Below are 72,089 nucleotides of genomic sequence, written 5' to 3'. Positions count from 1 at the left end.
CTTGAAGCCATTATCTTCTAGCACATCCTCCATCCTGTCCCTTAAGGCTATAAAATTTGAGTTGCCTTCCAAGGCATACTCAAGTCTCAACCCATGGAATGCCATCTTCTGACCCTGAAGTATGTATGCAAATTCGAATTTCAACTGTAACCCAGAAACTCAAAACTTCAAAATCTCCTCTAGAGATCTGATTTTAAATCAATGTTATCTCCCTCATCTGAACTCCGATTCGACTGGTTATTTTTTTGAATTTGGGTATCTTTTCCCAAGGAATCTAGACCTGCAATGTGTTTCTGAATTTTTTTCACAGAAATTTTCAGATCTTCTCTACAAACTCTTTGCCAAAAAAGAATCTTGCTCCAATACCATGTAGAAAATTCTATAGATTCACAAGCTAATGCAATTTGCTAAAGCAAGAGACAAGAATCTACTTCTAGTATTTACAGCGGAAGGCCATAAACATCGAGAAAACAATAATTAATAGAGGAAGAGAATCAAAGGCATGTAATACAATAAATATACAGGGAAATCCACGTCTCAAAAACCCACTATTTGTTTTGTATTAATGCAGAAAATAAAGATGAAATTACAATGCTTGTTCTCTCTAGAACAATCCCATCACTCGGCAAATTCAATCTCAAACTCATAAGCGAGCTCAAGGCCAAAGCTTAGCCTCTTCACAAGCTCTCCAAGTCTCTATTCCAATGTGTAATTCCTATGGAGAATAACTTGTATTCAAAGGGAAATAAAGCCTCTAAAAATAGTGAAATCCTTCAAGGACCAGTTCCTGATTGCATGCACTATCAGTCAGAAAAATATAAAACAAATAGTACAATCTCCTTGTACTCTAGTCTCAACTGGGTATTTTTCAGAATCAACATGCATGAGCTTCTGATGATGAAATATTCAGTTAACTAGAGTAGCACTGGTGGAGTTCATAAACCATTGATTGTTAACTCACTATTAGTTCTCTCAATCAATTTGAGAACTAATTTAACTGAACTCATTCATGAAACTGAAACTTCTATTTTACAACTCACAATTAACTCACACTAGACTCCTACAAAGTAGGGAGAACATATACATGACTTCCAAAAGACTTCCAACTCGAATTTCCTAAGTTAAGTAAGTTTAATAAACTTAATTTAACTATTTTAAGTTGCTATGAGAATAGAATTCGAATTTAATTCAACAACAAATTAAACTACAATTTCTTGTTGCCATTTCTCATCACTCTCTATATATTTTAGGAAAAATTTAGTTAGATGTTGATGAGCGCCAGTATTGCAGAAAGAATGCTGCAACTCCTGGGGCTACCAACTTTACTTCATCAACATGGGGTTCATACAAACTTGGAGGTGACAGTGTTGTATACATAGTAGATGCAATGGTTTACTCTTGTCACTTTTCAACTCGGGCGATAGACTGATAGGGTTTCTCAAACCAGTCTTCTATTGACTAGAAGAAGTCTCACTATCAAATGGAGAACGGAAAACTGTCCTAGATGAAAGAAAAGGAATGTTGCCTACTTTAAGGAATGAAATACTGAATCGGAAGATGTTTTAAAGTGACATGAAATCATCTATCTACACACTTACACATTTTTCTTCCAAGCGAAACCTAGCATAACCTGGTTTATAACACGTGATGATCAAAACTAAATAAGCATGGAATCTAATATAGGAAGTATTATGGATGCTGCAGGAATGTGCTAATTTAGGAATTGTAGAAAAAACCATGTTTTGATGTTTGAATTTCATGAATGGGAATGCTAATTTTCACTTGTTCTTTGGTAGGGGAGACAGGTATGAAGGGAAAGGTATGGACTAGTCTCAAGGGTTTGAAAGCCAAGTAGAGGCCTAATCTAAGATCAAATGACAATTTTTGCTAGTTTCAGGCTTAAAATAGGTTGCTACAAGGTTTCATGTAGTACTACTATAGGATGTCCTAGTTCTACCACAGGATGCCCTGTTTTCATACAGGAAACAAGCCGAAAGCTTAGGAGATGGTAGGAAAGGGAGAATGAAGTGTGGTAAAGGTATCCAACAGAGAAATAAGGCATGGAGGAGATGAGCACTATCTAAGGCTTAGTCAGATGCTTCAAGATGGCTAAATTTGCTCAATGGAAATGATAATTTTGCTTACAAAACAAGAATTTAGATTTAGGGTTTAGTGGACTTTGGAAGCATGGGTGGATAGGACTTGGATGAGGTGACTGAGATGAGGTCTCCCTAAAAATTAGAAGCTTCCACAACAACATACACTCTTATCTTCCTTTATGCACAAATTCATCTATACATGGAAAATATTTATTAAATGGAAGAAAAATAGAGTTATTATTAGTTGATGGCTAAGGTCATGAATGGAAGTGCTTTGAAACCATAGAAAAACTTAAGACATCAAAATGGAAATTCCACATAATCCTAAGAAACTCAAAGACAATGACCTATTCATCAAGAAATTTTAGACCATGTAGTAAAACAAGAAATATGTTTTTGGGTTATGTGAATGAAACCCTGAAGTCATGATCCCCATGAGGGAGATGAGGTGAAAGCCACTCCCACAAGATTTTCTCAAGTGTTTAATGTCACTATGATACCACTGATATAACTATCCACAAATGGAAGAAAACTAATTAATCACCCAAATACTTGCAGATTAACAAAACGAAAATCACTTCAATAGCTAATTGTGAATGTAAGTTAAGCATACATGTACAAAAAGAGGGACCTCTGCTACTAGGGTTTGGCGCTAACCCACAAGCTTCAACCCTCTATGTCATCTCAGTGTTGGATCAAGGGAATGCTTCTCATTTTCATTAAAATATCAAAAATACATAAGAGTCATCAATCACAATGACTTAGCTCGAAAATGCCTCTTGACTACAACAAAAAATGTCCAATCCTAATGAGGCTCTAGGCCTTCTTATTTATACAACTGAAGCTACCAATAGCTTCCCTAAATTTAGGGAGGCTTGCCTCCCAACTCGAGATCAACTGGTCTTCAACTATCACTAGCTTGACTACCAATGACCTTAATGGCTCCACTGCTTGTAACTCTGAGCCGATGAGATCTGGTGGATGAATCTTTGAACGAATGAGGAGATAAGGAGGGAGATCCAATCTCCTAAAATCCCTCTTTCTTGTCTACTTCGAGTTCCTGCACCTTAATTAACCTAAATTTCCTCCAAAACCTACAATCGATGCACATTAGACCACAATACATGACATCTCATCTTTACCCTTCTCATTAAGATACAATATAACAAAACATGTAAAGAAATGTGAGAAAAGTGGATTTTAATAAGCTCGAGAGTGGAATTAAGGTACATATAATTTACCCATTTATGAAACTCATCATCACCCCCCTACTGAAGGTGTTTCTCATCCTTTGAGAAACTCAATCTATGTTTATGTCTTTCATTTCTTTGGTGACCTCCCTGACATTCTAGGTCTTTGTTGCAATATCCTCCTCTTGTACTTAAGATCCTGCATGCTTCTTTATTTCCTCCCACTGTTTTCTTTCTTCTTCTTCCTTTCTCCCTTTTAACATACCCAAGAGCAATGGTGGACTGAGTTTCAGGCCAATCCAGTTGACTTTGAGTCTCTATAGTGCCTTCTTATATAATGGGGTCCTTTCTAGTGCATCCCTCATTCTTTTAGGGGAGTGATACTCCCTGATTTAGGTTGTAGGGTAAGATGCTCCATCTCCTTTGGCATGCTTGTTGGCTTTCATCCCCTAGCAATCTCAAAGTGTCCCCAAAATGAGTGACTGCTTTCTCTTGTGTAGCTAGGTATCTTGGTGCAAGCTAGGGATCATTGGCGATGAGGTTGTGGGTGCTAATGATAGCCATGGATTTGATATGTTCTGCTCTGATTTAAAGGGCCTCTATTTCTTCTCTTTTTGATACCCTTTTTACTTCCTTATCCCTGGCCTCCTCATGACTTATCAATGATGTCAAGGCCATCAGTTTTAGGTACCCTAGCTTTGTACTGGGGTCCCACACATTCAAATATTTTAAGACCAAGTTATGTAGGTAGAATTCAAATATCTTGGCCTTGTCCTCTAGGTTTCTTTGGTCACAAAGCTCAATGAACTACCTATAGTCCTAGAAAGGCATAGTCCCTCATTGTGCTAGGCTTTTTATCTAAAACTACAACAATTGTTCTTTAAGGTACAAGGCTTATGATTTTTTTGGCATCCTGCACTAGAGTGCCTACATGGAGAGACTTTCCATAATTATAAATTGGCTCTCTTTTTCCTGTAGTTGCCTCCTCAACCATGTGTTCTTAGCCTCTAGTTGAGATTTCATCACTCTTTCCCTATCCCTTATCTAACTCAACTCTGTGCCCATATCTAGAAGATTTTCTTCCATATGGCCCACATCCTCGACACTTTTTGATTTAGCAATTTTCATCCAGCAATGTGTCCTTGTTCTCTCCTTTTAAATCTCAAGGAATAAAGGGATGGAAATTTTTTTTGGTATTGCTCTGCCTCCCTCAATGAATCTGTAATAGGAGCTAATATTTGGCTATAGTCTAGGTTCCTATAGTTCTTGGGACTATCCCTTTACTGTCTATGGAGTATTTGTCTCCCCATATACTTGTGTTTCTACTTCTTTTCCTTCCATTTTCCCATGTTTTCCTTCCTACTCCTATTTCTGTGTTTACTGTAGTTTTGACAGCATTTCTTGTAGGACTGTCTGTGTTTCTTGTAGGACTATCTGTGTTTCTTGTAGGAGGCATTTCCATTTTTGAAAAGGGGTCAAATTTTTTTTAATTTATTTTGCTAAGGTTGACCTAGTGATAGGCCTCCTCACACAGGTGATTGGTGACCTTAGGGAAGCTTGTTTTGATGTGCACTCTTCACCTCTCATTCCTAGAGGGACTAGCTTTTCTTGTTCTCTTGGTGAGTCCTCAATGATTATAGTAGCCTTGGTAGGTGTTTGAGGTCTCCCATGTTTTATCCTGGTTCTCTTCCTTGTTCTGAAGTAAAGGGGAGTTTGCCTCTACCTATTTCCTTTTGATTTTATAGGTGTACTTAGAGAAATCAAGGCAGCAATTGCCTCCTTTGTGGGCTCAGGAGAGACTCTTGGGATTCCTCTCCTTCCTTTCTATGTATTTTAGGACTTGATCCATCCTTTTGTGCTTCTTTCCTACTATCCTTTTCTTCCTCTATTTCATTTATCTATATCTCCTCTTCTTCCTCTGGTTTTTCTTCTTCTTCTCCATGCTCCTCTTCTTCAGACTCTTATTTCTCTTCTTTAGGCTCTTCTTCCTCTTCTTCAGGCTCTTCTTTCTCTTCTTCTTCTGTGTCTTCTTCCTCTTCCTCACCACTAGAAGTAGGTTCTCTCATACTGAATGGACTGAATTACATATTCTTTGTTCATGTATGCAAATGTTGACCACATAATAGGGATTCTTAATTGGCTAAGGGCATCTTTTAGTATGAGTTTGATTAGTCCATGATGTGCCAGTTGCTGATGCTTCCCTTCTTGTAGCTTGATTCTCATGTCGATCACTGATTACAATAAAAATTAGGGCACACTAAGTCTTCTATGAGGAGGTAGCTCTTCTCCAAATCTTAGCTCATGTAGGAGTCTAAACTGGTAACCATAGACTATATTGAGCCTTCCCTCATAAGAAATATACTTGAGAATGTGATAGCTTACTTCATCTGAAGGATATGGAATGCTCTCCCTTCTAATACCATTTTTGTCCTCCATTGGTTCCTCATCTTCCAAGAAAAGGTTCTTCTTGGAAAGAGTGATGTTAGGTTTATCCTCTTTTCTCCATTGTAACCCTAGAGGAAGTGTAGTAATTCTACTAATGCTTTCAGTGGTAATTGTTACTAATAATCCTCTCATTACAGCTGTGGCACTGCCTCTAGCTTGAAGTATGAGTGGAATTGCAAATTCCCTAGCTATATCATCATCATATCCCCTAAGCATCTCGAAGAATCCCAGACATTGATGCCTTGTAAAGATTTCTACCATAGGAGGATGTTGATGTATTCTAGTTGTTCTAGTGGGCTCCCTTCTGATGAAACCCCCTCTCATTTTCTCTCTCTATTAATCTAGTTGTATGAAGTTTTGGTGGCTATAGCTTATATCTTTCCTAAGTGATGAGGGTTTAGAGTTTAGGAGGGTGATGACTACAATTTTCCCTTTAATCTACACAATCCTCCACACAATTATGCATATCTCTATGCACACTGTAATCACTAAAAGAAATGAAAATTTCTTTTATTTTTCTCTTAACAAATGAAATCACAGAGGATATGGCACCTACCTTTCACTGAAATGTCTTGGTTGAGGAGAATTCTTCAATTGTTGGGCCCTAGGCACCCCATCACAACATTTTCTACAAATCTCATTGTTTCATGTAGTATTCTTGTAGGTGCCGATTGTAGGATGGCTGAGACTAGCCTTCCTCACTATTTCTTGTACTTTTCATGTGTTTCCTGTAGATGCTCACTGTAGGATGGACGAGACTAGCTTATCCTTCAATGGCTCCTCCAGGTGGTCCCAGCTCTCAAAATCTCGAAATGAATAATGTCTTGCATGAAAGCTAGAGAATCTTTCTATTTATGGTCAATTTCATTGAGCAATGTGTTGGCTATCTGAGTACGTATTTCTCCTTTTGGACCCTCGGTCCCACTATTATTTATCATGGAACCCTTCCTCATAATCATCACCCACTCTTGTACAATGTAACTCGACCACCTTTCTAATTCATTCCCTTTGATGTGACCTTGCCATGTGTTCAATTGACTAGCACTCTAACTTTTTGTTATCGGGCTAAGGGTGGCCAAGTTAACTAGCCACCTTCCTGATTCATTCCCTTTGATTTGACCTTGCCATGTGTTCAGTTGACTAACACCCTAACGTTTTTTTGTCGGGTAGAGGGTGGCCAAGTTAACTAGTCACCTTCCCAATTCATTCCCTTTGATGTGGCCTTGCCACGTGTTCATTTGTCTAGCACTCTAACTAATTGTTATTGGGCTGATGGTGGCCAAGTTAATTGGCCACCTTCACTTATAAATCCATTTTTTTTCATATTCCTACAATTTTAATCATATTTGTGCCTATGAGAGAGTGTGAATGAGGTGACATACCTGTGTTTCCTTTGCTTTGTTGATGCATGCTGGAGGGTGGCTCTATTGTGCTTCTTATGAGTCAGGTAGATCTTCTCTTCTCCTCTTTTTTTGTTGATTTTATTCTATTGATAGGTTGTATTCTTGTTGTGATGTGTAGGTGCTAGCTTATTCTATTGTTGCTGAGATTTTGGAGAGGCTCCATAGTGTGTGGAGTTGTGCTGCTCCTTTTCCAATGCATGATTGCTGAAGGTTGAGGTTGGAGCCTGTTGTTGTTTCAAAATAGGTTGCTACAAGGTTTCCTGTAGTACTATAGTAAATCTCGTAGCTACCTTTTTTTAATTTCTGTGGCCTTTCCTTTTCTTGGAGGGTGAATTGATGTTGGAGTGAGTGGAAGGTGTGGCCATGGAGTTGTAGGCGAGGTAGGCTACTGGTGGTATGCCCCTTTGATATTTCTTTGTTTCTTCTCTTTTTTTTTGTTTTCTTTTTCTCTTCTTCTAAGTATATTTTTTTGATGGACACAAAGGGTGACATAGTTATGAAGAGGTGTTGGTTCATATGTGGTGAAGTCAATGGATCATTTTTCTATCCAAAATAGGTTTGCATCATAAATTTTCCGTCGAACTCCCATTCGTGAAGATTTTTAGGACTTCTTGTAGTACTACAGGAAACTCAAATAATAACTACAAGAAATCTTGTAGAAGTCACATAATTGCCTGAAAATTCGAGTGTTCTATGGTTGGATATGAGTATGGATGAATGAACATGGGGCTCATGGAGGAGATGAAATGAATGAATAAAAACATGGGCTATTTCATGGCTTGTTTCCCTCTGATCTCTATGTCCATTATCTTCTTGAAAACATGCAAAGACCAGAATTGTTATGATTGGGTAGGTTTGAGATCCCTAACATTATTTTTGTGCTTTTTCCTTTTTTTTTTTTTGAAAGACAACCAGGTTGCCTCAAAGGAGGTTTTCATCCTAATTGCCTGCCCTAGGAACATCAAAGGAGTTTTTCACCCAAGAATCTTTTATTTTTCTCTTTTTCCCTTCTTTTTTTTTTAACTCTTGGGCTACCTCAAGGAGGTTTTCAACCCAAGAGTGGGCCTCAGGTGCCTCATGGAGGTTTTCACATGGGTCTCTTATTTCATTTTTTTCCCCAAAGATTTAATAGTCTTCAAGAGCTTGGTGAGGTGGAAGTCGAGACTCCTTCAATCACCATTACTACCTTACTGATACTACTGATGAACTCCTTATTTGACAAAGCCTTTTTGTAGACCTTCAATCTAAAAGAAAGGGGATACCTTCTTCATCAATGGTTCTTATCTAAATAGCCCCGTTTTCATGGAACTTTTCTATCACATATGGGCCCAGCCATCTGGTCCTCAACTTTCCTTTGAAATCCTTGAACTTGGAGTCATATAGCAGAGCCCGATCACCTTCTTGAAATAGTTTGTATCTGATATTATTGTCATGCCAGACCTTTGTTTGTACTTGAGTCACCTCTATGTGCAGGAGGGCCTGCATCCTGAATTCATCTAACCCATTGAGCTAGAGAAGACTCTCTTGATGTGTGCCCTTGTAACATCTAGATCCAACTGTGTTTCCATCCTTAAAGTGTTGTAATCAAACTCAATGGATAGAATAACCTTCCTCCCATGGACAAAATCATAAGGGGTGAAGCCATTGGTTGTCTTCCAAGTTGTATTATAGGCCGAAGTGGCCTCCACTAGTCTGTCATCCCAATCCTCCCTGTTGTTGCTCACTACTTTTGCCAGAATTATTTCCAATGCTCTGATGGTGACTTCTACTTGTACACTGGTTTGAGGGTCGTAAGGAGTGGACTTCCTATGCTTGATCCTATGCTGGCTTAAAAAATTCTCAATCTTGTGTGAGGTGATGATCCAGGAATCTTTTTCTTATATATGTAATAAAGAATCACATGTAGAAATTGCAGCTTAACCATAGAAATCTAATGTGCACATGAGAGAAGAAGAAGAAACACATAAAGCATGAGAAGAAGACAACAATACTTGATAATGGAGTTCATCCAACTTGGACTATGTCTTTGGGACCTGCTCAATCAATGGGGAGGCCTTCATTCATTAAATGGCATGAAAAAGAAGAATACCATCATCAGTTCCAACAAGGGAGTCTTACACCTCCATTCTGGAAAATGAATGAGAAATGGAGAACTCAAATGGAGAAATGGATAGCGCATTCCTCCCCTCTGCACTTTTCCATGTTCATCAGGTTTTATAACATTTCTTTGTTACAAGGCCACTTAAATCGAGAGTCTATTCATTTATAATAGCAGTCATCCGAATGGAAGGATCGGTGGGCACAACAAAACCTAAAAATACCCTTTTTCCATTCCAAACAATAATACACAGAAAACACTAAAAAACCCGACTAAAAAGCTTTAAGCCAAAACTCAAATTTCATTAAATTGGCCCTATTTTCCTGTTGGGTCCATGCCTATCGTAAATCGCAATGGCCCTGGGGTCTTTCCTTTGACTGTGCCAATAGCCAATATTTCGATCATCGATATCGCTGACCGTTGATCGTCGATATCATCAATATGATCCTTTTCGTTGATCTATTTTCTGATCCGACGACTAAGATTGCACATCGCTATCAGCATATTTCAATCACTGTCGGCATATCGCATATACAATGGCTCGGGGTTCTTCCATATGGCATACGCTGACGACGATATCAACGATCACTCCATTGCTTATCGCCTATCGCATGTCACCTAGTCCCAATATCACATGTCGCCTGCCCCCAATTGTGATTAGTCGGAGATCACTGATCAGGGGTTTCATCCGCCTACCTTAAGTTTGCCCTTTGAACCCCTCTGATTGTGATTTTCCTTTATAAGCCTTTTAAGCCCATTTTTAGAGGAAATTCCTCCTTTTTCAAAGGGATAAAGTCAAACTCTTTTCACGATAACTTCATCATCCAAAGTCCATTTTACCCCACTCAAGTTGCATTAGATTTAGAATGAAATGATCTATGCAACGAGACTATTTCTAGGAGCGTCCTTGGACTTTCATTTTCCTCTGTTTCCTGCAATTCAACCTAGAACTTTTACTATTTCTATCTCCTTCATTTGGACTCAGATTGGAGTGTCATTTGCACTGTTGGAATCAGGGCAACGAGCACTTCGATCTGATGTCAAGATAATTTCCTTTCTGCCACTTTGAATTTTGAGCTTTTCCCATGCCACTACGTCTAAAGATCCACCTGGATTAGGTGAATTGAGTGCCCTGATAGTGACTAGCTCTTTAGGGTATCCAAACATGTAAAACACATCCTCCCTCAAGAACTCAACAACTTTCTCTTCTATGGCTACCTTGATAACTTTGGTTTTAGCCCACTTTGTTAAGTAGTTAGTGCACATAATGATTTACTCTTTTTGTCCTGATGGAGGATCAATGGGCCCAATCCAATCGATGCCTCACTTGTCAAATAGCTCAAAAGTCACTAGTAGTTGCAAAGGAATTTCATCCCTAGGAGTAGGTTTCCCCATTCTTTGGCATTGATCACACTCGCTGGTATACCTTCTTGCATCTTGGTGGAGAGTGGGTTAGTAATAGCCAACTTGTAGTACCTTGAAGGTTGTCCTTTTGGCTGCAAAGTAACCTCTACAAGACTGATAATGACATGACAAAAGGATGTCAAAAACTTCCTCCTCCTTGACACATCTTCTCAGAATTTGATCTACACCCAACTTGAATAGATTTTCCCCAATCCAAGTGAATGGGGTGCTTTTCCTTATAATTCTTCTCTTTTCCTTGGAGGAAATATTTGGAGGGAATTTTTCAGCTACTAAGTAGTTGACTATGTCAGCAAACCATGGGGAGAGAATTGAAATGGAAAATAAATTCTCATATAGTAGCTGGTCATCGACCATTCCTTCCTCACCTACATGCAAATCCAATCTAGAAAAAAAATATGCAATTACATTTTCTGTTCCAAGCTTATCAATAATAGTTAGATCAAACTGTTGTAACAAAAGTAACCATCTAATAATTCAGGCATTCACATCAGGTTGGTTCATCAAATATTTAATAGCAACATGGTTAGTATGTACAAAGGTCTGGTAACCAGTAATGTAATGTCTAAATTTATTCAAGGAATGGACAACAACTAGGAGCTCCTTTTCAGTCACAATGTAGTTCAACTTAGTTTTGGATAGATTTTTTCTAATGAAGTAAATGGCATAAGGTAGCTTTTCATCTATCTGTTCCTATAACTTTGTCAGAGGCATCAACATGTATGTGAAAAGGAAGAGCCTAATTTGGGCCTTAGAGTATAGGTGCAATAGTCAACTTGTCCTTTAGGGTTTCTAGGGCCTCTTAGCACCTTTCTAACCATAACAATTCAGATTCCTTGACCAATAGTCGAATGCAAGGTGAGGATACCTTGTTGAAGTCATTTATGAATCTCCTATAGTATGCAGCTAAGCCTAAGAAACTTCTAACATCCCTCTACTTCTGAGGAGTAGGGGCCCCTTTAAGATAGTTATCTTATTTGGGTCTACTTGATGTCCTTCCTGGGATATTGAGTTACCTAGAACAGTCCCTACAGTAATCAAGAACTCACACTTCTCATGAATAAGGGATAAGTTCATTTCAATGCATTTGTTTAATACCTTTCCCAAGTTAGAGAGAGCCTCTAGGAAATCACACCCATAGGGGGCGAAATCATCCATATAAATTTCCATAGAGTCATGGACTAGCTCTGCAAAGATGTTCAGGATTGCCATATGGAAAGTGGTAGGGGCATTTCATAACCTAAAAGGAAGGACCCTATAAGAAAATGTACCCGAGGGATAAGTGAAGGTGGTTTTATCCTGGTCCTCTGGGCTGATCTAGATCTGATTGTAACCACCGAACCCATCTAGGAAAGAGAAAAAACTCCTTCCTGCTGTTGGGTTGTGTTATATTCTTTCCACGACTGCACAGTGGGGGGGTCACAGGGGGGCGGCAGCCCCCACTGTATGGGGGCTTTGAGGGGGGCAGTTAGCCCCTCTCTACGGGGTTCGGAGTAATGCCCCATGGAAAAAAAAAATTTGGACCCTATATTAGGTGGGCGGACCTACCTATGGTTTTGTGCATGGTTTTCGCACATGGTTTTGGGCGCGATGGTTTGCAGTCCACGTTATTGGATGCTTAGGCATGTATATATATGTATTGTAACATTGAAAGGAACATAATGAAAAATCAAGCTGGTAGTCTTGGTTTTGGGATCCTGTGGAAAATCTCTGTGTATATGTGTTTTATGTGTTATTCTATCGCATTGTTTATTTTCTGTGTTTTAGAATTCATATGCATGTAATTTCTGTATAGGGTTAAAACCTACATTTGGTATGAGAGTTGTTTTGGCTTCAAGGGGATTCCTTTGTTGCTAAGGGGTTTTTCTTGGGCCTGTGGTAGACCCTATTAAGTGGGAGATCTGTAGTGCCGATTCTGGTGGTGAAAGAAGATGGTGAGTATGGAAAGATAGGGATTGAGAAATTTAATGGTCAAAGTTTTGAGTTGTGGAAACTCAATATGGAGGATCTGTTGGTGTGTAAAGATCAGTGGATCATGGTAGATCTAGGTACTAAACCAACATGAGTTTCTGATGAATAATGGAAGAAGTTGGATCAGAAGGCAAAGAGAACAATACGATTGTGTGTCTCAGATTCAGTATTGCTGAATGTATCAGGGGAAGCTGCGGCTAAGGATTTGTGGGACAAGTTAGGAAATTTGTACCAATCTAAGTCTCTGGTGAATAAACTATTCCTACAGAAAAAGTTGTATAACATGAGGATGAAATATGGAGACTCAGTGACAGAGCATTTGAACGCATTTAATACTGTGGTAAGTCAGTTATTATCTATTGACATTAAAATTTCAGATGAAGATAACTGCATCAGTTTGTTGTGTTCTCTACAAGATTCATGGGATAGTTTGGTTATTGCAATAGGTAGCAATGCAACTGCCTTATAGTTTGATGAAATAGTCTCATCCTTACTGACGGAGGAGATGAGAGAAAAATATGGAGAGCCAGAATGGTGATTCCTTGTCTATACGAGGAATGTCCTAGAATAGAAACAAAAATAATTCATTGAGTGGGAGATCTAAATCTAGAGGGAGATTTAAATCTCCAAGAAAACCTATAAAGGTGTGCTGGAAATGTAGAAAGGAAGGGCACTACAAAAGGGACTGTAAATATAAATCTCCTGACAAAGGAAATGGATCTGATGATGCGCCTTCTGTAGAGGTGAAAACCACCTCAGATGAAGGTGGGGATGTGTACTTGGCTTCTTGAATTACACATGTAGATCATGAGGAATGGTTGATTGAATCAAGTGCATCCTTTCACTTCACTCCCCATAGAGAGTGGTTCTGCGAGTATGAGAAATATGGTGGTGGTGATGTCTTCTTGGGGGGATGACAGGAAGGCTAGAATCGTTGGTTACGGAAAAGTCAATTTGAAGTTGCAAGGTGGAAGGATTAGAACACTTCTGGGTGTTCTGCATATTCCTGCATTGGATAGAAATTTGATTTCTGTAAGCAAGCTGGATGATGTAGGTGTAAAAATAGTGTTCGAGAAGGATAACTGCAAGATGGTTTGGGGAGAACTGATATTGATGTGTTTAAACCTGTGAAGGTTCCATCACTGGGTAAGTCTATGTACTATGTATCATTTATAGATGACTTCTCAAGGAATACATGGATATATTTCCTTAAGAAGAAATCTGAAGTCTTTGTCAGGTTTAAAGAATTTAAGGCTCTGGTGGAAGACTAGACAGAGAAGAAGATAAAGGTGTTGAGGACTGATAATGGTGGAGAGTCTTGCAAGAAGGAATTTGAGGAATTCTGTAAGGAGTGTGGTATAGCACAGCAAAAGACTAATCCATACACAACTAAGAAAAATGGAGTTTCATAAAGAATGAACAAGATGTTGATGGAAAGTGCAAGAAGCATGCTCAGTGGTCCTAGATTAGGATATTTTGGGTAGAGGCGATGGAGACTGCATGTTACCTGGTCAACAGATCACCTTCATCAACGTTGGAGGATAAGACTCCACGAGAGGTATGGACTAGTAAGAAACCCTCTCTTTCACATCTGAGGGAATTTGGATGTGATGCATATGTACATGTTCCAAATGAGAAAAGAACAAAGTTGGATAGTAAATCTAAAAGGTGCATCTTTATTGGGTGTAAGGATGGTTTAAAGGGTTATAAGATTTGGAACCCAGTAACAAGGAAAGTTGTGTATAGCTGAGAAGTAGTGTTCAGAGAGGTGAAACATGTTATTAAACATGAAGTCCAACCAAAGGAACCTGAGAAGATAGAGTTTGAGCTCAAGGAGGAAGAATCAAACTCTACAGCATAAGAGGAATCAGAAGATGAAGAGCCACAAACTCCGATTGTGAGAAGATCAGGTCGAGAAAGAAGACAGCTAGAAAGGTATAGTCCATTTGCATTCTATTCAAATTTTGATTTATCTATTATTGATGATGATCCCAGAACTGTGAAGGAAGCAGTAGATTTATAGGATGGAAAACTATGGAAAGAGGCCATGGTTGATGAAATGGAATATTTACATAAAAATGAGGCTTTGGATCTGGGGGAGTTTCCAGCTGGAAGGAAACTCATTGGCAGCAAATGGGTGTTCAAGAAGAAGACAAATACAGAAGGAAAGGTGGAGAAATACAAAGCTCAGTTGGTAGCAAAAGGTTATTCCCAGGTGCAAGGAATTTATTTTGGTGACATTTTTTCTCCTGTTGCCAAGGTAGCTTCTATTAGATTACTTTTATCTGTTGCTGCTACTTTTTATTTTGAGGTAGAACAGATGGATGTGAAGACAAAATTTCTTCAGAAGATCTGGAAGAGGAGATCTACATAAAGCAACCTAAAGGTTTTGCGGTGAAGGGTAAGAAAGAACTGGTATGCAAGTTAAAAAAGTCTTTGTATGGGTTAAAACAGTCACCAAGGATGTGGTATCAGAAATTTGATACATTTATATGGGGACTTTGCTTCACCAAAAGCAAAGTAGATCATTGTGTGTAATTTAAATTAATTAGTGACTCTGTTATTTATTTGGTCTTATATGTGGATGATATATTGCTGGTTGGAAATGACAAAGAAATTATTCAGGATTTGAAGACCCTATTGTCCTCCAAATTCGACATGAAAGATCTTGGTGCTGCAAACTATATTTTGTGCATGGAAATTAAAAGAGATCGGGTAGAGAGGAAGCTCTGGTTAAACTAGAGGAAGTATGTCGAGACAATACTGCAGAGGTTTAACATGCAAGATAGTAAATCGGTGAAGGTTCCTATTCCTGTAGGTGTGAAGTTATCTACTGAATAGTGTCCCATGTCACAAGAAGAGGAAGAGGACATGTCCCATGTTCCATATGCAAGTGCAATCAATACCCTGATGTATGCGATGGTCTATACTAGACCATACATTTCACATGCAGTGGGAGCATTAAGCAGGTTTATGTCAAAATCGGGGAAGGAGCACTCGACAACAGTGAAGCGGGTTTCTGGTATTTGCGTGACACTAGTGATTATGGTTTGTGCTACAAAGGAAGACCAATATTGGACAGAATGTTGGATATTCATGGATGTTTTGATGCGGAATGGGTTGGAGATCTGGATCAGAGAAGATCTATGTAGAAATTTATCTATAGATCAGCTAGCTCTAATACCATGTAGAAATTCTCACTATAGATCACCTAATAATGCAATATACTAAAGCAAAATACTTGATCTAATTCTACAAAACAACTTTGCGGAAGCTTAATCAATTTGAGCAAGATCAATTGGAACACATATAACAGAGAAGAAGAAATCATACACATGAAATGCAGAAGAATACTTGGGGAAGGCCTCAGCTAAAAACCCTAATCTTTGTATTATCATACAAGTGGAAATATGTCCGGATTACACAAAGATTTAGCTCACAAGCTATCCAACTCTCAATACAATCCCTCTGCTACTCATAGACAATCAAAGGCTTCTCACAAACCTTCTCCTCTACCCTCCAAGCCTCCTATTTCCTTGCACAGTTTTTCCTAGGGTCCAATGTCGCCACCTATGTGAATTGGCCTTTCACACTACTCAATAAACTTAGAAGTAACTACGCAATCCTGAAGGAGATAATTCCTTCTGCATGGATGAGTTTCCTATATAGGAAAATTCCTCCAATTGATAGTACATTGTCCCTTCCTCTGATCTCAACTGGGTCTTTGACTGAACTGACATGCATGCGTTATTTATAAGAGAATACTTAGTTATCTGAAGTACAGAAGTTACATGCACGCATGCATTAACTAACTGAACTCACAATTAGTTCAACAAACTATTTGAAATACCCTAACTAGACTTAACTTAGTTAACTGAGCTAACTAATTACAACTCATCCTTATCTCTTTAACTAAGGGGTAATTGTTGCATGTCCTCACATAGTCTTTGTGTTTGATTTTCTCCAACTAATTAACTCAAGATGAATTAACTAATTATTTTTCAAACAGCTGTTGAGCTCAAATTCAGATTTTAATTCGCAATTTTAATTCAGGGACTAATTAAAATTGGAATTTGTCCCGAAATGCTATTTATAGCAATGCTATTTTTAGCATTTTTGTTTTATCATTCCTTGTTGCTATTTCAAACATTGGTACCTGAAATGCTATTTATAGCATTTTTTGTTGCTATTCTCAGCACTCCCTCTCAACGAGAAAGGAATTCAACTTGAACCTGAATCTGAACCTTTGGAATGTTTTGCATGCAACACTTCTCCCTAGTGTTGTTGCTATAGCAACTTTAGAAACAAAAAAATATCCAACCTGAATTAGAATGATGCCCCTATCATCAAAGTATCTGATTGTTATTGCCTCAGTTGACTGAAAAACTCTACACCTCTGTGCTCTTCAGTATCTAACTACTCTAGTCTCTATCACTTTGATCTCTAACTGCATCAATCACACTGATTTCTCCTGCTGCATATCAGCTGTTGCTGGTCTTGTCTCCCAGCATTGCATCTAGACTACACCTCCTCTCATCATTTTGCATCGTGTTGCCCACTACTGCACTGCAACTCAGTTACTGAGAAGTAAGTAACTGATCTCCCAACTAACCTCCCTGTTGGGCTAGAAACACCCTCTAATGCTGAAGCTCCCTCTGTCGCTGACAAGTGCTCCCTCTTTGACCTTTGTGCTGCTGCAACAACTCCCTGCATCTCACACCATTGCACACCTCTTTGTGCCATCCTGCACAGGTGCAACACTCTTGTGCCTCTTGCATTGCTACAACCTGCTAGCTTTGCATTGTCTTGGGACTCTTACACTGTAGCTCTCTCTGCCGCTCTATCCACATCCCTCTCTACCCACTCAGTTAGTCCTGCTACTCCTCGTCGGGGCTCCCATAGCAAGGTCTAATCGAAGAGGTTGGGTACCTCAATGATCCTACCCCCATTCCGGCCTTCTTAGGACTGTCACTCCACATCGCCCCACCTCCTATCTGGAGGTATGGATGTATGTGCTCCCTTTTCCCACTTGGCTCAAAATTTCCCCCTACTTGAGGTCTCTGCATGAGCGGATTCCTCCACTCGATCTCCTCTCGGCTTCTCCAGTTGCGGCTGCTCCAAAACCTCCTGAAGTTGCTTCACCAATTGTGGTTTCTCCACAATTGTCTGAGACTTCTTTTGGCACTGCATGTTGAGAGGTAATGTATTCTCCCTCTCAACCACCAAGTCTCCAACAGTTGCCTTGCTCCTTAAGGATTTGCATGCATCTTGAACCTCAAGAGCATACATTTTCTTGACTTGTGAACCAATCTGCTTCACCTGTCTCGTGGTGACGTGTCTAAGGAAAACCTTTCCCTTACTAAAGACTACATCATAGCCTTTGTCTTCCAACATTGCGATCGATACCAAGTTTTTCTTCAGTCTTGGCACATACTTCACATCAATTAAGGTAATGCGAACTCCACGCTCCCTCTAAAAAACAACTATGCCTACTCCTGAGACACTATACTTTTCATCATTACCCATCTCTATGAGTATTTAGAGATCTTTCTCCCCCAAGGTAGTGAACAAACTCTTATCGCCAATCATGTTGAATGAAGCTCCACTGTCAAGAAACCAACCACATCCCACCATGGATGAAACCATGCATGCAAAGAGGGTGAAATACAACTCGAACTATGAGGCCAATGCCTCACCTTCAGATCCTTCTTTGGATTTCTTCAATAGAAAATTTGTTGCAAAATGGACCACCTCATGACAATGAAAGCATCGTACTTTCGATTTGTCAAACTTCTTCCCACCATGGGAAGAACTCGATTTGGGATGAGAAACTGTCTGCTTCCCTTTCTTTTCCTTACTCGCTAAGGCACAATTTTCTTCATCCTCCTTGGATGAAGAACCATCTCTAGTGTTTCTTCTTATCTCCTACTGCATCAGATCCGACCAAAGTCGTTCCCAATCTGGCAATTTCTCTCTTCCATTTACCGAGTCTTGGTAGCTATGCCAGGTCTTAGGAAGACCGAGGAGAGAAAGACTCACCATGTCATCATTGGCTGTCATGATCCCTACACTTCCAAGCTCATCCCTATAGGTGGTGAGCTTGTTCAGATATGTAGAGATCCCGTTGCCCTTTTCACACTTGATTTTCTGAATCTTGTCTTTCGGCACCAGCATCCTCTGATCGTTGTAGTTCTGATATAGATCCTTCACTATTTTACACATTGAAAATGATGTCTCCTTCACATGGCGGATCGAGACAATGTGGTCTCCAACCCCCTTCAGGAGGATTCTCCTCCCTCTAGCCACACATTTCTTCCATTCCACCAATTCTGTAGCATTAGCAGCTGTGGGCTTAGGGACTTCTTGATCAATGAAGTCATTTAGACCATTTTCCTCTAAATTTACTGCTTCGATGTGATCCTTCCAAGCTATATAATTCGAGCTACCATCAAGGGCATACTAGAGTTTTAAACCACTGAATGACATTGGTGAAATTGAGATGTGATAAGAACTCGATTTCTATAATCAAGAACTTCAAACTTTGAACTTCTCCCTTCTTTGTATATTGTTCTTTGCTTTGATCACCTTTGCTCTGATACCATGTAGAAATTTCTTTATATATCAGCTAGCTTTGATATCATGTAGAAATTCTCATTGTAGATGAACTGATAATGCAATATACTAAAGCAAAATACTTGATCTACTTCTACAGAAAAAATTTGCGGAAGTTTAATCAATTTGAGCAAGATCAATTGGAACACATATAACAGAGAAGACTACTCTGGGGAAAGCCTCAGCTAAAAACCCCGATCTTTGTATTGTCATACAAGTGGAAATATGTCTGGATTACACAAGGCTTTAGCTCACAAGCTATCCAGCTCTCAGTATAATCCATCTGCCACTCATAGACAGTCAAAGGCTTCTCACAAACCTTCTCCTCTACCCTTCAAGCCTCCTATTTCCTTGCGCAGTTTCTCTTAAGGTCCAATGCTGCCACCTATGTGAATTGGCCTCTCACATTGCTCACTAAACGTAGAAGTAACTGCACAATCCTGAAGAAGATAATTCCTTCTACATGGATGAGTTTCCTATATAGGAAAATTCCTCCAACTGATAGTACACTGTCCCTTCCTCTGATCTCAACTAGGTCTCTGACTGAACTAACATGCATGAGTTATTTATGAGAGAATATTCAGTTATCTAAAGTGCAGCAGTTACATGCATGCGTGCATTAACTAACTGAACTCACAATTAGTTCAACAAACTATTTGAACTAGTCTAACTGGACTTAACTCAGTTAACTGAGCTAACTAATTACAACTCAAATTACAACTCATCCTTATCTCTTTAACTAAGGGATAACTTCCTCAATCAATGGGATAACTGTTTGGATGTCCCCACATAGACTTCATATTTGATTTTCTCCAACTAATTAACTCAATATAATTAATTAATTAATTTTCAAATAGTTTTTGAGCTCAAATTTGAATTTTAATTCGCAATTTTAATTTAGGGAGTAATTAAAATTGCAATCTATCCCGAAATGCTATTTATAGCAATGTTATTTTTAGCATTTCTATTTTATCATTCCTTGTTTCTATTTCCAACATTGGTATCTGAAATGCTATTTATAGAATTTCTTGTTGCTATTTTCAACAATCTACAAGTTGGAATGTGTTTAACCTATTTGGAGGTGCAGTCAGTTGGATGAGTGAGAAACAATCTATAGTGGCACTATCAACTACAGAGGCAGAATACGTGGCAGCAACTCATGCAAGCAAGGAAGAAGTTTGGTTGCAGAGATTGTGTTCAAGTATGGGGTAAGTATAGGGAGCTATAAGGACAGATTGTGATAACCGAAGTGCAATTTTCTTGGCAAATAACCCTGCTTATCATTCAAAGACAAAGCACATTGATGTTCAGTATCACTTTGTGAGGGATATGATAGAAGACAGAAAGGTGTTGCTGGTAAAGGTGGATACTTTGAAGAATACTGCATATGCATTGACAAAATGTGTGAGCTCTAAGAAGTTCTCTTGGTGTATAGAAACAATGGGCATTGCAGGGTTGGATAAATGACTAAGCTCTCCTACGGCCCCCTGTGGAAATAAAACAACAAGTGGGAGAATGTTGGGTTGTGTAATATTCCTTCTATGACTACACAACGAGGGGGTCAAAGTGAGTTTCAGGGGGGTGGATCAGCCCCCCTCTACGGGGTCCAGGGCAGCACCCTGGGGAATTTTTTTTTGACCCTATATTATGTGGGCAGACCTACCTATGGTTTTGTGCATGGTTTATGCACATGGTTTTGGGCGCGATGGTTTTTGGTTCATGGTATTGGATGCTTCGAAATGTATATATGTATTGTAACATTGAAAGGAACATAATGAAAAATCAAGCTGGTAGTCCTGGTTTTGGGATCCAGGGGAAAATCTTTGTGTATATGTGTTTTATGTGTTATTCTCTCGCATTGTTTATTTTCTATGTTTTAAAATTTGTATGCAGGTAATTTCTATATGGGGTTAAAACCTACACATGCTAGACCATCTAATACTTGGTCAATGAAAGGTAAAGGGAAATGTTCCTTTTTTCTGGCTTTGTTTAGCTCTCTGTGATCCACACAGATCCTCCACTTCCCATGTTTCTTTGGAACTAGAACTAGAGGAGACACCAACTCACTATCAGAGATGGGGTAAACAAACCTTGCATCCAACAACTTCTGCAGTTCTTCTTTGACTATATCCTTGAGGGATGGGTTCATTCTCCTCTAAGGTTGGCACACTAGCTTGCATACTTCCTTGATGTAAATGTGGTGAGTACACATCGAAGGGTGCACTCCCTTCATTTCCGTATAACTCTAGGCAAAGGAATCTAGATGCTTCCTTAGCATGTCACATAATTCCTCTTCCTTATTTACAAAGAGAGAGGGGTTGATTATCAATGTTCTTTCTGGTCCAAATTCTATCATCTTGACATGAGTAGGGATTGAGTTGGCTAGGAACATATCATTCCAAGGGTTATCTTTAGCTTTCTTCACTAACTCCTTAAGGGACATGGTATTGGGGGGGTGATTCTGGAGGATTTGCTCAATCATGTCATCTTCATTAGGTTTTCCCCCTCCTATAGTAACATCCACGGTACAGATTGGGGAAGAGTAGACTTCATCTTCTTCCTCCTCTTCTAACCATAAAGATAATTCATGCTCTAGAGATGGTTGAGAAGGAGGGTACAAGACCAATTGTTTGGACAAATGCTTATTTTTAATGGTCATATTCCCAGTGATGTAACTTATGTAAGCATCGACAATGGCTAACCATGGCCTCCCAAGGATGAGAGGATAACCATTGAACTTGGTCTTAGGTTGGAGAACTAAGAAGTTGGCAAGGTATTCCTAGAAATCAATGGAGACCATCACATCCTCAATAACCCCTTCAAGAGCTATTGTGGACCTGTCCGCAGGCGACAAGATTGTTGTGGTGTTTCTTAATGATCCTTGGAGATTTAGTTTAATTATAGTCTCCTTAGTCATCACATTAATGGCAGCCTGAAGATCAATCAAGGTATGGGGGACAATGATGCCATCAATGTGTACATCTACTACACAACTTCCAGGATCTAGATACTTTGGGTAAATCACCCACCCCAACATTAAGTCAGACAATTGTCCAATGACATTAATGGTGGGGCTGTCTTTCTTTCACCTTCCCAGATGTTCGAAACAATTCTACTTGATTAACTTGTTGTAGTTGTGGACATCCTTGATAGCTTGGAGAAGCGGGATTTTAAGACACATGTTTCTTAATTCAACCAGAAATTCAGTCTCTTTTAGGGTTTGTTTGACATGATGGGTTAATCTCTCAAGAAAAGTAGGTGGATTTCTTGAGGGACACTTTCCTCCTTTTCCTCTTCACACTCCTTCGGTGGAGGTTGATTATCTAGAAGCACTCTTCCAGACCTGAGGTTAATTTCTTGAATTTCCACAACATATGCAGGGTAGGATGCTTCTCCACTGTAGACATGTTGTGCCTGTCTATTATTTGGGTTTGGATTTTGTTGAGGAGGCATTTGAGTTTTCTTAGGTGGAGCAGGGAGCGTGAGATGTGGTTGAGGTGGAGGTGAAGGTAGTAAAGCTGAAGCTTGGTTGTATGGGGGCCTCCACCCCTAGGATGGTGCATTCCACTGAGGTTGTGTAAGAGAATATGGATGAAATGGTTGGTTGGGAGGTTGGGAATGATATTGAGGTGCAAAAGACCATGGAGAAGGTGTGGACCATGAAGGATGAGTAGGAGGGCACCAAGGGGGAATGGATGTATTCTCATTAGGATTGTAATATGAATAGGATGCCCCTTGCATGCCTTGCTGGTATGGACAAGGTCCTTGAGGTGTCCTTTGGTTGATGTAGCAAAGTTCTTTAGTCAACCCTTCAATTCCATGATACATAGCTTTTAATCCAGGCAGAGAAGGGCACTTGTCTGTGGATTGGTTTTCCTTATAGAATGAGAATATTTCTATAATATTTAATGGACATTCTTTCCTAGGGTACCTCCTAGTGCATCTAGAGCAGAAGACAGTTTAGGATCTCTCTGCTTCCTTTTGTTTCCTCTTGATCTGCATGGTGTCCATTTGCAGAGAAAGGGTATGCAATTTCACTCTTAAAGTCTTCCAAGATGTTCCCAATTTCACTTTTTATGGATGTGTTGGAGGAGAATGAACTTGCCAAAGCTTGAATAGTCCTACCCTTCTTTTTAGATGCCCTAGAATGATTTTTGAAAACTATCTTGATATCATCATAGGGTAACTGATAGATGTCCCCTCCTGATAGAAGGTTTAGGGTTTCTAGGAAATCTTCGATGATCCCTCTAAGAAGGACTAGCTTAAGCGATTTAGGTTCAAGGGTGCACCTGGCCCTTTTGTAGCTGAGTTGGAATCTTTCCTCACAATCCTCTAAAGATTCATCATATTCCAAGGTGATTCTAAAAATTTCCTCTTTGGTATCTTTGGACCTGCAGTAGTCCCTATACTTATTATTCAAGGCTTGTTGCATCTAAGCCCAGGTGGTGATATTGTCCCCATGTAAACCCATGAACCAGTACAAGGCTGCATCTTTAAGAGTAGATGGGAACAATTTCAACTTTTGGTAATCAAAGGTGTAATCATAAGTTCTTCATATGATAGCAAGCTCGAACAAAAAGGTATCCAGGTCTTCTAAGGTTAGGCCATGGAAGTGAGGAAGAGAAGAGGGGCTTATTTTTCTCATCCTAGCATCCCCATTAATTTCTATGATGAAAAAAGCACCCTCAACTTTATTCTCAGCTCCTTCTCTTTCTCCAATCCCATTTCTATTTTCTTCCATGGTGTAAGTAACTTGGTGGAATGGTCTCTTCTTCTTCCCCGATAGGCTCTTCAAAAATCTCTGGTTGTTAACCTAATGGGTCCTCTAACTCACAGCCACCAAAGAAGAGGGAAGTTTGGATGTTTGATGCAGTGGGGGTATTTGGAAAAAAATTCCCTAAGTTGTCTCTACTCCTATGAGGCATGAAAGAAATTTGTTTTTCCTTTTTAGGGTTTCTTTAGAACTACTTGCAGAATGGGAAGGAAGGAAAACCAAATTCCAACTACTTTCTAAATGGAACTACTTGTTGAATTGGAAAGAGAGAAAAAGATTGCAACTATTTGCTGAAGGGAACTATTTGCAGAATTAGAAAGAAATAAGTAAAGAAAGAAAGCATAATCACGTCTAATTAGACACCTCCCCAACAACGGTGCCAAAAAGTGATGGGCGCCAATATTGCTATAAGAATGCTGCAACTTCTGGGGCTACCAACTTTACTTCATCAACCTAGGGTTCATACAAACTTGGACGTGACAGTGTTGTATACACAATAGATGCAATGGCCTACTCTTGTGATTTTTCAACTGGGGCAATAGATTGCTAGGGTTTCTCAAACCAGTATTCTATTGACTAGAAGAAGTATGACTACCAATTGGAGAAGGGAAAAATATCCTAGATGAAATAAAAGGAATGTTGCCTACTTTAAGGACTGAAAGACCAAATTGGAAGATACTGTAAAGTGACATGAAATCATCTAGCTACACATCTACACATTTTGCTTGCAAAATAAACCTACCTTAACTTGGTTTATAACATGTGATGATCTAAACTAACTGAGCATGGAATCTGATCTAGGAAGTATTATGACTATTGGATGCATGTGCTAATTTAGGAATTGTAGAAAAATCCCTTTTTGATGTTTGAATTTTATGAATGTCAATGCTAATTTTCACTTGTTCTTTGGCACAGGAGACATGTATGGAGGGAAAGGTATGGACTAGTCTCAAGGGTATGGAAGCCGAGTGGAGGCCTAATCTAAGCTCAGATGACAATTTTTTCTAATTTAGGTCTTAAAACATGTTGCTACAGGGTTTCCTGTAGTACTACCATAGGACGTCGTAATTATACTACAAGATGCCCTATTTTACTATAGGAAATAGACCGAAAGCCTAGGAGATGGTAGGAAAAGGAAAATTAAGTGTGGGAAATAAGGAATGGAGGAGATGAGAATTATCAAAGGCTTAGTTAGATGCTTGGAGATGGTTGGATTTGCTGAATGGAAATGATAATTTTGCTTACAAAACAAGAATTCGGATTTAGGGTTTAGTGGACTTTGGCAACATGGGTGGATAGGACTTGGATGAGGTGAATGAGATGAGATATCCCTAAAAATTAGAATCTCCCACAACAACATACACTCTTGTCTTCATTTATGCACAAATTCATTTATACATGGAAAAGATTTATTGAATTGAAGAAAAACAGAGTTATTATTAGTTAATGGCTAAGGTCATGAATGGAAGTGCTTTGAAGCCATAACAAAACTAAAGAGATCAAAATGACAATTGCACATAATCCTAAGAAACTCAAAGATAATGACCTATTCATCAAGAAATCCTAGATCATGTAGTAAAACAAGAAATTTGTTTTTAGGCTATGTGAATGGAACCCTCAAGTCATGATCCCCATGAGGGAGATGAGGTGAAAGTCACTCCCACTAGATTTTCTCAAGTGTTTTCTATCACTGTGATACCAATGATCTAACTATCTATGAATCGAAGAAAACTAATTATTCACCCAAATACTTGCATATTAAAAAAACCAAAATCACTTCAACAACTAACTATGAATGTAAGCTAAGGATACGTGTGCAAAAAGAGGAACCTCTACTACTAGGGTTGTGCCCTAACTCATCAAATTCAGACCTCTGTGTCAACTTAGTGTTGGATCAAGGGAATGGTTCTCATTTTCATTAAAATATAAAAAATATATAAAAGTCATCAATCACAACGTCTTAGCTCGAAAATGCCTCTTGGCCACAACAAAAAAAGTCCAATCCTAATGAGGCTCTAGGCCTTCTTATTTATATAACTGAAGCTACCAACAAATTCCTTAAATTTAGGGAGGCTTGGATCCCAACTCGGGATCAACTCATCTTCAACTATCACTGGTTTGGTTGCTAATGACCTTAATGGCTCGGTTGCTTGTAACTCTGAGCTGATGAGATTTGGTGGAGGAATCTTTGAGTGAGTGAGGAGTTAAAGAGGGAGATTCAATGTCCTAAAATCCCTCTTTCTTGTCTACTTCAAGTTCCCACACCTTAATTAACCAAAATTTTCTCCAAAACCTACAATCAATGCACATTAGACCACAAGACATGACATCTCATCTTTACCCTCCTCATTAAGCAAAATATAACAAAACGTGTAAGGAAATGTGAGAAAAGTTGATTTTAATAAGATGGATAGTGGCATTAAGGTCCATATAATTGACCCATTGATGAGCCTCATCAGATGTATCTTTCCAGTAGTGGTTAAACACATTTTTCATTAGCACGCATTGAAAATAATTAAAATTATGGCATGATTATGAAAAAATTTGGTAGAATTTTTTGAGCTATCAAAATTCAAGATTTTGGGTGCCCCAGGGTTCTTAATGGTGTTGAATCCATTTCCACCATAAAAAAAAAAAAAAAAAAAAACTTTTCAAACACACCAACAATCTAATTTTTTGAATTTTTTTAACCACATTCTAGGAAGAAAAGTGTCGTCTAAATGAATTTGTGGCGTCAATAACCCAAAGAGAAAAAAATCCACTCCTATTTGGTTGTCTACCAATTTTCATTTATATGTTGTTTATTTTTTGCAATGGGTATACTTAATAACGATCAATCCATGTTTGTATGCAATTCCACCACCCAATGTATGATTTTGAAGACTGATATGAGCAGCGTGCGCACTACACACATGATTTCTTCCACTGGAATTGTTGTGCACAGGGGCCATGGATTATGCAATCTATTAATGTTGCATTGTTTAGAAACTTACAGAAACCCAACGTCTTTAGATGCTTAGGCATTTTGGAATCTCTGTAGCTATGGATTTCCTGAGGAGGGTTGTCTTCATGTTCCCCTGATTACGACCTTTCCTATCCCCTTCTTTTCCAATGGCGGAAGTGTAAGCATTATTGTTGCAATCATCTCTTGGTATGTTGCCCTTTCTTCAATGTTGTATACATTCCATTCTTCAATGTTGTATAGATTCGAGGGGTGGGTAGCTCCATATTTTGTGGTGAATGAGAATGGGAACATGGTTGTTTGATCTCATGGTTCTCAAACTCTTCCTTTATGAAGAAATAAACATGATGAAGGTTGTCAAGAAAGTGGTTGGGTCAAAATCTTTGGGAGGGCTGGGAATGTCAACACGACTTATAATTAGGTTTCTTGATGTCTTGAAGCACAGTGAAATTGGCCTTTGATTTTGCAATGAGGATGCAATTGTATGAGTCTTATTTTCAAGGGGTTTATTCTGTTAAATGCAATCAAGATCGATATGTTGTGGAGAACATTGTGAAGTTTAGGATTTCTCCAGTTTTACTCTTATGTAATTTTCTATAGTGGAAATCATGGTTTTTTGAATGAATATGGCATGTTGTGTGTGCACGTTGGTGTATTTAGTGTCTGTAACAACTCAAGGATGCACTACCTTTATATGCAATGGTGTTACTAGGAAATGGTCAGCTAGGCTTCATATGTGACAAGCCCATGATGTTAGTTAGTCTAGCAATATCAAAAGAACTTTTGTGATAATAGTTCATATATATATATATATATATATATAAATGAGATATTGTTACTTTTGTTTTGGTAATAGAAATTTGTTTTTTATAATAGAGGAGATTTCTGCTTCATGTTCATTTTTATCTGGTTCATCTCTATTTTGAAAATATTAACGTGAGTTATGAGTTGCTATTTTTAATAAAAAGCTTACTTGAATAGAGCTTTTCATGGGATTTTTTTCCCAATTATGTGACGCATGCTAGATCTAAGAAGTTACATTAAAAAAAAATTACCACATTTTTAAACTATCCAAAATCTCTTAAACTAAAATATTATATGAAAAAAAATGGCAATCTCAAAATTGTCTTTTTGTTCTACATATCGTGAGAAATTTTAGGATATTATAATTTAAAAGTGTAAGGATGAGACTGGTACAATGCAACTAGTGAGAAAATCATTAAATAAGTAAAGGCATTCAACCTAGACAAATAAGAAATTCATTTTTTATATCTTCCAATAATTTATCTGAAATATGGCTTTTAACAGAATCTGTGCAAGTATTGTGATATTGCTGCAATCATAAGTTTTGTTATGTAAGTTACGCATAAGGGAACACAGATAATTAAATAAGATTTTTGACATGGAGTCAACTATATTTAAAATTTCTATAGACATAGTGCATATTTTGTGAAAAATATTAGACAAAATAATTATTTTGATAATTATAGTTAATTATGGTTAATGTTCTTTTTCATGAACTATAAACTAAAACAGTCACATTATTAACATTAAATATCATTATTCACTTAACACAATCACATTAATAACATTAAATATCATCTATATATACAAATTATAAAATTTATATAAATTACCAATAAACATATAAATATGCTAATTTAAGTACATCAACCATATCTACTCTAAGCAATATCAAAATTACAACTTCTCTACCTAAAATTATTCCTTTCAAATGAACACATTGCTTCAGTTTACCCCATATCTGGGCAAAACTATGTAACTAAAATCCATGAAGCATAAAACCTAGCACTCCAACGAGGGATATCATTTTCCACCTTGCCAATGTAGAATACACTAGTGATTGATCACCCATTCTATGTGAACACCCTTGTATGTGAGGTACTGCTCATTGCTTGAAAGAGGGGTGAGCGATGCATGCATGTTAATCATTCCACGAGATAACGCAATTACATTAATTATTTAAATGGTTTATTCATGGTGAAATGGGGTATGGTGTTCAACCCCTTTTAAGAAAATTAAATTTACTCTTGTTGTAATTTCATGGTATGGGAAGCTTCATTAATTTCACTCTTCATGCAATATGGCATTTTATATTTGTCTCTATTCTTGGTTCCATCTTGCTTCTTTTATTGGCTATATTGTCTACATTTTCACTCAAAAAACTCGATATAACTCAAATTATTTTCATTCATCTTAGTTATATTTTTTGTTAAATTATTTTATTTTTTTAGTTCAGTGATTATGATTTTTTTAGCAATAATTGATTTATTTATATAAATTAAATAGTTAGTAAACACTAATAAAACATAAACATAAATTTATGATAAACATCCAAACATTTATTTATGATATATTTCACATTATTAAATTACAATAAATCATAAAAATTAATTAAATTTAAATTATTATTATTATCAAATATTTATACATTTAAAAAAATTATGTAACAATATTCTTAACTATGGAGATTCACCCTCACGTTCTAGGCTTTGTTACAATACCATGGATAAATATCATGGCTTATCAATACTATATGTCCAATAAACGAAGAGATATTGATTCACCTCACTTTATAGCCTTTGTTACATTACCATGGATAAATTTCGTGGCTTATCAATATTATATGTCCAATAAACCAGGAGTCATTTCATATGACACTTGTTCATATGACATTTTTTTAATTAATCGGCTTAATTAAAAATGCAAAAAAGGGCATAACTTTTTTGGATTAAATCTTAGCATTTGATTTTTGTATACAATTGAAAATATTTTAAAATATTTTGTGGAGGTTAAATTAACCTAATAATTATTGATAATTAAATTAAAATATGGAATCCAAATTACAAAATAGGCATGAAATGTCTTTGTGTTGTTTTGTATTGATTAACCTCAATGTCGAAAAAAAATAAATGCTTCAAACTAATAATTATGTGGTAAGGTGTTTCCCTCCAAGAAGAACTCCCATATTTTCTTAGGGCATTTCCCTTTGAGAAGAACTCCCCTATGTCCCATCATGTATTGTCTTGCATCATTGATTTGATGTGTTAGACGTTTAATTTTTTTTTTGGTACTGGATCATCATAAGCGGTTACAACAAATGTTGCATTGGGAGTTCGTTACAGTAACAACCCATGACGCTCTGAATCCCGAGAATCGGTAAAGAGGCAAGAAGGGATGCTTCCCCTAGCTTGTTGAGGTGTTGTGGAGTCTCCCCATAATAACTCCCTTTGTATCTATGGCTTGCCTGGGGAGGGCTCTCTTCTAGTTCCGATTTTTCTCAAACCCTTGCTTTCTAATGGTGACGATGTAGGCATTGTTACTGTGCCCGTCTCTTGCTTTTTTTCCCATTCTTCTATGTTGTATAGATTCGAGGGTTGGGTAGCTCTGTTTTTTGTGGTGAATTATAATGGCAACATGGTTGTTCGACCTCATGGTTATGGAACTCTTCCTGCTAAAGAAATCAATGTGATGAAGCTCATCAAGAAGGTGGTTGGTTCGAAATATTTGGGAGGGTTGGGAATGTCAGTGCCGCTTATTATTAGGTTTCCTGTTGTACTAAAGAAGAATATTTTTCCATCAATTCAATCAATCTAGCCATGAAAATCCCTTTCTATGGTTTTATTTTTTTCTCAAATCCTAAACCTATGGCCGAAATATGTGAAAAAGCAAGGTGGGCTTCAGAAAGTAAACAGTCAAGTGTCTCTCTCCTAGCAACAAAGAAGAAATTCTCTATCGGTTCCAAAACATCAAATAAGCATGGCCACCTGATTGAGTACCATAATTGAGAGCACATACTAGGATTTCGTGGAGTTACTACCTGGTCTGACATGGTATCAAAGCACAGGTCCCAAGTTCCTAAAATTAGTTGTAACTCCTTGTATCAGTTTTCTACCATATTTTCTCTATGGGCTCTCTGCGCTCCCTGGGCTGGGCATAATTGTCCCCTCTTCTCTTCTCTGACCAGTTTTTTTATTCACAATCACATGCATATAATGCTGCATTGCCTTGACATATAATCCTGATTCATATAATCCACTACCCTGATATATAATCCTGATTCATATAATCCGCTGCCCTGACATATAATCCTGATTCATATAATTTGTTGTCCTGACAATGGTATAATCTGCTGCTCAAGGTGCCAGATGGCATATCGATCTCGGGAGGAAGCGAGGAGAACGTTTCGGCAACGGTAAAACCTAGAAGAAAAGAACTCGAAGAGCGGTTGGCGAAGGATTGTTCCTAGAGAGCGCCGAAGTGGAAGAGTGTGGTGCCATCTCTTCTCCCCATCTGCACTTGCCAAAATATATTACAAGGTAGACTAAATCCCGAGCAGCAAGAGCGAGAATATCTGCGCAAGAAACAGTGGCATTGCAAAACTCTCGAGGGCTGTCTTGATAGCATCGATGACCTCAAACCCTCTGGCTGAATTAAGATTAGGAAGAGCACCCTTCTCTCCTGTAATAGTATACTACTTTCCGTTTTGATATATATTTATATGCGCTCTATTATTCTGCTTCAAGGTTGGTGGGTCGTGTTACATTGGTTGAACGTTGTTACATACCGCCCATAATATATATATATATATATCACTTCATGTCATTGTGGTGCCACTGCGATTTTTCTTCTGTATTTTACATTAACACCTGCCTTTCTTATAAAGTTGTGAAATTCCATTGGATGTTCCTCAGTGGTAATCATGTTATAGAAAACGAATTTCAAAAGCCATTTTTGTTATTTATTGGCATGGCATGTCAGTATGCCTGTGACATCTAAGGCCTTGTAAACGTTTTTAACCCACGGGTGTTGGCGTGGCTGATGACTCTTTGGTGAACTAGCTGCCCTAACGTCTCAAATAAAAAATCTGATATCGTGGACTACTTCAAGGGTCCTATATAAGGAGGCTTGGGATTCCCTCTATGCACCTTTTCTAGGTCGTTGAAAATCAAAATCAGTTTAAGTGGAACTTTGTGTATGATATTTCTGGTGTACGTTTCTTTACATTGAGATACAACCCATATATATATCGCTTGATATCATTGTAAACATTCAGCACATTTTGCCAGCAGAAGTTTTCTTTTGGTTACAATATGCATTCAATCATATCTATTGTGGGAATAGTTCTCATTGGTAAGGAGAACTATCCTACGTGGTCTTGGATGATTAAACACACCCTCATTTTCAATGAGTTGTGAAAAGGAGTGTGTATTAGAGACAGAACAAAGAACCAGAACAGCCTACGTCAGAAAAAGAGCTCACCATTCAAGAAAATAAGAATAGCAAAGCCTATGCATTAACTGCAGCATCTGTAAATGAAGAGCTGAGTCGCCATATTTCGCCATTTTCAACTCCTTTTGAAGCCTTACAAAAGCCAAAAGAACTCTTTGACTCACATTCTGCACTTGAAGTTGTTCAACTCATGGTTAAACTATTCACTCCTGAATTACAAAATAATGATCCTCTTGCTCTTGCATCCGAAGTAAAATATATAATGCATGATATCAAATCCACTAAGTTTGAATTGGATATTCCTCTTATCGCTTTTCCCAAGTCACATTATCCTACTTACTCCAATTATCTTGAGTCATTGCAAGCAAATGGAAATCTCAAAGATATTACCTTTGACTCTCTTGTGAAAAAATTTGTTGAAAGAGAGAAAGCTTTTGGAAAGAAGACAACCCCTGAATCTTTTGAAGAGGCTATGTGCCTTGCTCATAAAGAAAAGAATCCTACTAGAGATTCTTCCAAAGGAAGTGGTGGTCGAAGAGGAAGAGGAAGATATTTCAGAGGCGGGGGGGCAGACACTCTCAAGGAGAAAAGGTAGATTTGCACTGCATATGCTGCAAAAGAAATGGATCACATGATGCCTCTACATGAAAGTTACCATGGGACAAAATTAAGCAGCAAAGAAACCAACAGAAAGGTAAAAATAATGACACAGACAAAGGTAAAGCACCTGAATCTGCTCACTATGTTGTGGCACAATGTAATATTGGAGTAAATGAAGATTTATTTAATGCTTTACTTGCTTCTTGGAAAAATGATTGGTTTCTTGATTCAGAAGCAACTTGCCACATGACTCATAGAAAAGTTTTTTTTGAAGAATTTACTGAGAATTTTGATGGAGTAGTATACTTTGCAGACCAATCAAAAATCAAGCCATTAGGGCTTGGCACAATCAAGCTTAAATTGCTTGGTCTTCCAGACTTTCTTCTGCATCATGTTCTATATCTCCCACAGTTGAAGAGAAACTTGTTGTCCTTGGTCCACATCCGCAAGAAAGGTCACTTCATTCATATGTTTGATGGCAAGCTTGAGGTGAGAAAAGCATCTAACCACTCACTTTTCATGAGGGGAATAGAGGAAGAAAGGCTTCTCAAGCTACAAGGTACTTCTGCTTGTGCACAACATTTCTCATACAATTCTCATTATGAAGAAGGTACACTTCCATCAAGTTTATTATGGCATGCTAGATTTGGACATTTGAACTATGACAACCTCCGCTTGTTGAAGAAAAATGGTGTTGCTGGTTTGCCTACAATTCCTAGGAAATTTGAGCAATGTGATGCTTGCATTCTAGGAAAGCATAGCAAACAGTCTTTTCATCATTCACATTCAAGATCACATAGAAAACTGGAACTCATTCATTCAGATTTATGTGGTCCAATCCATGTTCCTTCTACAAATGGAAATAAATATATGATGACATTTATTGACGACTAAAACAGAATGTGTTGGGTTTATTTATTGAAGAACAAATCTGATGCTTTTCAAACGTTCAAGAACTTTCATAAATGGATTGAAAATGATGCACAATCTCATATTGGGTCTATTTGCACCGATAATGGAAAAGAATACACATCCAATGAATTTGAAAACTATCTTCGCCAACATGGGATCACACATCAAACAACTGTGCCTTATAATCCGCAACAGAATGGTGTAGCTAAAAGAATGAATAGGACAATCTTAAATATGGTATGCTCCATGCTCTTCTTCAAAAATGTAAAAATAATGTTTTGGGCTGACGTTGTTCTATGTGCTGCATATATAAAAAATAGATGTCCATCTAATGCTATTAGAAACAAGACTCCATATGAAATGTGGTATGGGCACATTCCTTCGTTAAAGCATCTCGGGGTCTTTGGTTCCACCTATTATGCCTTGATACCAAAGGTACATAGATACAAACTTGGTGCAAGAAGTCATAAGTGTATCTTCCTAGGGTATTCAAACACCTCCAAAGCATATTGTCTCTATCATGAAGTCAATAAAAAGTTTGTTGTATCTAGAGATGTAATTTTTTTTTAATCATCCAAAACTGACAATGTTGTTGAGTGGCAACTTGATCACTTGGATAGATTCGCAAATACAAAAACATATTAAGAATTTGATAATCAGATTCCACATCTTGAAGGGGGGAATTCCTATACTATCTCAACATGTGGAATCTTCTTCTAAAGAACTCTCTCCCCCGCATGAAACTCCAACAACAGATGATGCTTTAAGTGATGTGATTGATAGAATTGGGAGACTCAATCTTGATTCAGTCCCAACTCAATCAATGAAGCAGTCTGGACCATCTGAGAAAGGTCCCCCAAAGTGGCTGACTAAGACACTTGAAAGTTTTCCTCCTGATGAGGTTGGAAAGACAGGAACTAGAAATTCAAACCGGCAAAATGGAGGTGATGTAGATGACTCTAATTCACCTGTTGATATGGATGTTTCTTATGATTTTGAATTGAACTTCTCTACCAACTTCCTTCAAAGAAGCTTCTTCTCATGATGAATGGAAATAAGTGATGTAAAAGGAGTATGATTCCCTCATAAATAATGGCACTTGGAAGCTAGTTGATCCTCCATTAGCAACCAAACCAATTGGCTCCAAGTGGGTCTACAAGAACAAGTATAAAGCTGATGGCTCACTTGAAAAGCACAAAGCTAGGCTTGTGGCAAAAGGATTTGCATAGAAGGAAGATGTCGATTATGAGAAGACTTTTCCCCCCCAACAAAATGGGCTACCATCCGGACACTCTTTGCCCTAGCAGCTCAGAACAGTTGGAAATTCCATCAAATGGATGTAAAAACTACTTTCTTGAATGGAGATCTAAAAGAAAATGTTTGTATGTCCCAACCTAAAGGATTTTCTATGAAAGGACATGAACAAAAAGTATGCAAACTTGTGAAATCCTTGTATGGCCTAAAACAAGCATCGCGAGCCTAGTATGAAAAACTAACTAAGCATCTTCTAAAACTCAATTTCAAACATTATGATCTTGATGATGCAACTTTATTTGTCAAGAAAGTTGGAAAAATAGTTGTATATCTTGTGGTATATGTAGATGATCTTTTGATGACAGGGAAAAATGAAAGCTACATTGCATCCATGAAGAAGGAATTGGGGAAAATTTTTGAAATGACTGATTTGGGCTATGTTCATTACTATCTTGGTATTGAAGTAACTCAACATCCGAAGTCCATATTTCTTTCTCAAAAGAAGTACATTGGAGATCTATTGAACAGGTTTGGCATGAGAGAATGCAATCCTCTTACTACTCCAATGGAACAAAACTTAAATCTCACATCTATTGAAGGAAAAGAATTTAAGGATGCAACAAAGTATAGACAACTTGTAGGAAGTCTCAACTACCTAACTACTACCAGACTAGACATTTCGTTTGCTGTTGGAATCCTCTCTAGGTTTATGCAAAAACCTTGTGAAGGACATTGGTCTGCTGCAAGAAGATTTCTAAGGTACTTGAAGGGAACTCAAGACTTTGGAATCAAGTACACATAGGTGGATGACTTCAGTTTGATTGGATACTCTGATTCAGACTTCGATGGAGACAAAGAAACTAGGGTATCTACTTCAGGATATGCTATGAGTCTTGGATTAGGAGCTATCTCCTGGAGATCATGCAAACAATCAGTTCTAGCAGATTCAACAACAGAAGCAAAATATGTGGCAGTAGCTGAGGCAACAAAAGAAATTGTGTGGCTCAAGAAAATTCTTGAAGATTTGTAGGTAAAACAAATACAATCAACTCCACTCATGATTGACAATACCTCTGCAATAAAGTTGGCAAAGAAGCCAAAGTTTCATGATCGAACAAAGCACATCAATACTAAATATCATCTGATTTGACATCATGTTGACACCAAAACAATCCATCTTCGTTATTGTTCCACTAATTAGCAAATTGTAGACATATTCACCAAAGCGCTTGGAAGAGAAAAGCTTGAACAATACAGAATGATGCTTGGACTCATCAACATCCCTTCAGATTAAGGGGGGGAATGTTGACACTTAATCATCAGGATTGGGTGAATAAATATAATTGATGTAAATAAATAATAAGAAATATGAATAGTCATCAGGATATGAAGTGAACAGTCTCCCTCATGTATATAATAAAGAAGAACCTGAAGGAATAATATGAATTGCTTTCATGGAGTTACTACCTGGTTTGACAGGGCCCATGATCAGAAGGGAAAATATTGTGAATTGACTTGTGAACTGACTTCTAATAATGATGATTTCCCTATCTACAAGTTAGAAAACTTGTTATTGTACTAATCAAATTCCATTATTGTTTGCTCATAAATCAACCCAAATAATGTTATTCTCTGATTCCACCAGAGATGCAATATTCAATAATATGTAAACCAATGAGAGAATGGGAAGTGGTGTCCAACCACATTAATAAAACACTGTGCTTACACTGCACATCATTCCCCTTCAACCAATATCCTTATGCCCAGAAATTCGTTATGTACAACACATCTCCACAAATGCTACAAATAATATTCCATATCCATAGTTTCAAAATTCCTTCCCTAACTGCATTCCCTAGCATAGCTACCATTCACGAAAAAAATGTAGCCAACTCCAATGTTGTGGATATGAACTCTACAACAATGAAGTGAATACAAATAACCATGGGCCCGATACTGATACATGACTACCAAGCATTAGATTATATAAGTCTAATGACAAATGATGTGGCCTGGCCTTTATTTTCTCTCCCATATTTTTATAGACCTATTGAATTTCCCTAGGATAGAAGAGTGGCTTTGTATTCTCAAGGGGATGTCCCTAGGGGTTGTATGTTGTTCTCAAACGATTCAATTCCATCCATCACAAGAAACATGGATAATGACAAAATCCAGCCCAATAGCTAAGGGGAGTGTAGAACAGTACATTAACTTATCATGTTTTCCAAGGTAATATTAAAAGATAAGACACCTTAGTCCAACAAGTTATGTGGCTAATGCTTGTAGGTTCTTTGGTTTCAAATCCATATAAATACTTATATGCATATACAGACTCCATATGATGAAGGTTCAAATACGATGTAAATTTCTTAGGTTTATAAACTCAAATCTGCCATTGCAATCCTAAATAACTCATGATAGGTTATACGGTGAAATTTAAATAATTGTTAATAGGAGGTTAGAAATAAGTAGGCCTAACAAACCCAAAGTTCCATCCATTATGTCCACTAATATTGGATGAGGGGAGAGGTTGGAGTAGAGAAACTTGTATGATGAAGTTCACACATCACCATGAAGGTCAAGTATTTGATGTTTGAAAGAGAGAGGATGCAAGTAGTCTAGTAGCCTTGGGATCGTTGGTGTTGAAGCCTGCAATGAAAAAAAACTTCAACCTACTACATTGAAAGATGAGGAAAGCTCACAGGGTTTCAATAAGCTTAACATTTTGGAGAACTATATGACAACATAGAAAATTGAGGTTGAATATCTACATACAATGTTTGTGGGGCATGTTATAGATAAAAGAATTAGTTCCATTGTGGCTCATGATCAAAAGGGAAAAGTTCATGAACTGATTGCTTAAAGTAACTAAATACTTGTTATAAACTTGAGAATGACTATTTACCTATCTACAAACTAGAAAACATGTTACGGCACTAATCAAATGCCACTATTGTTTGCTCATAAATAAACCCAAATAAGGTTCTTCCTTGATTCAGCTAGAGATGGAATATTCAATAATATTAACACCAAGGAAACAATGGGAAGTATTTTTGAACCACTTCAAGAAAACACTTTGTTTACACCGCACATCATTCCCCTTTAGCCAATATCCATATGCACAAAAAATGCTTTATGTACAACACATCTTTAGGAACAAGAATTTTTTAGAATATATTTTTCCCATTTGGGTACTAAAATATTCTACTTGGGTATTATCAGGGACTCTGAAGACATACTTTCCTCTACATGGAATGGGCTCTCTTTTCATCAAATGTCAGATAGACATTCTCTGCCATCTTCTGAGCCTAATAGAATGGCCCCTCACAATGGTTTCACTATGGGGGTTGTAGGGGATTGCATGGCTCCCAATTATACAATACCTTCAGAGATTGAATGCTTTCTGCAGCCTACTGAGAAGATTGGTGTGGATATGCTTCAATGGCCTAGGATGTTTATCCCATTGTGTACTTTGATGTAGATGCTAAGAGGTTTGAAGGCCATGGAGAGCCAAGAAATTGATTAATATTGATTTGTATTCCAACAAAAACATAATATTTGATTTGCATTAGAGGGTAATCTAATGGATTTTAGGAGTCATGGACAAAGTTATATGTAAACTACATCCCATATGAAATTATGCTTGCTGGTTGATAGCCTTGTTACAAGAACTTAGGTCATAATGAGCTTAGATCACCAGGAACTATGAAAGTTTGGTATTATAACAAACCTCGTAAGTCATGTAGGAAACTACCTTATTGATTACTTTGATGCAAAATATAATAGGTTTGAAGGACATGTAGAGCCAAGAGACTGATTTGGATTGATTTGTTGTCATGATAATTGCACCAATCTATAATGAGCTACTGATTGAAACATGACCATTTTTAATACGGAAGATGTGGAGCTTGACATGTCTTTGCATCTTTAAGACTGAAAAATTTATATTCTGTGACATCTGAAATCTGAAACATAGGTGTCCAACAGAAATTTAATTTAGGGGAATTGTTTGTATAATCACTTACATTTACCTTAAGTATTGACCTTTTCTTTTTGATTGATTTGTTGATAACAAAATTAGAGGATCCTCCATTTTGTGTAATTTGTTGGATAAATTCAATACAGAGATAAGTGTGCAACATGTTGTTCAAGACATAACTACTAAGGTGTTGATTATGTGGCACTTCATTAATTAATAATGAAGAGACAAACCATATTATTTTTTTCTTTATATGTTGCATTGATTTAATATTGGAGATGTTGAGGAGGAAATGAGGAGAATATAAGCATCACCAAATCCATTTATGATCATGCCCTCACAACGACATCACAAATAATAGAAAGTTTTTGTGTTGTACCATCACCCTACCAGTGTAATCCATTCTCAATTTTCAATTAGAGTGGAGGAAAATGTTTGTTTTCATAGAATGGTTCGGTAATATATTTAACAAACAACCTAGGGGACAGGTTGTACCTTCACTTGTTTCCAGAGAATCCTTATGGTTTTTAGGAAGGGAGGGTTTTTCTCTTAGTGAAACTTTAATAAATATTTCTTGGTTAATAGTGACAAGCTCATCACAACCTACCTATATGAGGCCATGGATAGAGTCACAATGAATCTAGCCCAACACTTTGCGAAAGACCAGATAAGGAGAGAAATCTCACGTACATCATGGGATTTTCTTCATGATATATGGAACAATATGCTCCATCACCCACTTCATACAAGAGGGGCCATTATCAACCACACATTGCTATACTTTTGTAAATTTAACTACTATAGTGAGACTATGGCTCGATTCTTTACTTGTGTGCGAATGATCATTCCAGATCCAAGGGTACATGTGGCCATACAAATTTTGAAGATGTATAAGAGATTTGTGAGATTAGATGGCTATGATATTGTAGTTGAAGGAGAATTGCAATGTCAAATAAGCAATTTCTTGTAAATTTCATATTTGTAAAGATTCAAATATCAATTTCAAAGTTCAAACTTCACATTTGGAATTTCATTAATTTAATTTATTTCGTTGATTGGAAATACTTTATAAATTAAAACTTAATAATTGTTAAATGGAATGGGGATCTCCATTCATGAGGCATGCGTAAACCTGTTGTAAATTTAAATTTATTTATTTCCTATTCTTAGTAAGTAATTTATGTTGCAAAGGAAACAAGTCCAAACTAGGAACCATTTAGATAACATAGCATATCATATGTTTTTCATCTATGCTATTATTCCATATGCTATAGCCTTACGGCGTTTCCTTTGCAACATGCGGTGCAATTGCTAGTATAATTTCTACCAACATTCCTTCTTACACTTCATGCTAGGTGATTACTCATTAGTATACATAGTCTATTTCCTTTTCCAAAAGGTAGAAAAATATTATCTTTGATCATCTAAACCTCTAAACATTTTCTTAGTTTATCACTTGTCATTCCCCACATATTATGAGTGTTCAAAACTTCCTATCTTTACAATTTTAATGTTATACACCTTAAAAAATTGTATGAGCTTTAATTAGCTACTCCAATCCTAAAATTTTATTTTATTTTATTCATATTAGAACCCTACTTGACTATCACTAATGTTGGACTTACTATGAAATACTACCTTTATACTGAAGCATTTTCTCTTTTTCCAATTGTAAAATCTTCCCATTATATATTTTTATCTTCTTTATTCCCACCATACAAACATTCATGTATTTATTACCACTATAATATAATCTTTCCATTCTTCCAACCATTCCCCAAAATGACCTTCATGATAGGCATCATCCTTATTTAGACTTTATAATAATCCTTATGCTATTCTTATATGAAAATACATCTATAATTTTCCAACCATTTTCCACAAGATTAATTATTTATAGATACATCAAGAGTACTATGTTATTTAACGATGATTCTTTCCTCAAATCCAAACACTTACATCCTATTCAAAAATAAGCTATTACTTCTAGTTAATATTACACTAATTTGTGAAACTTCCACTTACTCCCCTTCAATATCAATTTATTGCTCTTTTATTTTCATCTAATCATTCTAATCTCAAAAATACCAGTTAAATTCTTTATTAATAATTAATTTATATCTAAACTGTTAACAACTCAAATACCGCAACTTTCATAAATAATAAACTTACAGATTCCAAACAAAATACTCTAATAACAATTAAACAAATTTAAACTTTATTATTCAACTTATAAATGCTAGGAATTCATGAAACCACATGTAATAAGTTTTTTCACATAACCTACAACCATATATAAATAAATGCTAGGAATTCATGAAACCACATGTAATAAGTTTTTTCACATAACCTACAACCATATATAATAAATTGTATTGCCGATTCTTAACTCAACTTTTCTTTTCCATGACATACCTTGTATTAACGTTCCACCTAATATAAAAATAAAAATCTTCATTACTATTAATGCTTAAACTAATTCTTACTCTTTTTTTTTAATAAAATAGAAATATTAAGGAATTTAGACTTCTGTGATCCATAACATTGTTTAGTAATCTTCGGCAAAATCACATAATCAATCTTATGTCGACGCGTTTCGAACCAACCAGTGTGGTTCATCGTCAGGACAAGATGAAGAACTAATCTGGCCTAGCTCGATTAAATAGGGTGTGCAGAGACTCCAACGGCTATATTGCAACGGCTAATTTTGACTTGATGACCAAAGTCAAACTAATAATTTTATTGTTAATAGAGACATATTATTATTAGTTAATTGAATAATACAATAAATTTATTGTTTTAAATATAATGGTCATTAAATCCACATATTTATTAAAAACCTATATTTTTTATTTATTCGTAAATTATTTAATTACAAATAAATAGTATTAAATTACTATCTGTGTATTTATTTAATAATAATTGTTTATATCTAGGGACCCAATGGTAAACTAGATATAATGGTCAATAATAAATTATGGTAAATTAATAAAGGTAAACTAAATATAATGGTCATTAATCAATTATATCTTCATAAAACCTATATTTATTATTATTCAAATTATTTAAATACGATTAAAAAGGTAAAAATTTAAATCCAAAAAATCATTTTAATTTAATATTTAAATGTAAAGGTCCATTCGAAATTAAAATAATAAGTTCTATACAATAATCTATATTTTCTTCATAATTTATAGTTCTAATATTATTAAAAACAATAAATAGTATTCTAGTTAAACCATTAATATTCCTACAATATAGTTACATTAGGTAAAATAAAAGTACAAGTTTATTAAAAGTATATCCATTATCTCATGTTATCATATATATTTATTAATTTCTTGTTTACCATTTAACCTAAGGGTCATTTGGTAAAACTAGATCACCTTTTATCATTAATTTAATAATTATATTCAATAATTATTTTTATTAACTATGTTATTAGTTAATTTTACGCCGAAGTAATATAAACTAATTCTTACTCTTTTTTTTTAATAAAACAAAAATAATTTTACGCCAAAGTAATATACATTTTGAAAACAAAACTTTTTGGAACTTTACACATAATGCTTTATTCTCTACACTAATTTTCTTTATTATTAACCATAGCTTAGTTTAATTAGACTATTTTTTTTAACTGAAAATTATGGAAATTTCGGTCATATTTCTATAAAATCTGACAAGAATTTTTCTAAATTCAAGTTATAGTTATCCAACTTCAATATTTTGGGTGTTATTGAGGTTTTTGATGGTACTGAATTCATGTCCGCTATTAAAAATAAGATTCAAACATTGTTACTACAAGAATTTTTGAAATTATTTTACCCAAATTCCAACCACTTTTAACCGTCCAAACAATTCCTCCACCTCCATAAACGACTCTTTAATAATATACATAACAACAACCAACCTTAAATGACTTTTAACAATATACATGATAACAAAGAACATCACAGATTGAAGGTCATATCGAAATTTAGCACACCATTATAAACATGGATTAAGTTTTCCTATATAGACGGGAATATATAGAAATTGATATTTTGATAGTTAAAGTTCTTTATTTTTATGATTTTATATATATTTTTAATAAAGTTGAGAAATAATCCATAATCTCCACTTATTTCAGAATATAGAGTGTGCAGTACCAGAGGTATCGTTTTGCAGGTTCTTCTTTTGCTAGAACTGAGCTTCATGTGCCTTTTCAACCTTCAATTGTGTTGTCCCTTGCTGCTGGTGCTGGACTTCAATGGGATCAATTGCTACAGGAATTCCTACAGGAGCTCCTGTAGTTGCTTCTCCCCTTGAAACTTCATCTATTTCCCTATGCTTGGAGCTTGAGAGTGATGCCAAAGGTGGAGATGAATTATGGAGGGATAATAGGTAAGCTTCAGGTAAAGTTAATGGTGCCTTTTCCTCCTTTTATTTTTGTTTTCTTTTCAAAACTAAAAAACTATTTTTCTGTGTTTTTTCTTGGAAAGGGAAATAATAATAATAATAATAATGATGCTTGGAGTGTGATGCAGGCTTGGAAATGATTTCAAGGAGGGTTGAAGATGGTAAGAGGGATTATAGGTTCCTCATGAAGCTTTTCTTGTCCCTCAAACTGCCTCTTGTAGACACTTTTGGCTCTTTGTAATTCCTACAGGACCCTCCTGTAGAAAAAACAGAGCCTCCTCTAGAAAGAAAAGTTTTGGAAGAAGAGGTACAGTGGGGTGAAAGATATGCCAAAAATGATGGAGGAAGGTGTGGAGAAGATGAGATGGATGATGGTATGAATGTCAGGGTCCCCTTGGCACCTTCTTCTGCTCCCTGTAGTCCTCCTGCAAACCTGCAATGCAATAAAAATTCATATTTTCTTTCTCTTTTTTTTTTTAAAAACAACTAGGGCGCCTCAAAGAGGTTTTCACCTTAATTTCCTGCCCTGGGTGCCTCCAAGGGACGTTTTCACCTAGGGATCTTATTCTTTTCCCCTTTTTTTATGACATCACTGGGCCACCTCAGAAGAGGTTTTCAATCCAATGATGGGACTCAAGCACCTCATCGAGGTTTTCACTTGAGTCCTTATTTTTTATCTTTTTTCTTCAGTGAGTTGGTGAAGTGGAAGATCAGACATGCTCCACTACCATTATTTTTTATTCAAATATTTAATAAACTCTCGCTTGGAGAGGGGTTTCTTGTATACTTTCAATCGATGTCCATTGAGAAGCATGGAGATGGCTTCATCAACAATGGTTCTGATTAGAATTGAACCATTTTCATTACATTTCTCCACAGTGTAGGGTCCCAGCCATCTTATCCTCAACTTGCCTTTGAAATCCTTGTATCTTGAATCATAGAGTAGTGCCCAATCTCCCTCTTGGAATAACTTCTCCCTGATATTTTTGTCATGCCATATATTTCTCTGAAGCTAAACTACCTCTGTATGGAGAAGGGCTTGCAATTTGTATTCATCCAATCCATTGAGTTGAAGTAATCTCTCCTTCTATGCATGGTTGAGTTCTAGGTCCAGTTGAGCTTCCATCCTTAGGGTATTGAATCCAAACACTATTGACAGCAAAGCCTTATTCCCATAGACCATTTCATAGGTTGTGAACCCGGTGGTGGTCTTTCAAGTTTTCTAAAGTAGTGGGGGTGCTGGGCAAAATTTTTCCTAAGTTATCTCTACTCCTACAAGGCATGAAAGGAAATGTTTTTGGTTGGTTTTTTGTTTCTTTTTCCCCACACTGAAAGTACCTGCAGAAACTGAAGTTGTGATTGAACAAAACAAATTGCAACTAACTGAAATGAACTTGCTGAATGGAAATTTGAAAAATTGAAAACAAAAGCAAGGAAATGCAGAACTGAAAGAAAAGAAATGGATAGTCTACATTTGCCGAAGTAAACTATTAGCAGAATGTTGCAATAGGAAATAGAAGAAATCAGTGATCGCAGAATACTCTGCTTCCTCGACAACGGTGCCAAAAAAGTGGTGAGCACCAGTATCACAGCAAGAATGCTGCAACTGCTAGGCTACCAACTTTACTTTTATCAACCGAATAGTTCGTAATAACTTGGAAGCCTCAGTGCTATATGCACAAGTACTAGTTCTCACTGAAGGTTGTCACTTGGTCAGCCGATGCGAGATCACTAGGAGCTCAAGCCAACTTCTATAGATTTCAGAAGAAGCTCTACGTGTGATGAAAGGAAATAAAGATTACTCTACAGATGTTATTCTAACTGCAGAAAGGAGAAAGATTGGAATGTAAAGCAAAACCTAGTAAACCCTAATTAACAAGCTAATTCTATTTTTGTGAAAAACACTATGAAAACCATGAAAGAAATGCCATTACCTACTCAAGGAAGTAAACAACATCTAACCATAATATTTATAGAATTAAATAAGTAAAAAACATATTTTTGGATTTTTATGTGTTTTTATGTGAATTTAACATGCATCTAATTTATTGTGTGTGAGTGTGGTAGCAAACAGGTGGTGTTAGAGGGTGGTTTTGGAGCTTGGAAGGATGTAGGATGGTGTGGATGGGTCGTAGGAGGTCTAAGGTGGCCTTCTGGAGTTTTTTCCCACACTCGTCCTTCAATGGAAAGCCTACAGGAAAAAACTACAGGAGGACACATGAAAACTACAGGAGAAAAATAGGGAAACTACAAGAGACCTACAGGAGGAGGCTGAGAGAAATTTTTGTTGTTTTGAGGGTGTGAGAGTCAATGGAAAAGGTGGATGAAGGTTGGAATGAGGTGTTAGGGTTCCTAAGGTCTACCATGAATCACCAAGAGAGAGAAAGATGATTGGGTTTGCTCAAGGAGAGAGGAAGAAGTTCTATGAAAAATGAAGGAAACTAGGGCAGAATTGAGGTGAGGTTTAGGAGACCTATAGGGCATGGATCAAATGGAGGGTGTGATTACTAGTAATATGGCCTACTTTTGGAAGAGATCTGTTGCATAGAAACTGACAGTCAACCAAGAAAATCAAGCAACCAATCAAATGAGTGCATCCTAGGAAAAATAGAGTTTTGCATTAAAATGGCCTAAACAATGACGTATAGAAGGAAATGTTGGGAAATGTCGTAAGAAAGGAAAGCATCCAAAAGGACTATTACAAATCAGGAAGTGAACATGATAAAGAAGATCTAAAGCAAAGAAAAATTCGACTATCAACCTACTAGAGAGTTGCAAACACTAGAGGTCCTATGAATGAGGAAACTTTGTGTTTTTGGGGCAGCAAGAGAGTCTTTGCCTCAAATCATGGTCCCAGAGGGAGGAAGAGGGGTGAAGACATTGTTTCTAGCCTTTTGAATCTTCTCTAATCACTAGTTAACCTGCTACAGAAAGCACAAATGGATGCAAGCTACTAAATCATAAAAATCAACCTATTCTTAACCATAAGAGAAATAAATCTAACAACAAACTAATCTACAAACTGAACTAAAGCATACAAATACAAGTAAAGAGAAGCTTGGCTTCCTGGACTGGGCCCTAACCCAAGAGCTTCAGCCCCCTTAGGTAACTCAGTGCTAGGTTAAAAAGGATTCCATCTTCATTATCAAAAAATAGCAAGATTACATAAAACTGTCATAAAATAGTAAGCTCGAAATTTGAGCAGAGTTTACACAAGAAAAATGTCAACCCTAGTGAGGCCCTAGGCTTCTCCACTTATAGATCTAAAGCTACCAAAAACTTCCTTAAAATTAGGGAGGCTTGGCTCACAAAACTTGAGATAACTATCAATCTTCTTCCACTTGCTCGGCTGCCTTCTAGTGCATGATTTGACTGCTTGTACTCCGAGCTGAAGGAAGGGGAAATTGAAGTGAGGAGCAATAAATGAGGGGGATTCCCTCCTATAAGTCCTCTCCTCTTTCTACTTCGACATATTGTTGCAGTTTGGCCACTAGATCCTTGACTTTGACCTTGAAATCCATCAACAATCTGCATTAAATACATGTTAGACCACATGGCATAATGACTAATTCAACTCACCCTATAAGCATAAATATAATCATAAGATCATACAATAAGCTAAGAGAATGATTGATTTGACTAGGTTAGGAGGTAAAATGAGCCCATATGATTACCCATTTATGAGGCTCATCATAAAGTTTGAGGTTAACCAACTTACAGTTTGGGAAGCTAAGGACATTGAAGGATAATGAGCTAATTTGATAGTGAAGCAATGCTTCCCCAAATCATGAATGCAAAGCCTCAATGCACTGGTTTTCAAAAGTGGGGATAAGAGAATTCCCACTAATTATGGGATTTGTGGATGATTTTGGTCCCAAAAATATTTTACAGAATGAGGTGGGGAAATTTTTCCTCTACCTTATTCCTAAAATACCAATTTTATTTTATTGAAAGTTTTCCCTTAAACCTAATTTTCAAAAAATCATGTCGCTTCTATCTTGTATTTTTGGACCTCTTCTACAAAATTGTATCCTCTACTTTGGCATTGGTGCTAAGTCCTCTATCAAAGGCAGGACAATCTCATATTCCTCATCTAACATAGAATGATCATAGAGTTTGAGATTTTCCACATTCACTAATGAATAAATGCCCATGTATGGGGGTATACTAAGTTTGTATGCATGATATCCCACCTTTTTCAATATCTAGAAAGCACCATGGCACAAAGCCTTGATATTCATACTAGGAGCTCGTAGTCTTTCCTAAATCAACTATGTTAATCATGTCTAGCCTTGCACTTTTCCTATCACTTCTTCAATTTCTCCTATAGTTTCAAATAGATTTGTTTAATTGTATTAAGCATTTTTTCTTCTCTTCATGCATTCCTTGTGAGATCCTTTCTCGCTCCTCCTTATTTTCAATATACAACATCTAAAGGTGAATGTGGAGAATATCCAAATATGTTCCATATACAACATCCAAAGTTGAATGTGGACAATATCCAAAACAAGTTTCAAATGGGAACTTGCTAGTAGAAGTGTGGACGACTTTGTTATAAGATTGTTGTATGTAAACTATATTTTCATCCCAGGTATTTGGACACTTTTTATTATAATCCATCAAAAGCTATACCAAAGTCCTATCGACTACTATTTTCCCATCTATCTATAGATGGAATCTTGTATACCTCTTTAACTTTATGTCCATTTTATCCCATAATGTAGTCTAAAATGCATTGAGAAATATGGTGCCTGTCTGAAATGATAGTCCTTGGCATTTCATAGTGCACCCATACCTGTTTAAAGAATAAGGTTGTTGCTTCTTCCCTTATGATGATATTTTTATAAGACATGAGAGTGCATGCCTTGGTAAACCTATTAACTACAAAAAACATATAGTCATGTTCCTTCATGTTTGTTGGTAAAGCAATTACAAATCCACATAAATACTTTCGAAAGGATGAGTGGGTATATATAAGGGATGGTATAGACCCTATTTCCTATTATTGGGATTTTTGTTACAACAAAGTATATATCCCCTAATGAACCCTGCTACATCTTCTTGCATTTGGACCAGCATGAATACTTTTGAAACTTGGAAATTATATTCCCAACACCAAAATTCCCTACAACATTGGAGGTATGAACCTCTCCAATAAGTTCTAGTTCCTCACCTTAAGTAGCACAAAGCCTAGCCAACCTATATAATAACCCATTATGGATATGATACTAAACTATATTTTCATTATCGTCTACATGACTCTATCCATGTAGCTTCTAAAAAACTTCCTCGAAGTCATAATATTTTTCTTATGCTCCTATGTATGGATAATGGTTGAAATGTTTCATGATCATCATATTTTTTAAAGATATAATTTTTCATGTGGATGGACTTGAAAGCATGTTAACCATGTTTTTTGTACTATCATTCTTGTACTTGATGACTACATGAAATTGCTATAAAAATCCCATATAATTTTATTGATTGGTTTGTTATACCTTAATATGGTCTTATCGGTACTATACTGGTTAGTGATCTATGTGGATAATCCATAAACTATAAATTTGTTGTGTGTTCTTGTATTGGTGTGTTTGTTTACTATGGGTCCCAAAACACCTTCATTGCAGTTTTCTATTACCTACAAGGAGCATACAAACAATTGGATGATGTTAGTTTTTGAACAAGAACCAACAGAGCATTGAAATTAATGGAAACAATTCATGAACAAAACTAAATTAAAACTAAACTAAATAACACACGAATAAGCTTGTGAAGAAAAAAAAATCAACAAAGGTATAGGAAAATTATTCTCTTTATTTATTTCTGGTGTTGGAAGAGTTATAATAGAATTATCAAAAAGACTTGAAGAGATTTGTTTGAGCAATGGTGCTCAAAAGATCTCAATAAGGATTTCCCTTCCTCACTCTCTTTTGCAAGCTCTTTCTCTCTCAAAGAGTCATAGAAGAATCTCTACAATGATGGAATTATCCTCACAATTGTATTCCATCTTGGTTGGGAGAAATTTTCGAAGCATAGCAATGCACTACTTCTTCTTATTTTTGGTTCTCCATCAACTTGTATTTATAGAATTTTTGGACACTTCTTCCCTCCTTTGGCTCATCAATATCATTGTTTGCCTTATAAATGAGATGAGAGCTACCATCTTCATGCCATCAAGGCTTCTTGGGGATCAAGGCTTGACTGGTCATCCCATCATTTCAAGAGGGAGAATTTCTTAAGCAAGTTTGTGGCCTGAGGTACTGACTTGGTTTTTCGCAATATGTACAACTATTGAAGAAAAGGTCATTTGATCATTAATTTCTAGAAATGGTACACCCAAGTTAGTCAATTCTTTAATTGAACCTTAGAAAATATTTTGATTTTTTGGTGTTCATGATGCTTTTAGCTAAACTGTAACCTCTTTGTGTGTTGATCACTAACTCTGAGTGTCTTCTACTGTGTAGAGATCAGTGTATGATTTTCTCATGATAAAAGCTGCCCCCTTATGTGTGAGGTTAGGAGAAAGAGTATAACAAAAATACATCATGTTTTCGCTAATATGATTGAGATTCGTGCTAACTTCTTAAGCGATAGAGAAACTTACTGTAAAGATTATTAGGGAAATATCCTTGATTGAGAACTAAAGAAAACCATGCTCCGAAGAAATAGTGATACGAAAGTGTGTGTATGAGGTGGGTATATCCCATGCTCATTATGATGACATGACTAAGTATTACAATCATATAGGAAATGGTCTAGTTGATACAACATTATTGTGGTTGACATGTTGGTCATTGAAGAAGATAACTACTTTCACCCTCATGGGTGTCATTGCAAAATAGACTGGACTGGGTGCCTCTATGCATCAAATGTAAAGAACTATTGAATGAGGTGTTATGAGATGCATGGGTCTTCGACTAAATGAGAAAATTTCAGTGCTCACAAAATACGATACTACTCTAACATGAAAAGGTTATGCTAGTGTTGAATTTCAGAGACCAATGACATCAATAGGTGATAATGATTCCTATTATGCCACCCAAGGTTGTCCCTAAAAGGGAGGAGAAACAAAGATACTACTTTGATCATGGAAGATGTGTTGATGTTGACATGAAAGGAGCATAAATCACCCAAGAAACTGATTCAGGGAATATTTGTGAAACTTGAAGTAGATAGTTGTAATATGATGGGTCAAAAATACATGATAGTGATAATTGATGGTATGAGTGGATACATAGAACTTCCGCAAGGTTTGAACTGTAATGCGAGTTATAGCAGTCAAAACAATTTTTTTGTGGGTAAATGCCCCTGGAGTCAATTGGATGTCCAATGTGGGTATGGTTATGTTATGATTGTTATGGTAGGTAATGAGTGAATAATGAGAAATGATGTTGGGGACAAAAGCGAGATCCAACTAAGAGAGATTAAGGACTTTTGTTGGGTAACTAACACAAAAATATGCGTGAGAATTCTTTTCCTTAAAAATTTCCTGTACACTTACTAAAAGAATGTAAATGTTTTATCGGATGTATAAACATGGAGACAGGTGCCCTAAGAAAATCGTGGCCTGTATGATGATGCAAGTGGCTTTTTGCATGTTGAAGGTGGGGGAGCCATTGGTTGGCCTCACTGTGAGGTTGATGACACAGATGAAGTGACACAGATGGTATATTGCTAAGAATGGTGGATCAGGAGTGGGGTTGGAAGGCAATGAGCAAAGAAGAGAAGTATGAGGTTGATCTTCTAGACATACATATAAAATGGCTCCTGGGACTAGGGGAATGATCATGCATACAAATAGTGTGAGGGGAAGTATGGAATGGAGTAATCTATGTAGGAGACATGTTATCGACCAATGTGGATGCTTACCATGTGCAGATAGAAGGTGATGGTAAATGTGGTTGAGATGTTGGACCATATTGTTTATTTCAAATAAATGATGTCGGGATATGAAATTTTTTTGACGAAATCTATCATGCAAAGTGAAGAATGATACCTTAATTGTCGATTGGCACCAGGGAATCGAGTTTACTATGAATTTGTTGAGAACCTTCAATGTCAAAATCTAATACCCCAAGCGAAAGCATCTTGATGAAATAATGTGCAAATTGAAATGTGTTGAATAAGATGTACGAAAGAACATGGAAACACGAACCTGATGGGTACTCTGAAATTTGCAATGGGTCCAAAAATGAGTATGTTGATGAAATGAAATGGAGGGTACCTGGATGTATGTGGGATGTCCTAATACCAACATCACTAATGATTTTGTGAAAGGAGGTCATGAGCTCTTGACGATCGTCTGGAAAAATGATAAAAGGGGCAATATATAAGGTTATGGGTACCAAATTTCCATCTCATTTGTACTTGTTGACGTGCACTCTAGAGTGGAGCCCATAAGCTATTTCATTTGTAGCAGTCAACTAGTTCACTTAGGTAGCACATGAGGAGAGACAAGTGACAGGCATTGACCCCCCCTCATGAATTTAGTAGTATAGGATAGGTAGGTCATAGAGGGTGGCCTATACCTACCATTTTAGGAAAAAAGGTAGAAAAATGTGTAGGCGACTATCTGATAGTTGCACGAGGTCATGCACATTTGTGGCTCATAGACACACACGGAATGTGGTTAGGGGGATCACAGTTGTGGGAGTGGTGTGACTATAGGGAAGACAAACACAAGACCCCAGGATAACATGGTTAAATAAAAATTGCATAGTGGTATCAAAGGTGTTGTTATAAGTGAGCATGACTTCCACCCACTTGGTAAAGTAATCGAATACAACCATGATGTACTTATGCTTGCCTTGATACTATGGGTTGTAGATCATGAAGTCTATTCTCCACTTGCAGAAGGGGATTGCAACAATTACCGTATGAAAAGGATCTGGTGGTGCTTGGGCTTTATGGGCACAACGTTGGCGTCGCTCACACTGCTTCATGGTGATAATGCAATCATGGAAGAGAGTAGGCCAAAAGTAACCAATGCAGAGGATCTTTTGGGAAATGGCTATTCCTGAGAAGTGGCCACCGCAGGCTCTGTTATGGTAGTCATTGAGGACTTGCTCGGCTTCGTTAATTGTGAGGCAGTGTTGTAATATGGTGTCCACTGTGAGGTGATATAAAACATCTCATATGAGGATATAATGACAGGCTTGGTCGTGAATTCTCTGTCAATCTTCGTGCCAAAGGTTTGGGTTGAACTTCTGAGTTCATAGAAATAGGAGGATATCACTGTACCAAGGGTCGTTTGTGGATATGGTGAGTAGATATTATTTAGGGAAAGCATCATTGATAAGAGACCCTTGAGAATCTAAAGGGAGGTCTGTAATGCATTATACAAGAATGAGAGCTTTCTTGCTTTGGGGGAAGCAAATTCTAATTTAAACTCTTTCAAAATGACTACCCATCAGGCATACTTATGGTTCACCATATGGCGAGTGAGAAAGTATATCATGGGTTAATTATTGCAATCATTGTGGTGGTTGGCAATATGATGTAATGTCGAAGCTTCTGCATTGAGTGTACAAGGGCTAAGGCAATTTTTTCTATTGGCTCATAGCTCAAAGAATGCCTAGAGAGGTTCTTACTTATGTAATAGATGACATGTTCCTATTATCATTTCCTTCTTGGACTAATACCCCCATCATGGCTACCTCTGATGATGATAGGTAGATGGTATAGTCCTTGGTGTGGTCATAGGGGATAACCAGTGGTGCTTATGATAATATATCTTTCAAGGCCTCAAATGAATTTTGAGTTTCTCCATCCCAATAGAAGGGAATGTGTTGATGAACAAGGCACAAGAAACCATTCACAAAAGTTACATAATCAGGGACGAAGTGACATAATAAGTTGGCCTTAGCTCGAAAGCTTTGTAACTACTTCAAAGTTCTTAGCAGTGGGATTTCTTGGATGGATTGGACCTTCAGAGGGTTGACCTAATGCCTTGTTGGGAAAAATGAATCATAGTAGTCATCCTCCGTTGATGCTAAAGACACACTTGAGGGCATTTAAGTGTATGTTATATTGCCAACATCTTTGAAAAACTGGGTGGAGATCTTCCAGATGGTCTGAGTGATTTTTGGATCATACTGTGAGGTCATCCAAACATGATAGTATTAGATGAGCCAATTCATGGAAGACATAATTCATGGCCTGCTTGAATGTGGTGCCAACATTTTTAAGGCCAAAGGGTTTGACATGGTAGGAAAATGTACCCCATGTGGTTGTAAAGGTTGTTTTGTACTAGTTTGTATGTTGTATATAAATTTGGTTATATTCCGAGATGTCGTCCATAAAGGATAACACTTTATGTCTGGTGCAAGTATCTATTACTTAATTGATGAAAAGTGTAGGGTAATTGTCTTTGGGACATGGCTTGTTTAGATCTTTGAATTGAATACAAAACCGAAAGGCACCTTGTTTCTTCATGATGGGTACAGAGCTAGAATCCTAAGATGTGTAAATGATAGGCTAGATGAAACCGACGTTATGAAGTTTGTCAATTTCTTATCTAATTGATTCTACCTTGGGAGGGTGAATTTTTCATTGATTTTACATAATTGGGTAAGCATTAGGCCATGTGTCAATGTGGTGCTCCATGATTGTAGTACTAATGCCTGGAATTTATGAATAAGACCACACAAAAATGCCCCTATATTCCTAAAATAGGGCTTTGTAAGAGACCACTTCTTCTGGAGAGCAAGTTGCCCCTAGTGAGACTTCTTTGATTATGCCGGGATTGGTGGAAATATCTACCTTAACTATAGGTGAGATATTGGACATGTCACCTTCCTCAAATAATTCTTGTGTCAGGATGGTATTTTTAAACCAATCTACTTATCCTAGTGGTAGGAATTTCTTTGTGTATACTATACAAATATTGTGGCATGGTGCTTCTGTAGATGAAATTGATTTTTCAGGTAAAAAGAAAGAGCGATGATGCATGGCATCCCAAGGGTATTTTAGTTCTATCATAGCCTCTAGAATATATTCATTTGAGTGAAAAATATTGTCTAATGGTGCTAGAGGTTGTAGGAGGCCATGAGGCTAGGATTAGGACCCAGTAGTATTGGTTGACACACAAGAAAATGACTCAGTGGTTTTTATCGTGGAACCTAATGATGTTGATAATTCACATACATCATGTGACTATACATTCAAAGGTGGTTCCACCTTTATAATGGGATAAATGATCTCGACATCGAAAAATGACGAGAAGATGACATGAATTAAGGTTCCTATGGATGAAAAACTAAATTGTATGTCCTGTTTTGTGTCATCGGCACTAGGTTGTGGGGGTATCTCTCTTATGGTTACAGGTTGGGAATTTGTTGAAGGTGCATCCAAAATGTTACCTATGAGAGAAGGGTTGGAGGTCCCAACATCACTTTATAGCAAGTATTATATTTTTGCTCAAAATCGAGAAAGCTATGTGTAGTTTCGTATATGGTGGACTTAGGAACAAATGCAACAATAGTTGCGGTTATGTCTAGCCTTTTTTGAGTGAACAGGCTGAGGCAAGTGGACCAATGAGAGGAAAAGATATTTGAGCTTTCTCAACTCACGGAATTGATTAATCAAATTCCCCATTTTTTCACATAAGGCACATGAGTGAGTAAGTGTTGGCGAGGTTGTTTTAGGTAACTTCACCATCCTGGATGGTAGGGGGATTGTGTGTGAGTTTGAGTGGAGATAATCAAAAGGGTGTTCCTTGCAAGAGGTTTCTTCCACAAAGACATAATAAATAGTATGAGACACATCGTCTGACAGTAGGGTACTGGGAAGTGATGGTCTCACAGTATTAGCTTGGGCAAGAGCTCCCGTTGCAGCTTGATAGTAAGGAAGTTCTTAACAATGGTGCATGTAGTGTCTATACTTTGTGCATATAGCACATTGATGATTGGTACGTAATGCTTTATTACATGTTAGTGTTTCCTTATCTCCTAAAGGTGGAGGTGGGGCCATTGGTGAGTGTGGGGCATGCAGAAGATATTTTAACTCCTCTAGTTCTGGGCACTTGGTGGGTTGCCCCAATGTCTCACATAATGCACATGGAGGAGGTACCCTGAAAGAGGAAGTGGCTAGAGTTTCACTCTTCTTACCCTTTTATTTGTCCCTTTTCCAATACATGTTGGTGTTGGTGGAAGTATTACTCGTTGTGGGGCGATTTCCTGAAGGGTGGCTAGAGGAATGATGCTTGTCAAGGTAATACATGATTTTTCTGATATGGTCTATGGGGCCAAGTACCAGATAGGTAACATGAGAGCCATGTTTGGAAATGTAAGCATTTTCATAACTTTGTGCCACACAAAACTAGGGTGGGGATACAAGAAATGTGTCTAAGTGATTGTGTAGGGTAGGAATGATGACTCGATAGTCATAACATTAAGGGTGTATGGAACTGGTTATTGAGATTGTGGTGTGTTTAATGAACTCATCATGAATACTAGTGTTGTGGGATCTGGTGTGGAGATCTAAGGATCTACTGGACACATTTCAAGGAGTGATGATTCCTTGAACATACTTGGGCCGACATCAATTAAGGATGGGACAACTTCTTTATGAGACCCAACATATGGTAGCACTCCATCAAGGGATTGTGATGCTTGTGTCTCTTAATGTTTGAGTTTCTCTATGGTGACTATCTTCCCATTGTGTGGGAACATCATGATGTGAAATAACGATGATGCTACTGCTCTGATGGAATACATATTGATATGACCCAACAGGGAATTATAATATAGTTGGACATTGAGGACTTTGATATCAATGAGAACCGTTTTTATGGCAAGCTCTACTAGGACATTGTGAAAGAGTCCCATGGGGGTCGAGGGGTGGTTGTTCCATGCCTTGATCATGATGAGTGAAGCAGTTAGCTTAGGGGATCCTAGTTTTAGTCAAAATGAATTGGACATGATACAGGTATATTCCCCCTCATAAATGATGCAACGATGTATGGTGATATTCTGAATAGCGATCAAAATCTAGAAGGTTACTGTCGATGATAGCCATGGTTGTGCATTGTCCAAATAAAAGGCCACCAACCACAAGTTAGATGGTTTGATTTCACCTAAAGTGGAAAGGATAAATTTTTACTACATTGGACAAGTCTGCAAGACCTTTAATGCTGACATGGTAGAAGCTGACTGTGTTAAGTCATCAACAATGTTATAGCTGTGAGCTATCTTTGAATTATGACCTACATGACATAGGGGCATTTTTATCATCCATGGGATGGTTTCGACAGGGGATCAAGACAACGTCAAAGGTGTCTTGGTTGTACCATTAGTTGATGTGGAAGGATTTGTTTCTAGTGGGGTTCCATAGTTGCAGTTCTGAGCCTGTAAAAGGACATCGGAGCCTACCATATAAATTTCATGGTTTGCTGCATCATTGGGATTGCCATAATTTTGGTTTTGATAAGGTGGAGGGGCAACCTCATGTTGCATGGCCACCTCTCACTGGTGAGGAAAAGGGTTTCGCATAACTACAGGTTGTTGGTTTGTTCCTCCCTGTCCCTTGGTTTCTCTCATTCTCTTCAACTCAAGGAGTTGAGGGTAATGATGAGTGTAATTCCCATACTCACCACAAATAGAACAAGCATGATATTTTCTTAGACTAGGGTTCTTGTTTGGCTTTTGTGGTTACTATTATTTTTACCTTGCTTCTGGTTTCAGCTATGGGGATTGCACGTAGTGGTGCCTGTGGAGGTTGTCATTAGTTGTTGCCCATCTACCCAGGTTCCCCTTTTTGTTTGTTCTTTCATTTCTTCTTGTTGTAATTTCAAGGGTATGTCATGTTCAACTATTCAAATGATTTTTATTGTTGTGGGAAGGAAGGCTACACAAAATTAACCCCGACATCCAGATGAGCCATAGGGTTGGTCTGTTGGGGTGCTCGAAAAGGGTAGTAGGGGTTCCATTGTCCTAGGTTAGTATAAGGGGTTTGGGAGGTGCACAATACCTCTACAACACATGGAGGGTATTGGCCACCCTACATGGGAGATACTAGTTACCCTCAATGTTAGGGTACTGGTTACTCTACATGATAGGAATTTGAGAGGGTGTAGGTTGATTGGGATAATATCCTATGTTGGGTGGAATTTGAGTTACAGGTGGATCACCATATGATTGTAAATGGTTTTGTTTATTATACATGTTTCAAGACTATTGTAAAGTGTTTTCGAGTTGATTTTGGGTGATGGTTCCTATTACCCACTACTTTGTGGGTGATATCCATAGGGGAATTTGTTTTCCTAGACGATCCCTAGCCAACAGCTAGCATCCACCAGATAGCTCGATGTGCCATTTTATCCACCACCTGAGCCAACCATTTGGTCCCTTACCCATTTGGTATGATCATATATTTGAAGGAGGTCCTTCTAACCCTGAAGGTATCACTTTTCATTATGTAGTTTGGTGCTTTTGTTTACTTATCATGGACACTTTTGGGCATGGATTCATGGGGGATTCGATGGAAAGAGTGGGATTGGTTTGTACTCTTGTCTCCTTTGTCCAATTTTATTGTTAGCCTCGTATCCTAGTCATGTGGTATTTCCTTTATGGGTTGCTAGCTTTAGGGATGATACTACTTGGTAAATCTAGTTTTGGTTGTGTGGTCCCACTTCTTGACACCATATGCATTTCTTCCCTCCACTCATTATAACCCGATTCACCACATTTCCCATTTGGGTACACATTTTTCCATTGGCTCCACAAGGAGTTAGCCTCCCCTTCCCCTTGTCGACACTTTGGTTTGGTCCTAGAACGATGTGTCGAAGTTTGATGCAGCTAAAAGAAAAGAAAAATCATATTTTGGTCATTCTGAACAAGAAATGTACCACAAAATTCCAAATATGGTTGGGACATACACCTTTAACATGTGGGTAAAGGCCAAATGTGAGCTCTACCCCTATCATTATGGCCATCATCCTGGTTACTAGGGTCCATCATAATGACCCCTTTCATGGTTAAGGAACCCATGATTGTTCAAACCCCTAGTGGGAAATGAAATGCCCCACCTCAAAGGGGGTATCCACTACTATATCTTACACATCATGCTCTAATCCCCTCGAGCCCTAAGCAATTACAAAATAGAAATCAATAAAATGAAAAAGGCATATGAAGAAGGGTGGAAAAACAAAGGCTAGAGTAAGTCATGTATCATGATTTCTCCCTCCTACATTTATACACCCAAGTGTGGGCTTCCCTTATTATGGCTACACTTGTATTGTGGCATGCTCCTTGGAGCCTTCCCTTGATGCCCCATTTTGTTCTATCATTATATCACATGCCACCTATCATTTTATGGATGTACCATAGACATGTCACGCCTTTTGAGGTTAAAACCATCTAATAGGGTCCTTGGTTAACCTTCTTTTTTATCTTGGAGACACTTTTATGTTCTAAAACCCACTATTGAATGGCACTCCACCATGAACCGTCCACTTGGTTCCATGTTTTGTAATCTTATTTACACATTTGCACTAGCGATCTATTGAAATAGAAGGTTAGGGAATGCATTAGATCTTATAAAAGATTGTAGATGGTGATGAGCCCCATCATTGGGTAATTATATGGGCCTTAATTCACCTCCTAGCTTAGTCAAACCAACTTTTCTCACAACTTATTACATAACTTTGATTATATTTTGTTTATGAGATGAGTTAGAGTTGGATATTATGCCTACTGGACTAATATGCATTGAATGCAAGATTGAAGGAGAAAATCAAGGAATTTTGGCAAATACTAAGGTTAAAACTCGATTTGGACAAGGGAGAGGGATTGTAGGAGGTAAATCCTCCTCATTTACTTCTCCCCCATTTGAATATTCCTCCATCCATCAGACCAGCTCGGAGTGCAAGCAGCCAAGCCATGAGGATTAGAAGGCAGCCGAGCAAGTGAGAGACAAAGAGCTAGTTTATCTCAAGTTCAGGAGCTGAGCCTCCCTGATTTTAGGGAAGTCATTGGGGACTTCAGTTGTATAAGTAGAGAGGCCTAGAGCCTCATTCGGATTCGAATTTTTGTTGTATAACTCTAAGCTATTTTCGAGCTCCATACCTGTGAAAGTTTTATTGATGTAATCTTTTGTTTTAGTAATAAGAATGAGTTTTGTTTTGAGCCAGCACTAAGTTAACTTAGAGGGCTGAAGCTCTTGGGTTAGGGCCCAACCCTAACAGTGAAGGCTCCTCTTTTCTTATTTTGTATGTTTAGCTTAGCCTCACAACTTCATTGTTAATTTGCTTTTAGATGTGTTTTCATTGCAAGTAGTGTAGATTGGATTGGTTGTTTATTAGTTTGATACCATTTGTGCCTTACTTCAATAGCAGATTAGTAGGGATAAAAGGAGTACCCCAAGGTTGTAAGTGGATGTCTTGGCCTCATTTCCTCCCTTTGGGATCATGGTTTGAGGAAGGGACCTTTATGCAGCCCCAAAAACACAGATTTCTATTTCTTGCATATTCTTTAGAGGTTACTGTATTTATGTTAGCATTTGATCCATTTTGAAAAGTAGGATTTCATTGCCATCTCTTCTATCTTCACTCTTGTAGTAGATCTCATCCATGCTTTCATTCCTTTCAGCAACTTTCCTCATGCATCATGTAGGCAGTTAGTTCATTAATTCTGCTTTTTTAGCTTATGAGAATGCTTCTTGTTTACATCACTTTTTGGGAATTATACATGTTTTATGTAGAGAAAGTGATTTAGGAGGAGACAAAGACTTGATAGCTAGCAACCACCTCCCACTCGATCCACCATAGTCATTCCTTATTTTCACCATTTCCTTCACTGGTTTTCATTATTTTTCATAGAAATTCTTCCAAGCACATTGAGCGAACCCAACCATCCTCTATATTTGGTAATGACTTCTAAGTGATCCTAGACCATTTCTCACTTCATTCCACCAATCTACCACCTTCTGTAAGCCTTCCATCACCTCCAACACCTTCATTTTTCTCTCGGCTATATCCTGTAGGTTTACAGGGAATCCTATAAGTTTCTAGTACATCCTATAGGTTTTCTTGAAATGGCTTGTTTTGAGGCCGAATTGAGGGAAAACGTCTAGGAAGTCACCAAAATATCCCCAAGGGTCTCCCACACCATCCAACCATCTCCTAACCCTTCCATCCATCCTCCAACATCCTTAATTCACCCTCCACATCACCAAAAGAAATTAGTTTCCATACTTGATTTTGCATGAAAAGACAAAAAGACAAAAAGCATATTTATTTCAGTCCCTTTACTTGCACATTAGTGTTGTTTGATGCTTCTTACTTCCATGCTTGGATAGTAGCATTTTGTTCATCCTAATTTAGAATTACTGCAAAGCATAGTTTCTTGGCAATTCATTAGGAAATGGTGTGATTTAGCATTGAATTCCGGTCTTTTCCATTATTTCAGTAGAGTAGCTCTCCCTTAGAGTAGATTTCCATTTCTTCCATCAAGAAACCAAGCTTCTTCTGACTCCATAGAAGTCTAGCTTGAAAACCGCAGTGGTCTCTCGCCAGCTGAACTGTGACAAAAGGCAGAACCATCACTATTACTTGTGCATACAGCACTGTCACCTCCAAGTTTTTACGAACCCCAGGTTGACAAAGTAAAGCTGGTAGCCCATGAGTTGCAGCATTCTTGCTGCAATACTGGTGCTCTTCACCTTTTGGTGTTGTTGCCAGGGAGATGTCTGAGTAATATGTGAATACTGCTTCGTTCTTCTATTTTCTTATCTCTAATATTTTTCCATTAGTTTATTTCTGCAAAAGTAATCTAGTTTCTTCCATTTTCATTCTACATTTTCTGCTTTCTTTTCCATTTTTCAAGAAAGATTTCAATTCACCAAGTAGTTTTTCACTCAATCAGTAGTTTTCATTTAATCATAAATTTCAATTCTGCAAAGTACTTTCCAGGTTTGAAAAAAACACAAAACTAACCCAAAAACATTTCCTTTCATGCCTCATAGGAATAGGGATAACTTAGAGAAAATTTTCCCAAATACCCCCACTGCATCAAATAGCCAACCTTCCCTCTTCTTCAGTGGTTGTGAACTGGAGGAACCCTTAGGTAAGAAGCTTGACATATTTGAAGAACCTATAGGGGAAGAAGAAGAAGAAGAAGAACCCATTCCTACTGAACCAATGGCTGAAAACAAAAATGATAGAAAGAGACTTGAGGGTGCCTTCCTCATCAGGGAAACCAATGGGGACACTAATATGAAAAATATAAGCCCCTCTACCCTACCTCATTTCCATGGCTTGAACATAGAAGACCCCAACGCTTTCCTATTTAAGTTTGTTGTTATATGTCGAACCTATGACTATACAAATGATGAGAAGAAGTTAAAACTATTTCCATCTACCCTCAAGGATGCAACATTGCATTGGTTCATGGGTTTACTCGAGGATAGCATCACAACTTGGGCTCAGATGCAGCAAGCCTTTAACAACAAGTATCAAGATTACTGTCGGTCAAAGGATACTAAAGCAAAAATTTTTAGGATGACCATAGGCAATGATGAATCCATAGAGGATTACAAAGAAAGATTCCAACTTAGTTACAAAAGGGCCAGGTGCACACTTAACCCTAAGTCACTAAAGTTGTTATTGCTTAGGGGAGTAAGGGAAGATCTTCTAGATACCCTATACTTGTTAGCATGAGGAGATATCTACAAATTAGCCTATCAGGATATCAAGACTGTCTTTAGAACCCATTCTAAGGCAGTTAGGAAAAAGGGTAGGGGTAGTCAACCTATGGTCAGTACTTTCTCTTCCAACTCATCCATCAAGGGTGAAATTGGAAACATGCTGGAAGATTTCAAAAGTGGGATGTTGCAAACCCTTGCCTTCAAAATGGACACTATGCACAATAAGAGAAAACAGGAGGAAGCAGAGAGAGAGCCTTGGGCATTTTTTGTCCTAGATGCACCAGGAGGCATCCTAGGAATGAATTTCCATTGAATTCTATTGAAAATTTCTCATTCTGTGAAGAAAACCACTCCATAGACAAATGCCCTTCCTTGCCTGGAGTCAAAGATGTATATCAAGGAGCTGAAGGGGTCACTCATTAGCCCTGATACATAAACCAAGGGAGACCTCATGGGCCTAGACCATACCCAAAAGGTATGAAAGGGTCATCCCATGCATATTACAACCCCAACCAAACCACAACCATACATTGTTGGGGACCCCCGACTCATCCTTCCTGGTCTACACCCCCTCCTTGGTCCTTTGCATCTCAGTATCACTCCTAGCCAGCCAGCTAGTCATTTCAACCATATGCTCTGCCACAACCGCAGTGGAATGCACTGCCCTAGGGGTAGAGGCCCCAATACAAAAATTCTCCTGCTTTATTGCCTCCACCACCTACCCAACCACAGTTGTTACATTTTGCTCCACCCAAGCAACCCAGATTCCTACCCAGCCAAATCCAAACCTGAGCAACAGACAGGATCAGTAAGTATATGGTGGAGAGACATCATATCCAGCTTATGCTGTGGAAATCAAAGAGATTAAGCTGAGATCTGGGACGGTTCTCCCAGATAAACAACCTCAACCTCCACCTAGGGAGGTTGAGGAAGAAAGAGAGGAAATCATTCTTAAAGTGAATCCACCCTTTCTGAGAGATTAACCCAACCACTCCACCCTACCCCAGAAGAAATTGAACTTCTGGGAGAATTGAAAAATCTATGTGTAAAGATTCCACTTCTCCAAGCAATAAAAGATGTTCCTATTTACAATAAGTTGATTAAGGAGAAGTGATTCAAGAATCTAGGGAGGCAAAGAAGAGATGCCCCTACAATTAATGTCATTAGACAACTATTCAACTTAATGCTGGGACGGGTAATCTGTCCAAAGTACTTGGACCCTGGAAGCCTTGTAGTAGATATGCACATCAATGGAACCATTGACCCAAAACAAGCATCGCGAGCCTAGTATGAAAAACTAACTGAGCATCTTCTAAAACTCAATTTCAAACATTATGATCTTGATGATGCAACTTTATTTGTCAAGAAAGTTGGCAAAATAGTTGTATATCTTGTGGTATATGTAGATGATCTTTTGATGACAGGGAACAATGAAAGCTACATTGCATCCATGAAGAAGGAATTGGGGAAAATTTTTGAAATGACTGATTTGGGCTATGTTCATTACTATCTTGGTATTGAAGTAACTCAACATCCGAAGTCCATATTTCTTTCTCAAAAGAAGTACATTGGAGATCTATTGAACAGGTTTGGCATGAGAGAATGCAATCCTCTTACTACTCCAATGGAACAAAACTTAAATCTCACATCTATTGAAGGAAAAGAATTTAAGGATGCAACAAAGTATAGACAACTTGTAGGAAGTCTCAACTACCTAACTACTACTAGACTAGACATTTCGTTTGCTATTGGAATCCTCTCTAGGTTTATGCAAAAACCTTGTGAAGGACATTGGTCTGCTGCAAGAAGATTTCTAAGGTACTTGAAGGGAACTCAAGACTTTGGAATCAAGTACACATAGGTGGATGACTTCAGTTTGATTGGATACTCTGATTCAGACTTCGATGGAGACAAAGAAACTAGGGTATCTACTTCAGGATATGCTATGAGTCTTGGATTAGGAGCTATCTCCTGGAGATCATGCAAACAATCAGTTCTAGCAGATTCCACAACAGAAGCAAAATATGTGGCAGTAGCTGAGGCAACAAAAGAAATTGTGTGGCTCAAGAAAATTCTTGAAGATTTGTAGGTAAAACAAATACAATCAACTCCACTCATGATTGACAATACCTCTGCAATAAAGTTGGAAAAGAACCCAAAGTTCCATGATCGAACAAAGCACATCAATACTAAGTATCATCTGATTTGACATCATGTTGACACCAAAACAATCCATCTCCGTTATTGTTCCACTAATTAGCAAATTGTAGACATATTCACCAAAGCGCTTGGAAGAGAAAATCTTGAACAATACAGAATGATGCTTGGACTCATCAGGATTGGGTGAATAAATATAATTGATGTAAATAAATAATAAGAAATATGAACAGTCATCAGGATATGAAGTGAACAGTCTCCCTCATGTATATAATAAAGAAGAACCTGAAGGAATAATATGAATTGCTTTCATGGAGTTACTACCTGGTTTGACAGGGCCCATGATCAGAAGGGAAAATATTGTGAACTGACTTGTGAACTGACTTCTAATAATGATGATTTCCCTATCTACAAGTTAGAAAACTTGTTATTGTACTAATCAAATTCCATTATTGTTTGCTCATAAATCAACCCAAATAATGTTATTCTCTGATTCCACCATAGATGCAATATTCAATAATATTTAAACCAATGAGAGAATGGGAAGTGGTGTCCAACCACATTAATAAAACACTGTGCTTACACTGCACATCATTCCCCTTCAACCAATATCCTTATGCCCAGAAATTCTTTATGTACAACACATCTCCACAAATGCTACAAATAATATTCCATATCCATAGTTTCAAAATTCCTTCCCTAACTGCATTCCCTAGTTCACGAAATAAAATGTAGCCAACTCCAATGTTGTGGATATGAACTCTACAACAATGAAGTGAATACAAATAGCCATGGGCCCAAGACTGATACATGACTACCAAGCATTAGATTATATAAGTCTAATGACAAATGATGTGGCCTGGCCTTTATTTTCTCTCCCATATTTTTATAGACCTATTGAATTTCCCTAGGATGGAAGAGTGGCTTTGTATTCTCAAGGGGATGTCCCTAGGGGTTGTATGTTGTTCTCAAACGAGTCAGTTCCATCCATCACAAGAAAAATGGATAATGAAAAAATGCAGCCCAATAGCTAAGGGGAGTGTAGAACAGTACATTAACTTATCATGTTTTCCAAGGTAATATTAAAAGATAAGACACCCTAGTCCAACAAGTTATGTGGCTAATGCTTGTAGGTTCTTTGGTTTCAAATCCATATAAATACTTCTATGCATATACAGACTCCATATGATGAAGGTTCAAATACGATGTAAATTTCTTAGGTTTATAAAATCAAATCTGCCATTGCAATCCTAAATAACTCATGATAGGTTATACGGTGAAATTTAAATAATTGTTAATAGGAGGTTAGAAATAAGTAGGCCTAACAAACCCAAAGTTCCATCCATTATGTCCACTAATATTGGATGAGGGGAGAGGTTGGAGTAGAGAAACTTGTATGATGAAGTTCACACATCACCATGAAGGTCAAGTATTTGATGTTTGAAAGAGAGAGGATGCAAGTAGTCTAGTAGCCTTGGGATCGTTGGTGTTGAAGCCTGCAATGAAAAAAAACTTCAACCTACTACATTGAAAGATGAGGAAAGCTCACAGGGTTTCAATAAGCTTAACATTTTGGAGAACTATATGACAACATAGAAAATTGAGGTTGAATATCTACATACAATGTTTGTGGGGCATGTTATAGATAAAAGAATTAGTTCCATTGTGGCTCATGATCAAAAGGGAAAAGTTCATGAACTGATTTCTTAAAGTAACTAAATACTTGTTATAAACTTGAGAATGACTATTTACCTATCTACAAACTAGAAAACATGTTACGACACTAATCAAATGCCACTATTGTTTGCTCATAAATAAACCCAAATAAGGTTCTTCCTTGATTCAGCTAGAGATGGAATATTCAATAATATTAAGACGAAGGAAACAATGGGAAGTATTTTTGAACCACTTCAAGAAAAAACTTTGTTTACACCGCACATCATTCCCCTTTAGCCAATATCCATATGCACAAAAAATGCTTTATGTACAACACATCTTTAGGAACAAGAATTTTTTAGAATATATTTTTCCCATTTGGGTACTAAAATATTCTACTTGGGTATTGTCAGGGACTCTGAAGACATACTTTCCTCTACATGGAATGGGCTCTCTTTTCATCAAATGTCAGATAGACATTCTCTGCCATCTTCTGAGCCTGATAGAATGGCCCCTCACAATGGTTTCACTATTGGGGTTGTAGGGGATTGCATGGCTCCCAATTACGCAATACCTTCAGAGATTGAATGCTTTCTGCAGCCTACTGAGAAGATTGGTGTGGATATGCTTCAATGGCCTAGGATATTTATCCCATTGTGTACTTTGATGTAGATGCTAAGAGGTATGAAGGCCATGGAGAGCCAAGAAATTGATTAATATTGATTTGTATTCCAACAAAAACATAATATTTTATTTGCATTAGAGGGTAATCTAATGGATTTTAGGAGTCATGGACAAAGTTATATGTAAACTATATCCCATATGAAATTATGCTTGCTGGTTGATAGCCTTGTTACAAGAACTTAGGTCATAATGAGCTTAGATCACTAGGAACTATGAAAGATTGGTATTATAACAAACCTTGTAAATCATGTAGGAAACTACCTTATTGATTACTTTGATGCAAAATATAATAGGTTTGAAGGACATGTAGAGCCAAGAGACTGATTTGGATTGATTTGTTGTCATGATAATTGCACCAATCTATAATGAGCTACTGATTGAAACATGACCATTTTTAATACGGAAGATGTGGAGCTTGACATGTCTTTGCGTCTTTAAGACTGAAAAATTTATATTCTGTGACATCTAAAATCTGAAACATAGGTGTCCAACAGAAATTTAATTTAGGGGAATTGTTTGTATAATCACTTACATTTACCTTAAGTATTGACCTTTTCTTTTTGATTGATTTGTTGATAACAAAATTAGAGGATCCTCCATTTTGTGTAATTTGTTGGATAAATTCAATACAGAGATAAGTGTGCAACATGTTGTTCAAGACATAACTACTAAGGTGTTGATTATGTGGCACTTCATTAATTAATAATGAAGAGACAAACCATATTATTTTTTTCTTTATATGTTGCATTGATTTAATATTGGAGATGTTGAGGAGGAAATGAGGAGAATATAAGCATCACCAAATCCATTTATGATCATGCCCTCACAACGAAATCACAAATAATAGAAAGTTTTTGTGTTGTACCATCACCCTACCAGTGTAATCCATTCTCAATTTTCAATTAGAGTGGAGGAAAATGTTCGTTTTCATAGAATGGTTCGGTAATATATTTAACAAAAAACCTAGGGGACAGGTTGTACCTTCACTTGTTTCTAGAGAATCCTTATGGTTTTTAGGAAGGGAGGGTTTTTCTCTTAGTGAAACTTTAATAAATATTTCTTGGTTAATAGTGAGAAGCTCATCACAACCTACCTATATGAGGCCATGGATAGAGTCACAATGAATCTAGCCCAATACTTTGTGAAAGACCAGATAAGGAGAGAAATCTCACGTACATCATGGGATTTTCTTCATGATATATGGAACAATATGCTCCATCACCCACTTCATACAAGAGGGGCCATTATCAACCACACATTGCTATACTTTTGTAAATTTAACTACTATAGTGAGACTATGGCTCGATTCTTTACTTGTGTGCGAATGATCATTCCAGATCCAAGGGTACATGTGGCCATACAAATTTTGAAGATGTATAAGAGAGTTGTGAGATTAGATGGCTATGATATTGTAGTTGAAGGAGAATTGCAATGTCAAATAAGCAATTTCTTGTAAATTTCATATTTGTAAAGATTCAAATATCAATTTCAAAGTTCAAACTTCACATTTGGAATTTCATTAATTTAATTTATTGCGTTGATTGGAAATACTTTATAAATTAAAACTTAATAATTGTTAAATGGAATGGGGATCTCCATTCATGAGGCATGCGTAAACCTGTTGTAAATTTAAATTTATTTATTTCCTATTCTTAGTAAGTAATTTATGTTGCAAAGGAAACAAGTCCAAACTAGGAACCATCTAGATAACATAGCATATCATATGTTTTTCATCTATGCTATTATTCCATATGCTATAGCCTTACGGCGTTTCCTTTGCAACATGCGGTGCAATTGCTAGTATAATTTCTACCAACATTCCTTCTTACACTTCATGCTAGGTGATTACTCATTAGTATACATAGTCTATTTCCTTTTCCAAAAGGTAGAAAAATATTATCTTTGATCATCTAAACCTCTAAACATTTTCTTAGTTTATCACTTGTCATTCCCCACATATTATGAGTGTTCAGAACTTCCTATCTTTACAATTTTAATGTTATACACCTTAAAAAATTGTATGAGCTTTAATTAGCTACTCCAATCCTAAAATTTTATTTTATTTTATTCATATTAGAACCCTACTTGACTATCACTAATGTTGGACTTACTATGAAATACTACCTTTATACTGAAGCATTTTCTCTTTTTCCAATTGTAAAATCTTCCCATTATATATTTTTATCTTCTTTATTCCCACCATACAAACATTCATGTATTTATTACCACTATAATATAATCTTTCCATTCTTCCAACCATTCCCCAAAATGACCTTCATGATAGGCATCATCCTTATTTAGACTTTATAATAATCCTTATGCTATTCTTATATGAAAATACATCTATAATTTTCCAACCATTTTCCACAAGATTAATTATTTATAGATACATCAAAAGTACTATGTTATTTAACGATGATTCTTTCCTCAAATCCAAACACTTACATCCTATACAAAAATAAGCTATTACTTCTAGTTAATATTACACTAATTTATGAAACTTCCACTTACTCCCCTTCAATATCAATTTATTGCTCTTTTATTTTCATCTAATCATTCTAATCTCAAAAATACCAGTTAAATTCTTTATTAATAATTAATTTATATCTAAACTGCTACCAACTCAAATACCGTAATACCGTAACTTTAATAAATAATAAACTTACAGATTCCAAACAAAATACTCTAATAACAATTAAACAAATTTAAACTTTATTATTCAACTTATAAATGCTAGGAATTCATGAAACCACATGTAATAAGTTTTTTCACATAACCTACAACCATATATAAATGCTAGGAATTCATGAAACCACATGTAATAAGTTTTTTCACATAACCTACAACCATATATAATAAATTGTATTGCCGATTCTTAACTCAACTTTTCTTTTCCATGACATACCTTGTATTAAGGTTCCACCTAATATAAAAATAAAAATCTTCATTACTATTAATGCTTAAACTAATTCTTACTTTTTTTTAATAAAACAAAAATAATTTTACGCCGAAGTAATATAAACTAATTCTTACTCTTTTTTTTAATAAAACTAAAATAATTTTACGCCGAAGTAATATACATTTTGAAAACAAAACTTTTTGGAACTTTACACATCATGCTTTATTCTCTACACTAATTTTCTTTATTATTAACCATAGCTTAGTTTAATTAGACTATTTTTTTAAACTGAAAATTATGGAAATTCTGGTCATATTTCTATAAAATCTGACAGGAATTTTTCTAAATTCAAGTTATAGTTATCCAACTTCAATATTTTGGGTGTTATTGGGGTTTTTGATGGTACTGAATTCATGTCCGCTATTAAAAATAAGATTCAAACATTGTTACTACAAGAATTTTTGAAATTATTTTACCCAAATTCCAACCACTTTTAACCGTCCAAACAATTCCTCCACCTCCATAAATTCTTTAATAATATACATAACAACAACCAACCTTAAATGACTTTTAACAATATACATGATAACAAGGAACATCACAGATTGAAGGTCATATCGAAATTTAGCACACCATTATAAACATGGATTAAGTTTTCCTATATAGACGGGAATATATAGAAATTGATATTTTGATAGTTAAAGTTCTTTATTTTTATGATTTTATATATATTTTTAATAAAGTTGAGAAATAATCCATAATCTCCACTTATTTCAGAATATAGAGTGTGCAGTACCAGAGGTATCGTTTTGTTAAAGATTAAAAACGGAACGTTATTTTCTATTTATTATGAGCCGAGAAGAATTAGCAAAAATGAAGTTGATACGCAAACACAATTAATGAAAATTTTATTTTGGTTTTAGAATAAGGTTTTCAAGAATTATAACGAATTTATTTTGGTTTTAGAATAACAAGAATTATAACGAATACGATTGAGAATATGAATATAATTTATGTTAATATAAAAAATAAAAATAAAATAAAATAAAAATGTTGTTGGAAATAGAGCGGCTTTATACGCTGACACAATGCTTGAACCCGCAGAAAAGTTTAGAAAACTTTGGACTTCAAAGGTCAATGTGGAGATAAAATTGGATGATGCGCGGTTTGGAGAACAGTTTGGTTTTGAGAATAATTCAAAGAAAGGAACCAAAACCAGCAAACAAGCTTCCGATGAGAAAATTTTAAATTTGTTAGGGCTTTCATTTATAAACTATTTTTCAAACTTAGTGTTTTGGTATTGCATGCTTGTATGTGTTCCACCAGTTCATATACAAGAATTATTATGATTATAAATCTATATTATTTATGTTTATATATTTTTAATGGTTTTTGATGTGGAAAGTCCATAAAATCTAAGAGATAGAATTTGAGTATTGATATTATACATAGAATTTGAGTATTGATATAATATATAAAATCTGAGTTTTGATGTAATATATAATGGGATAGACATAAACCATAATTAAATACTAAAAAATATTTATAAAATTTCAAGCTTATTAATTATTAATATAAGGAAATTTTCAATTAATTAGTATAAGAATAATAAGTGTAAGAACTTATTTTTCCAACTAGGAATTAGCTAGCTTATTTATAATTTTAGAGTTGTTTCCCTATTTTCATTTAGTTGACTGCCATTAATGTTTTGGGGAGGATTTTACTATGTCTTCTTATAGTTCTTATAGTTGACCACTTTTTAGTCCTGAATAAGTTACCTTTGTTAGTGAATCTCTCCTCTCCTATATTTTTTCTAGGAAAGGAATGTCTCAAATCCCCGTACTCATCCACTATGTCTTTCTACAGCAGACCACCCACTAGCCCTCAATCAGTTACCATTGCTAGTGAATCTCTCTTATCCTAGATTTTTTCTAGCAAAAGAATGGTCACATCCTCGTTCTCACCCATTAAATAGATCATTTTATTCCAAAAATGTAAACATAATCTTCATGCATATATTTCATGTGTCATCATGCAAATTGCTAAATTTTTGTCTTACGTTTTCGTTAGCTTTTTCGATAATTGACTCTCACTTATTTTATTGTTTTACTTTCTATTAACTCGATTTTATTTTTACCTTTTTTTTTTACTTTCCTTTATTTATTTATTTGGAAATTCACTTTAGTATTTATTATTTATTAATATTCTCACTTTTATCGTCTATTATTATTAATATTATTATTATTTAATAATACAAGGCATTACAATAACCCTCGCTAGTCATATACATTTAACCATAACTCTAAACTTTTCTATACACAAAATCTCCATGAAAGAAATTTCTGATAATTAAAGTCACTTGTTTTTTCAAAAATTAAAGTTGATCTCTCCTTAAAGAATTTAAATAGCTATTTAATCCTTCTATCTTATAAGGACAACATCAAAGGCCTCTACCATAATTTTACACCCCTTTATACTTACAATAACAAGTTGTCTATTGAGGTGCTATATAAAAGGAATAATAAAGCTACCAACCCTTGATATGATAATGAATGTAAATTTTTTAGAAAGAGCAATTGTGACACCTTTTTAAATTTGAACCTAAGAATTTTTGGAGAAAATTTCTAATGCATAATAATAAATATAATAATTTGATGCTCTTGAGGACTCGACTCCCTA

Source organism: Pinus tabuliformis, chromosome Q, assembly GCF_031772625.1.
Source record: "Pinus tabuliformis cultivar Carrire ecotype Pingquan chromosome Q, CPIR1, whole genome shotgun sequence".
NCBI lineage: Eukaryota > Viridiplantae > Streptophyta > Pinopsida > Pinales > Pinaceae > Pinus > Pinus tabuliformis.
Note: the sequence above shows the minus strand (reverse complement) of the source record.